The sequence below is a fragment of the Elephas maximus genome, chromosome 5 (genome assembly GCF_024166365.1).
Source record: "Elephas maximus indicus isolate mEleMax1 chromosome 5, mEleMax1 primary haplotype, whole genome shotgun sequence".
Lineage (NCBI taxonomy): Eukaryota > Metazoa > Chordata > Mammalia > Proboscidea > Elephantidae > Elephas > Elephas maximus.
This window is the reverse complement of record NC_064823.1, coordinates 121,397,718-121,460,188: the sequence shown is the minus strand read 5'-3', so window position 1 is coordinate 121,460,188 and position 62,471 is coordinate 121,397,718. Positions and strand designations below refer to the sequence as shown.

General features: G+C 38.8%; 1 protein-coding gene across 1 annotated transcript; it reads left to right on the top strand.

Annotated features, from left to right (window-relative positions):
* Positions 1 to 22,726: 22,726 nt before the first annotated feature.
* Positions 22,727 to 61,429, top strand: KLB (klotho beta). Its single transcript, XM_049886340.1, has 5 exons — positions 22,727 to 23,551; positions 47,886 to 48,396; positions 50,111 to 50,379; positions 56,392 to 57,535; positions 60,845 to 61,429. The coding sequence occupies exons 1-5, from the start codon at positions 22,727 to 22,729 to the stop codon at positions 61,228 to 61,230; spliced, it is 3,135 nt and encodes a 1,044-aa protein (XP_049742297.1). The 3' UTR covers positions 61,231 to 61,429.
* The last annotated feature ends 1,042 nt before the right edge of the window (positions 61,430 to 62,471 follow it).

Here is a 62,471-nt window from a genome sequence, read left to right as displayed (position 1 = left end):
ACAACAGCCAAATTGATACACGTATTTTTGGGAGACACAATTCAATCCGTGACAACCCTGATATGGGAAGGATTTTAACGTAATCAAGGAAAGCAAGAAAGCCAGTTATGACTAGAGCACAGTTAAAGTGGGAGTAATGAGAGATTGGATTGAAGGAGAGATCATATAGAGCCTTAGGCCCTAGCAAGGAGTTTTCATTTTACTGTCAGTGTAATGGGAAGGCTTTACAAGATTTTAACTCAAGAGATTGATAGGAATTCATCATGTTTATAAACGAATCATTCTGATACTTTGTGTTTTATGACCCACCCCCCCCAAAAGATGATGATTATTTTGTGTTTTATGGCAACACATGATAACCCTTTGTTTTTCATAGCACAGCAATCTTTAGAAGGGTAACCCATTGCCTTGAGTCGATTCTGACTCATAACAACCCTATAGAACAAAGTAAACTGTCCCATAGGGTTTCCAAGGCCATAATCTTTACAGAAGCAGACTGCCATGTCTTTCTCCCATGGAGCAGCTCTTGGGTTCGAACTGCCGACCTTTCAATTAGCAGCCAAGCGCTTAACCACTGCACCACTAGGGCTCCTTCTAAAAAAAATAAACCAAACCCATTGCCAACAAGTCAATTTTGACTCATAGCCACCCTATAGGACAGAGTAACACTGCCCCATAGGGGTTTCAAGGAGCACCTGGTGGATTCAAACTGCCGACCTTTTGTTTCTCAGTCATAGCTCTTAGCCACTATACCATCAGGGTTTCCTAGTAGTGCTAAAAAGATTACTAAATATGGGTTTTTTTTTTTTTACTTCTTTATAGTGGAGAAGCAATCTCTTACTAAGTTTGTTTCTAAGTAAATAACCGCATCTGGCTTCTAAGACTTACTTGGTACTCTTATCTAATAGTAGTGCCTGGGTGTCACAAACGGTTAAGCCCTTGACTACTAGCCGGAAGGTTGGTGGTTAGAACCCACCCAGAGGCACCTAAGAGAACAGGCCTGGTGATCTGCTTCCGAGAGTTCATTATATTGTGAGCGTATTACACAGATCTCCCCATTAGATTGTATAAAACACAAAAAGATGTTCTGCATCCAAGTTTGGTGAGTAGCATCTGGGGTCTTAAAAGCTTGCAAGCAGCCATCTAAGATACAACTATTGGTCTCTTCCCATCTGGAGCAAAGAACAGTGAAGGAAACCAAAGACTCAAGGAAGAAATTTGTCCACAGGACTAATGGCCCACACGGACCACAGCCTCTTCTATCCTGAGACCAGAAGAACTAGATGCCCGGCTACCACTACCTACCATTCTGACCAAGGACACAATAGAAGGTCCTGGTTAAAATTAGAGAAAAATGTAAAACAAACCTCAAATTCATAAAAAAGACCAGACTTACTGGACTGATAGAAACTAGAGGTACCCCCAGATTATCACCCTAAGATACTCTTTTAACCTAGAACTGAAGCCACTCGTGGAGGTCTCCTTTCAGCCAAATAATAGATTGGCCTATAAAATAAACACTAACACCAGCAAGGAATGTGGTCTTTTAAACAATCAACTATATGAGACCAAACAATCAACATTTACACGAAAGTGAAGGTGAGAAGCAAGGAGGGAAACTGGATGGATGGAAATGGGGCAGGCAGGTAGAAATGGTGAGAGTGCTTACACATTACAGGAATTGTAACCAATGTTACAAAACAATTTGTGTGTGAATTGTTGAATGGGAATCTAATTTGCTCTCTAAACTTTGACCTAAAACACAATAAAATTTAAAAAATAAACAATTCTGCGGAGAAGTTCTACTTTGCACACATAGGCTTGCCATGAATCAGAAACTACTTGATGGCAACTAACAAGAAGAAATTTGAATTTACTCTAGTCAAAACACCAACCGAAGACCAAACCTATGTGCACCTCCCATCTCTATTTGACCTTCCTTTGGAAATGAGAAACAAATGACAATAGATCATAACTACTTTCATGTCTTAGCAAAACTTCATCTCCAGGAAATGGAGGATACATAAAGAATAGCTTTTGATTTGGGGGCAGGTTTCAGAGAGGTACAGAAAAAGTCATTTATTGATGACTTAAAACATTAGCTAGCAAAGATTTCTTGCATGGTTTCTTAAAAGTATTTTGGCCACAAGACTTTCCTTGTGCCCCTTAGTCTTTAGTTCAGCTCTTCTTAATATAAATATTTCTCACACCAGTTAATGAATAAATAAGACTGATAATTCATTTGTAGAGTCAAGTTGGTAAAAGATAATAAGAATAAGAGAAATAGGAGGCAGAGCCAAGATGGCACAGCAGTCAGACACTTCCGGTGATCCCTCTTACAACAAAGACCAAAAAAAACAAGTGAGTCGATTATATATATGACAAGCTAGGGGGCCTGAACATCAAAGGCAAAGTAAAGAAATTGGACTGAGCAGCAGTCGGAGGGAGAGATGGTTCAGAAGCAGCGAGGAGTTGCCAGAACTGACTTGGTGGGAACCAGCACCCCTCAGGCATGATCCCCTAGCGCAACTGCAGCAGGGCTGGCAGGACACAGTTTCCTCAGGGAGAGAGAGCGAGCTGCACAGAGTCTACTCACGTCTCCAAAATAAGCGAAGAAGAGTGCCCTCAGCAAAAGATAAGTGCTTGCATCTAATTTACTGCATGGATCAAATACCACCCCTTGTGGAAGAACTCTCTCCCATTTATCTGATCCCTCCTCCCTCTGCCCTAGACCCCAAGCTGGCTTCAGTAGCTGTCAATTTCCCTGGGCCTGAGATAGGTCCTGCTGCACGCTCTGAGCCATTCTCCCGGCCTGGGAGAAGGAACGAATTAACAAATGAGGGAAAAAATAATCTGCCTACTCCTCTAGACTGGGAACTCAGGTCAGAAGCAGCTCCTATCCAGGCACAATCAGTCCACGAACTTTGAATGCCTTTCACGCCTGCATGGACCTGCATGGACCCATTTCAGCAGCTTACACCCTTGTTGGCAGACTGCAACAGTATATGTGCCTGAGATCTGACTTCAACTGTTGGTTCTGTGTGGTGGAGAGGGGAGTCTTTGACATTTGACACCACTCTGCCTATTAAACAGGGTCCTCACCTACCCACATCAGGGGCCTGAGGACTGGTGGCTCCACTCACTCCACCTAGCCACCCACAACAGAGGTCCAAGGATAAGTGGTGCCTCCCAGTCCTTACAACCAAAAGCATTGGGTGCCCATGGTCCAGCTGCAGAACCCACCCACCTGTGTGCTCTAGGGAACAGAGACACATTTTCCTCACAGATGCTCAGGGGACAGTTTTCAGCCCCTTGCCTTGCTCAGAGTGTGACCCCATGCTGCAACCAGATACCTGTGCCTGTATCAATCACCCCTGCTTCTCTAAGACTGTAGAAGAGAGCCTGCACCACATACTTGGTGACCAACTACCTGGACACCTGAGCTGAACCCATACAAGAAAAGTGAATGGACTCCTAGGCTCATATACTTGGTAACTGCTCTAGCCATCTGATGACAGGATGCTAGAGCTTCAAAGGTGCAAATAATCAAGCTAGCTCACTAAAGCAGCCTATTTGGACACATAAAAACAAAACAAAGCAAGAAGCTAGGACACAGTAAGCAAACATAAAATAAATTAATACAATAACTTATAGATGGCTCAGAGACAACAGTCAGTATCAAATCATATGAAGAAGCCAACCATGATCACTTCAACAAGCTCCCAAAACAAAGAAGCAAGGAATCTTCTGGACGAAGAGATATTCCTGGATTACCAGAGGTAAGATACAAAAGATTCATATACAGAACTCTTCAAGAGATCAGGAAGGAGATCAGGCAAAACGCAGAACAAGCCAAGGAAAACACAGATAAAGCAGTCGAGGAGATTAAGAAGGTCATTCAAGACCATAATGACAAATTTAGTAGGCTACAAGAATCCATAGAAAGACAGCAATCAGAAATTCAGAAGGTTAACAATAAAATTTTAGAATTAGACAACTCAATAGAAAGTCAGAGGAGCAGAATTGAGGAAATTGAAGTCAGAACTAGGGAGATTGAAGCTAAAACACTTGGCACCAATATATTCAAAGAAAAATCAGATAAAAGAATTTTAAAAAATGAAGAAACTCTACGAATCACGTGGGACTCTATCAAGAGAAATAACCTATGAATGATTGGAGTACCACAATAGGTAAGGAGAACAGAAAATACAGAGAAAATTTTTGACGATTTGTTGGCAGAAAACTTCCCTGATATTGTGAAAGATGAGACAATATCTATCCAAGATGCTCATCGAAATCCACATAAGGTAGATCCCAAAACAAAGTCACCAAGACGTATGGTAATCAAACCTGCCAAAACCAAAGATAAAGAGACTTTTAAGAGCGGCTAGGCATGAATGAAAAGTCACCTACAAAGGAGAGTCAATAAGAATAAGCTCGGTCCACTCAGCAGAAACCATGCAGGTCAGAAGGCAATGGGATGACATATATAAAGCATTGAAGGAAAAAAATTGCCAGCCAAGAATCATATATCCAGGAAAACTGTCTCTCAAGTATGACAGTGAAATTAGGACATTTCCAGATAAACAGAAGTTTAGGGAATTTGCAAAAACCAAACCGAAACTACAAGAAATACTAAGGGGAGTTCTCTGGTTAGAAAATCAATAATATCAAATAACGACCCAAGAGTAGAACACAGGACAGAGCAACCAGATATCAACCCAGATAGGGAAATCACAAAAAGAAGTCAAGATAAAAAAAAAACACTCAAAACAGGGAAACAGCGATATCATTATGTAAAAGATGACAACATGAAATCAATAAAGGAGGGACTAAAAAATGTAGTCATAGATCTTTCATGGAGAGGAAGTCAAGGTGATATAAAGAGAGAAAAGTTTTGTTTAAACTTAGAAAAATAGGGGTAAATATTAATGTAATCACAAAGGAGACAACACGTTAAAATAAAATAAAAACATAAAGATCAGCAAAAACAAAATCAACAATAATGGAAAAAAAGAAAAGACAATATATAAAGAAAAACTACTCAGCACAAAAAATTAAGTGGAAAAAAGAAACTGTCAACACACAAAAAAAGGCATCAAAATGACAGCACTAAACTCATACCTATCCATAATTATGCTGAATGTAAATGGACTAAATGCACTAATAAAGAGACAGAGAGTGGCAGAATGGATTAAAAAAACATGATCCGTCTATATGCTGCCTATAAGAGACATCTTAGACTTAAAGACACAAATAAACTAAAACTCAAAGGTTGGAAAAAATATACCAAGCAGACAACAATAAAAAAGAGCAGGAGTGGCAATATTAATTTCTGACAAAATAGACTTTAAAGTTAAATCTACCACAAAGGATAAGGAAGAACACTATATAATGATTAAAGGGACAATATACCAAGAAGATATAACCATATTAAATATTTATGCACCCAACAACAGGGCTTCAGGATGCATAAAACAAACTCAAACAACAGTGAAAAGCCAGATAAACAGCCCCACAATAATAATAGGATACTTCAACACACCACTTTCGGTGAAGGACAGAATATCCAGAAAGAAGCTCAATAAAGACAGGGAAGATCTAAATGCCACAATCAACCAACCTGACCTCATAGACATATACAGAACACTCCACGCAACAGCAGTCAAGTATAGTTTCTTTTCTAGTGCACATGGAATATTCTCTAGAATATACCATATATTAGGTCATAAAGCAAGCCTTAACACCATCCAAAACATCAAAATATTACAAAGCATCTTCCATAACGATAAAGCCATAAAAGTAGAAATCAATAACAGTAAAAGCAGAAAAAAGAAATCAAACACTTGGAAACTGAACAACACCTTGCTCGAAAACTACTGGGTTATAGAAGAAATTAAGGACAGAATAAAGAAATTCAAAGAATCCAATGAGAATGAAAACACTTCCTATCAGAACCTTTGGGACACAGCTAAAGCAGTGCTCAGAGGTCAATTTATAGCAATAAATGCACACATACAAAAAGAAGAAAGGGCCCAAATTAAAGAATTATCCCTACAACTTGAACGAATACAAAGAGAGTAACAAAAGAAACCCTGAGGCACCAGAAGAAAGCAAACAATAAAAATCAGAGCAGAATTAAATGAAATAGAGAACAGAAAAACAATTAAAATAGTTAACAAGACCAAAAGCTGATTCTTTGAAAAAATTAGCAAAATTAATAAACCATTGGCCAAACTGACAAAAGGGAGACAGGAGATGAAGCAAATAGCCCAAATAAGAAATGAGATGTGCGATATCACAGCAGACCCAACTGAAATTAAAAGAATCATATCAGATTACTACAAAAAATTGTACTCTAACAAATTTGAAAACCTGGAAGAAATGGACAAATTTCTAGAAACACACTACCTACCTAAACTAACACAAACAGAGGTAAAAACAGAGGTAGAACAACTAAATAAACCCATAACAAAAGAAGAGATTAAAAAACTCCCAACAGAAAAAAAGCCCTGGCCCTGATGGCTTCACTGGAGAATTCTACCAAACGTTCTGAGAAGAGTTAACACCACTACTACTAAAGGTATTTCAGAGCATAGAAAAGTATGGAATACTCCCAAACTCATTCTATGAAGCCAGCATATGCCTGATACCAAAAACAGGTAAAGACACCACAAAACAAGAAAATTACAGACCTATATCCCTCATGAACTTAGATGCAAAACTTCTTGACAAATTCTAGCCAATAGAATTCAACAACATATCAAAAAAATAATTCACCATGACCAGTTGGGATTCATATCAGGTATGCAGGGATAGTTCAACATTAGAACAACAATCAAGGTAATCCATCACATAAATAAAACAAAAGACAAGAACCACATGATCTTATCAATTGATGCAGAAAAGGCATTTGACAAAGTCCAACACCCATTCATGATAAAAACTGTCAGCAAAATAGGAATAGTAGGAAAACTCCTCAACATAATAAAGGGCATTTATACAAAGTCAACAGCCAACATCATCCTAAATGGAGAGAGTCTGAAAGCATTCCCCTTGAGATCAAGAACCAGAAAAGGATGCCCTTTATCACCACTCTTATTCCACGTTGTGCTGGAGGTCCTAGCCAGAGCAATTAGGCTAGATAAAGAAATAAAGGGCGTCAAAATTGGTAAGGAAGAAGTACAAGGGTCTCTATTTGCAGATGACATGATCTTATATACAGAAAACCCTAAGGAATCCTCAAGAAAACTACTGAAACTAATAGAAGAGTTCAGCAGTGTATCAGGATACAAGGTAAACATACAAAAATCAGTTTGGTTTTTCTACACCAACAAAGAGAACGTCGAAGAGAAAATCACCAAATGAATACCATTTACAATAGCCCCAAGAAGATAAAATACTTAGGAATAAATCTAACCTGAGATGTAAAAGACCTATACAAAGGAAACTACAAGACACTACTGCAAGAAACCAAAAGAGACCTACATAAGTGGAAAAACATACCTTGCTCATAGATAGGAAGACTTAACACTGTAAAAATGTCTATCCTACCCAAAGCAATCTATAGATACAATGCCATCCCGATCCAAATTCCAATGACATTTTTTAATGAGATGGAGAAACAAATCACCAACTTCATAAGAAAGGGTAAGAGGCCCTGGATTAGTAAAGCATTACTAAAAAAGAAGAACAAAGTGGGAGGCCTCATACTACCTGATTTAAGAACATATTATATTGCCACAGTAGTCCAAACAGCCTGGTACTGGTACAACAACAGATACATAGACCAATAGAACACAATTGAGAATCCAGACATAAATCTATCCACATATGAGCAGCTGATATTTGAAAAAGGCCCAAAATCTGTTAAATGGGGAAAAGACAGTCTTTTTAACAGCTCCGGCATAACTGGATATCTATCTGCAAAAAAAAAATGAAACAAGACCCATACCTAACACCATGCACAAAAAACTAACTCAAAATGGATCAAAGACGTAAATATAAAATCTAAAATGATAAAGATCATGGAAGAAAAAATAGGGACAATGTTAGGAGCCCTAATATATGGCATAAACAGTATACAAAACATTACAAACAATGCACAAACACCAGAGGAGAAACTAGATAACTGGGAGCTCCTAAAAATCAAACACTTACGCTCATCCAAAGATTTCACTAAAAGAGTAAAAAGATTATCTACACACTGGGAAAATGTTTTTGGCTATGACAAATCAGATCAGCATCAGATCTCTAAAATCTACATGATACTGCAAAAACTCAACAACAAAAAGACGAGTAACCCAATTAAAAAGTGGGCAAAGGATATGTACAGACACTTCACAGAAGAAGACATTTAGGCAGATAACAGATACATGAGGAAATTCTCATGACCATTAGCTTTTAGAGAAATGCAAATCAAAACTACAATGAGATACCATCTCACTCCAAGCCTGGCATTAATCCAAAAAACGCAAAATAATAAATGTTGGAGAGGTTGTGGAGAAATTGGAACACTGCTGGTGGGAATGTAAAATGGTACAACCACTTTGGAAATCAATTTAGCGCTTCCTTAAAAAGCTGGAAATAGAACTACCATACGATCCAGCAATCTCACTCCTGGAATATATCCTAGAGAAATAAGAGCCTTTATACAAACAGATATATGCACACCCATGTTCATTGCAGCACTGTTTACAATAGCAAAAAGATGGAAGCAACCAAGGTGTCCATCAACAGATGAATGGATAAATGAATTATGGTATATTCACATAATGGAATACTCTGCAATGATTAAGAACAATGATGAATCCGTGAAACATAACATGAAGGAATCTGGAAGGCACTAGCTGAGTGAAATTAGTCAGTTGCAAAAGAACAAATATTGTACAAGACCATTATTATAAGAACTGAAGAAATAAAGAAGTTTAAACACAGAAGAAAATATTCTTTGATAGTTACGAGGGTGGGGAGGGAGAGAGAGTGTTATTCACTAATTAGTAGATAACAATTATTTTAGGTCAAGGGAAAGACAACACACAGTGCAGGAGAGGTCAGCACCACTGGACTAAACCGAAAGCAAAGAAGTTTCCTGAATACAACCAAACACTTTGAAGGCCAGAATAGCGGGGGCGGGGGCCTGAGGACCATGGTTTCAGGGGACATCTAAGTCAACTGACATAATGAAATATATGAAGAAAACATTCTGCATCCCATTTTGGTGAGTGGTGTCTGGGGTCTTAAACGCTAGCAAACAGCCATCGAAGGTATATATCAATTGGTCTGAACCCACCTGGAGCAAAGGATAATGAAGAACACCAAAGACAGGAGGTGATTAAGAGCCCAAGAGACAGAAAGGGCCACATAAACCAGAGACTACATCAGCCTGAGACCAGAAAAACTAGACGGTGCCCAGCTACAACCGATGACTGTCCTGACAGGGAACACAACACAGAATCCCTGATGGAGCAGGAGAACAGTGGGATGCAGACCTCAAATTCTCATAAAAAGACCAGACTTAATGGTCTGACTGAGACTAGAAGGACCCCAGAGGTCACGGTCCCCAGACCTTCCGTTAGCCGAAGACTGGAACCATTCCCAAAGCCAACGCTTCATACAGGGATTGGACTGGACTATAAGACCCCTATAGGGTCGCTATGAGTCGGAATCGACTCGATGGCACTGGGTTTTTTTAATAAGACAGAAGATGATACTGGTGAGGAGTGAGTTTATTGTCTGAGGTGGACACAGGAGAGTATGTGGGCAGCTCCTGTCTCGAGAGGAGTTGAGAAGACAGAGAGCAACAGGAGCTGGCTGAATGGATACGGGGAGTGCAAGGTGGAGAGGAGGAGTGTGCTGTCTCTTTCAGGGGAGAGCAGCTAGGGTTACACAGCAAAGTGTGTATAAGTTTTTAAATGGGAGGCTAACTTGATTTGAGAAGGCTTGGCACTTAAAGCAGAATAAATTTTAAAAAAAAGAGAGAGAGAAAAGACCATCTATCCCAAAAGCCTAAAATATTTTTAAAAATTTTTTTCTTTTATTAATTATTCGATACCTAACACAGAGAAGACACATTTGAAGGGACATAGTATGTATTTGGATCTAATTACTTGGTGCTCACTGATCTTCTTGTCTTAATCCTTCAAAGAAGTGATTTCAGAGAAAATTTTATTAACAAGGTCAATTTTGTAAAAGTCAGGGATCTGTTCTCCCCTCCTCCTGCAGAAATATATCACTGGGGGAAGATTGTTTACATTCCCTGAAAAACTCTTTATCCCAGAAGTTAGAATATTGACACTAGCATCTTCATTAGTATGTTTCTAAACTTGTAAATATTTCGATTATGCTTACAATAATTGGCTGTCTTTCCATAACATACATAGAAAGATAAATCATCGCCCTCCTGAAATGACTAAAACTACATGTTAGTCAGAAAATGCAAGATTTAAGTTTTGGTCTAATTGCTATACAATGCGTAAGTAGAGAATGACCGAAAAGGTCACTAATTCCTCAAAGCCTGTGCCTCAGCTAATGTATATCTGTGTGACAGGAATAACTCTTAGAGTCACTTTGAAATCCTCTTCAGGGGCCTAATAGTTACGCGAAGCCCTGGCAGTTTAGTGGTTAAGAGCTTGGCTGCTAACCAAAAGGTCAACGGTTTGAATCCACCAGCTGCTCCTTGGAAACCTCCTGGAGCGGTTCTACTCTCTCCTACAGGGTGGCAGTGAGTTGGAGTCGGCTCCAAAGCAATGGGTTTGATTTTTTTTTTTTCTGGTAATAGTTATATTGTCTTTCACAAAGACTTTAAAAAGTCAACAGAAATCAATCGAATTTTCTCTGTGCAAAAACAAATGTGACTTTCTGCCCTCTGGATAAATATTAGCAAGTCCTGCTTTGTCAGGGTTGATTGGAAAGCTTTCCTTATAGAAAACAGACTGTTGGGCAGCGTGTCCTTTTCTCTGTTTGTGATGACTGCAGATCCAGGTCAGTGATGTTGACCTTGTAATCTATTTATGAACATAACAATCATTAAGTCATAATCTGTCACCATTAAAGTACACGTATTCTAAGTTAGGAAATTAGGTAGTAACTATATCGTTTATCTTAATTCTTGGTTGATATCCAGCTAACCTTCTAAATACGATTATGCTTGAGTAAAACAAGTTTACATAAACTTGCCTGATGATTTTTGTATCCTACAGATGAAAGTTTCTCCCAAGTAAATTGGTATCTTCACTTGTGTTAGGACAAGCATTTGAAACAGCAAATGTAACAAAAAAATATATCTTTACTGTTGGCATAAACATTTGATTACATATATATGATTATATATATAACCTTGAATTGTGGATTAATTCCCTAAGAGATTCACTGTGTGTATAGATGGAACAACAGGAATTCCAACAGCATTGTGTAGTGATAGTAGATTTTATGATTAGGGTAATCTTTCATTCTGTAAATCCTACAAGTCAAAGTAATTCCGGGATTTTTTTTTGGTCTCATAGACTGCAAGGAATAGGGAATAAAGGAAATGACCATTGGTTATTTGAGAACTGCTATTATATTATGAATGACCATGCATGTAGATATTCTGGACCTGTAGGACCCTTGAGATTCTGATAATCTATGATAAGGAAGGTCCAGAATTCTCATTCATATTTCAACAATGTTTGCAAGAAAAAGAATTCTTGGACTTCCTTGGAAATCTCACAAGTCATCTTCCTCAACATAAGGTTTAAATAGAATTGAATGTAATCATCACTGCTTACACAGAATAGGGCATGATAAAGAGGTAAAATAATCTTATAAATGAATGCGGGTCAGAATAGAAAAGACACATAAAAAGCAAATTTCAACAAACTTACATTTTCCGTAAAACATGCAACAAAAGTCTCACTCAGACAGCGTCTGGTTCATTACTACAAAGAGGATATAAATAATACTATTAACAGACCCATTTAAAATCCTAACTGCTATATACAGAGCTATGTTTGCTTTAGGACAGATAAGGTCAGGTGCTTTAGACTTTACATTTTAAAATGCATCTGGCTTGATGCACTTAAATATTATTAGCTCTGAAAAAAGATGGTGGTAAAATACTATAATTGGTAAAGTATATCACTAATACCTGGGATTCCCTAGACATTTTCCAGAAAGTGTTTAGTTTAAGAGTGTGATTTGCGAAACACAACATTACTATAAGTTACAGTAATGAGTGTGGTAATGAGTACACTTTAATTCAGGTCCCTAGGTGGCACAAACAGTTAATCACTCGACTGCTAGCTGGAAGGTTGGCAGTTAGAACTACCCAGAGGCTCCTGGGAATGTAGGCCTGGCAATCTGCTTCCAAAAGGTCACAGCCTTGAAAACCCTATGAAGCAATTCTATTCTGTACACATGGGGTCACCAGAAGTTGGAATTGACTTGACAGCAGCTAACAACAACATACATAAACTCACTATTATAACTGGATTTTACCTCTTCTTCCCTTCTTCTTTCTGCTGTACTCTAATATAGTAAATGAAATTGCCTAAAATAAGGAGCAAGAGAAGTTAATTCTCAATCTATTTTAATAAATGTGAGTTAAAGAAATATTTTTCTTCACGGTATCTCTTATTTAGAAGTTGTTACAGTTTTCCCACCCCACTGTCCCTGCATTATAGGCCTGTGTAGCATTTAAATATCGCTATTCATATTTCTAATGAAGTAAAGGGTCCCTAATAAATTACAGATTAATAGGTAATTATAAATAGAATCATTGAATAAACAATAAACTTAAAGAAATTTTGAATTCTTTGCAATTACTGATGACTTGGAGTTCTTGAGTGGTGAAAATGGTAAATGCACTCAGCTGATAATTGAGAGGCTGGAGATTCTAGTCCACCCAGAGGTGCCTCAGAAGAAAGGCCTGGTGAGCTAATTCCAAAAAATTAGCCATTGAAAACCCTGTGAAGCCTAGTTCTACTCTGACACACTTGGGGTCACCACGAGTCTGACTTCAACAGCAGCTGATACTGGTTTAATGAGGATATCGATGGCAATTGATTTGGTTTTGGTTTAAACCAAACCAAACCCATTGCGGTCGAGTCGATTCCGACTCCTAGCAACCCTATAGGACAGAGTAGAACTGCTCCATAGGGTTTCCAAGGAGCCACTGGTGGATTAGAACTGCAGACCTTTTGGCTAGCGGATAAGCTCTTAGCCATTGCACCACCAGGGCTCCTGGTGTTGGTTTACTGGTATCTAATTGCATTTTTTTTTTCTGTTTTACATTTATTGAAGTGTAACACACATACAGTATATGACACGTCATAAGTGTACAGCTCAGGATATCACCAAGTAAACTCCTTGTAGTTTTAATTAGTACTTCCTGGCTGATTAATGAAATTAAGGTTTTTTTCATGTTTACCAGCCATTTGAATATTTCCTTTTGGAAAGCACTTATTCAAGTCTTTTGTCAATTTTTCCATTAAATTGCCGCCTTCTTACTGATTTGTATTTTTTTTATAACATTCCAGGTACTAATCTGTTAGGAGGCCTGGTAGCACAGTGGTTAAAGCCCGCTGCCACTAACAGAAAGGTCAGCGGTTGAAACTCACCAGCTGCTCTTTGGGAGAAAGATGTAGTAGTCTGCTTCCCTAAAGATTTACAGCCTTCGAAACCCTGTGGGGCAGTTATAGTCTGTCCTATAGGGTCACCGTGAGTCAGAATCGACTTGGCAGCAGTGGGTTTTGAATCTCTTGTTGGTTTAGTTTTTTGCAAATACTTCATGTCATTCTGGGGTTTATCCATTCACTCTTCTTTATGATGTCTTTTGGTAGGTGGAGAATCGACTCAACGGCGCTGGGTTCGGCTTTGGTTTTGGTTTTGGATAAATGGAAGTTTTTAATTTTAACAGTTGAATTGAATAATCATTCCCTTTATCCTAGTGCTTTTTGTGTCTTGTTTAAGAGATTCTTTCATGTGGTCATGGAGGAATTCTCCTATATTATCTTTTGTTTTACACTTTAAAATACTATTTTTTTATAGTATCTTATAAAAAAAATTTTAAATACCATTTTATTTTTTATTTATATATATTTTTAAAGTCTGTTTTATCATGTTTATGTACAAACCGATATCAAAAACAGTTTGATACTGAATCACATGTAATTTTTATAAAAGACACACAAACATTAAAACACTGATTAGTTATACACAGCAGAGTGGGGAGAAGCCATTAGTTATAATTTGTATTTTATGTAAATAGTAGCACCCTGTGAAAAGTATGAAATCATTTATAATACTCATCTATACTACATAATAATAATGCACACATTAATATTAGCATAAGGAAGTTGTTGATTCTACTGATTTTGTTACTTTTGCTAAACCATATTATTTCCCTCTCATTCAATGCAAAGAAATGAAATATAACGAAAAATATATCCTCATTGTTATTCAACAGTAAAAAGGAGCTGCTTCATTTTGCAGACCTGGGTGTATTGCACAATAGGGAACACCCAATGTCTTAAGTGGATCAATGTACCATATTGATTCTGATACACTGAGTAGACTATCATCCATATTTGGAGCTGTGATAGACTGAACCATTTTTGTGGTATCTCCAGATATCACTAAATAAGAAAAGACTGAAAACAAGATAATGTAACAATCAATCATTAAAAAAAAATTTATCTATAAGCTCGCTCTTTAGCATAAGTTAGAAAAGGGGGCCCTTTCTTGAGTAAACAGATACAAGCATTGTGGTCTAAAGATTGCTAGGTTGATAATGTGGTATAATGAAGATAAGGTACACACATTCAAGCCACTGTCAGATTAAGAATCTTACACAGCTTGTCTCAAATCTTCAAATGATGGAGATAGTTCCTTTTCTAGACTGACAATCAGTGCTATACTGATGTTACTGTGGCCGTGAAATTCATCATAATTAAACAAATTGAACCACCTACTGTTACAGGAGATATAATACTTTTATTTTTTGAAAGTCCAAGTTTGCTTACTTGGTCTGTTTCAAGGGTGAAAGTAGGTAAGAACTCAGGTTTCAAAGCATGCTCTAGAGCATTATCATTGGCCACCTGAATAGCAGGCATGCCACTCTATCTGACACGACAATGGCGTCGAGCACTACAACATTTGGTCATTTTTTATACTGGAGTCACTTTAGGTTTGCATCTCTCCTTTAGCCCCATCCTAGGCAGAAACTCAGGACCCTGAAGATCCATTCATGTTAGTCTCCTACCCCAGATTGCCCACTATGATTAACCCCTTTCTTCTGCAGGATCAATCTCCACACCTGGGTTTCTGTTCCTGGAGCTACCCTGGTTCTTCCTGCTGTAACTTCAGGGACCATTTCTAAGACTGGTTCCTTTACCTGTTTACCTTCTAGAAGATAGTTTTGCCTTTTACATTAGGCATTTAACCAGACTGTAATTTATTTTTCTGTATGATATGAGATGGTAGTCCAAATTAGTGTCTTTCGAAGCACCATTTATTGAAAAGCAAAATCAAAGAGACTTCTATGCTTATTTACCTCTCTGGTTTTCACGCTCACTTCAGTTTTGGACTTGTAATTCCTTTCGCTTATGTCACTTCTTTAATGCTCTCAAGAAGACTTTAAAATATTTTCTCAAAGACAAACCCAATGTTAGATTGGAATCAGTGGTATCAGTATGAACACATGGTTTTAAATATATATATATATACAGATGGATTGATATAGAAATAACTATAGATGTGTCTGTATGCACAGATTAATAAACATGTATATTTCCTAGTTCTGTCCACTATGAGGGTCTAGGAGCAATGACAACCCAGTAACTACGAATACGCCTACCTCCCAGATATTGGTTTCTACATACCGTTTTTCAATAAAAGGAATTTGGAGAACCAGTCAATTCCAGGGCTGGGGAAGGAAAAATCTTGTGATGCCAGAAAATAAGGAAGTGTTCCAAAAGGGATGGAGGTATGTCAAAAGGACACAGGAGCCAAACTGAAGGAGCTTCTGATGGGTAAAACTGGAAAAATTTGAGCAACAAAATAACTAATGATAGGATTGTATTTGTCTTATAACCAATATTATAAAATAAATATGTATAATTCATAGTGGCACAAATAAGCAATTGAATAAATAAATAAGGAAGAAGGAACAGGTTTTCCTTACAGGAAAATTTCAATTAATAGATGTAGAAGCAATGAAGAAAATGCAAAACCACCATAAGGAAAACACCACAGTGATAATTATTGTAGCCAAGATCCGCCATGGATGCTAACATCAATGGATGGAAAATTTGAGGAGAAATAGGATACTAGCGTAGTCTTAAAGCATCTCACCCAAGATATCTGTCAATTTCAAAGGGAAAAATTGTTAGCCAGTTGCCCAAGTCAGAAATCTGGGTTATCATTGACCCTTTCTTCTCCTAAACTGAGTCTCAACATCCAATTGATTATTGAAGCATGTTGATATTGTCTTCTAAATTGCTCTTGAACTTGTCTCTTTCTCTCTGTTCCCACTGCCACTACCATTGTTCGAGGCACATCATTTTTCACCCAGATTTCCAGAAGATCCTCTTAACCACTGTCCCAGCCTCCAGTCTTTTTCCCTCTTACCTACTCACCACACTCAGTGCCAAAGTGATTCTTCTAAAATGCAGATCTGATCATGTCACTGTCTTGCGGTAGAGAATGCTAGCAGACCACCAAAATGCATGCTCCTCCTTCCACAGCATTGAGTGTAGAATACAAAGCTACTGCCCAGCCAAGGTCTACATTTTCCAGCCCATCTTGCATTTAGCGGTGGCCTTTAACTGGTTGTCTCCAATGGAATGTGAATAGGAATTATGTACATCACTTCCAGGCCAAAGCTTTTAAGAAGTAAGTATGCCTTTTCTGCCCTCTTTCCACTTCTACCTGCTGGGTGCAAATGACTTCCAGGTCCTATGGGGTAGCTGAGTCACAAGATGTAAGCAGCCTGGGTGTCTGAATCACTTGGTGGAAAAGATCCACCTGCCAACCAGGAACTCCTATACACTGTTACGTGTGTGACAGGTGACCTTCTATTTGAGCCTCGACTTTGTATTTTTGTATCTATTTGTATACTATCACTCTAACATATACGTTGGCTTAAAATCTTTTCAATGACTGCCTATAGTTTTCAAGATAAAGCCCAAACTCCAATAACATGGTTCATAAAGTTCTTTATGATTTGGTCCCTGCCAAACCTCAACCTCATTTCTTGCCATTCCCCATGAGCTCTTATGACCTTGTATCCTGAACCACTTGCTAAACTTTCATGACTGGGACTTCAGATATGCTCCTCCATCTGCATGGGCTTATCCTTCCTCCCTTCTTCCCTCTTCCCTTTTTATGGCTAACATCTTGTCATTCTTCATTTTTCAGGACTCAGCCCGGTTTTCAAGCACCCCTCTCCCACCTTTACACACAGAGAAAGAGAGAGAGACTCACTAAGCTGGATTATATATTCCTCCTATATAATCTTATAAGTCTATAAGACATGTGAATACTGTACCATCCTTGGTTTTAAATCTCAACACCTAACAAAATGACACATAGGAGATACTCAATAAGTATTTGTTGAATGAACAAAAGAATGATCATATGAACAAATTCTCAACCTCTACTATCTTGGTCTCAAAATCCTCACCTATAAAATAAAGGGCTACCCACTAATATTACAAAAAAATTGTGTATAAATTTTTGAATGAGAAACTAATTTGTGCTCTAAACGTTCAGCTAAAAACACAATAAAAAAATCTATTTAACAAATAAAAAATGATGCACTATACTAGATGATCTCAAAAAACCCTTCCAGCTGCAAAATTCTATTATTGCATGTATGAAGTGTTATGAAGTAGTGTTTTAAATATAGAATTCCTAGAATTAAAAACACATTTTTTTATTGTATTTTAGTTGAAAAAATTCCTAGAATTTTTAGGAATTTTATGGTTTTTACTGTTTTCAACTAAACTGTAAACTGTTTGAGAGCAGAGACATAAAGCTTGTATTTGTATATCCCTGCCCTGCCCCAGAACCTAACATAGGGCCGTGAGATAGTAACATATTTAGCAAATATATTTGCTAATTATTTAGCAAAGACGAAGCTCCTATCCTGATTCACTAAGTTCTGCTAATATTTTATAAATTTATAATCTGTTTTCATAAATAATTGAGAATTCTTCAAGACTCCATATCGTCATTGTCAACATAAAGGTTTCTTTGTATTTGCTATTTTTATCTACATATTTCCTGATTTAATCAGCTTATTGAACTTGCCCTAACAATTATCCATTTCCTTTATTTTCTCGTATGAAATCTGAAATAGATTAATGACAAGTTATTGGTCACTACCACAGCCCATAAATACTCAGTACACATTTCAAAACTTACCTTTTGTCAATACATTTTTATATCTAATATTGACCAGTTTTTCTTTTTCATGCTCATTTTTATACTTAAATGTAAAAAAAATTAAAAATAAATACATAAAAGATGAAAAGTAATTATAACCCATAGTTCATCATCCAAATATAATATGGTAAAATGTGGGTATTATAATTCTCTATATATTTGTTACTGCTCTTTTTACTTCATTATAATTATACTGATTATTCAATTTATTGTCCTGATTCTTTCAGTTAGTTTTTTATCTTAAGCATTTTGATGGTCGCACAGTGGTTAAGCACTTGGCTGCTAACCAAAATGTCTGCAGTTCAAACCCACCAGCCACTCTGGCAGAGAAAGGTGTGGCTGTCTGCTTTCCTAAAGATTTACAGCCTTAGAAACCCTATGGGGCAGTTCTACTCTGTCCTTTGGGGTCACTATGAGTAAGAATCAACTCCATGGCAACTGGTTTGAGGTTTTTTGGGTTTTTTTTGGCATATAGTCTTTGAAATTACACTTCATCAAATTAATATTTCATGGTTTGTGTAATTATTGAAGGTGCCCTGGTGGCACAATGGTTAAAGCGCTCAACTACTAACCAAGAAATCCGCAATTCGAACCCACCAGCTCGTCCGTGGGGAGAAAGAACTGGTGATCTGCTCCCTTAAAGACTAAAAAACTCTTTGCCGTGGAGTAAATTCCAATTCATAGTGACCCTGGCTGTAATCTTTACAGAAGCAGACTGCCACATCTTCCTCCCATGGAGCAGTGAAATCACAGCCGACCTTTCTGTTAGCAGCCAAGTGCTTAACCACTGCACTGCCAGGGGTTCTTTCATAAAAATTGCCCCCTAGGAAATCCTAGGGAGTTCTACTCTGTCACATGGGGTCACTATGAGTCGAAATCCATTTGACAGCACCAAACAACAAATAATTACTTAAAAAAATTTATTTTTATAAATGGTTAATTAATTGTCCTAAACTCCATTCATTCAATAGAAAATTATTAATCATCTCCTCTTTTGAGTGAAGGATCCCTGTGAGGTGCAAAAAGTTAAACACTCTACTACTAGCCTGAAGGTTGACAGCTAGAACCCACAGACCTGGCAATCCACTTTCAAAAGGTCACAGCCTTGAAAACCCTATGGACCAGTTCTATTCTGCACACATGGGGTCGCTATGAGTTGGAATCCACTGTACAGAGACTAACAACATCTGTTAAGTGAAAATACAAATATAAATAAGAGATATTCTTATAGCCTAGTAAAGGACACAGACAACTTCAGGATTATGTGATAAATGCAGTGATAGATACATAGCATACTATAGCTTGTACCAGTTTTCGGGGAGTCAATTCCGATTCATGGCAACCCCATGTGGGTCAGAATAGAACTGTAACTGTGCTCCAAAGGGCTTTTAATGGCTGATTTTTCAGAAGTAGATCCCCAAGCTTTTCTTCAGAGGTGCATCCGAGTGGACTTGGAACCCCAAACTTTCCATTGGCAGCCAAGCTCATTAACCATTTGTACCATCCAGGCACTCCTTGTTCAGTGATGACTATATGCAACATAAAGAAAACAAAAATCCTCACAACTGGACCAAAAACACATCATGGTAAATGGCAAAGAAATTGAAGTTGTCAAGGATTTCATTTTACTTGGAGCCACGATCAATGCCCATGGAAGCAGCAGCCAAGAAATCAATGTATTGCATTGACAAAATCTGCTGCAAAAGACCCCTTTAAAGAGTTAAAAGCAAAGATGTAACTTTGATGGCTAAAGTGCTCCTGACCCAAGCAATGGTCCTTTCAAATGCCTCATATGCGTGTGAAAGCTGGGCAATGAAAAAGGAAGATGTAAGGAAAATTGATGCATTTGAATTGTGTTGGCAAAGAATATTGAATATATGCCATGAATTGGCAAGACGACTAACAAATCCATCTTGGAGGAAGTACAGCCAGAATGCTCCTTAGAAGGGAGGATGATGAAACTTCTCTTGCTTACTTTGAACATGTCATCAGGAAAGACCAATCGATAGAAAAGGACATCGTGTTTGGTAAAGGACGGGGTCAGCGAAAATGAAAGAAACCCTCCATAAGATGGATTGACACAGTGGCTACAGCAATGGGCTCCAACATACCAAAGATCTTAAGGATGGTGCAGGATGAAGCAATGTTTCATTCTATTATTTATAAGGTTGCTAAAAGTCGGAGTGACTCAATGGCAACTAACAACAATAATATGCCAAGTCCTATGTTAAACCCGTTGCCTGCGAGTTGATTCCGACTCATAGTGAGTCCTACGGTAGGCCCCTGATATTCAATAGGGTATTACAAAAAGACATCAATGAGGCTTAAAAAAAAAAATTGAATAAATGATACAGATAAATAATTTATGTGATTTACTTGTGTGACAATTGTCATAATAGAGAAAGCATGAGCTGCCATGAAAACACAGAAGAGAGCTATCTAAATCAAAACAGGGACTGGGAAAGGCTTCCCGGGGAAGTACCTGGGTTTTGAAAAAAGAGGTAGACATGAGGAGGAAATACATAGCCTGGAGAGAGAGCAACATGCACCAGGACACAAGGATATGAGTCAGCAAGACGTTCGTTGTTGCTTTCAGCTGCTGTTGAATCAACTCTGACTCCTGGCGACTTATGTACATCAGAACAAAATGTTGCCAGGTTCTGCATCATCCTCACAATGGATCACTGGCACGTTCGAGTCCGTTGGTGCAGCGTTTGTGCCAATCCATCTCACTGAGGATCACCTTTGCCCTTGCTGGCCCTCTACTTCACCAAACATGGTGTCCTTCTCTAGAGATTGATTCCTCTTGATGATGTGTCCAAAGCAAGCAAGTCAGACAATGTCCTGTTGTGATCCATGAGGTTTTCATTGCCTTCTTCTTGGTCTGTCCTAGTCTGGAAAGGTCTTCTGAAACCTGTGTACTACGGGTGACCCTACTGGTATTTGAAATACGGTGGATAGCTTCCAACATCGTAGCAACACGCAAGCCACCACACAACCACAAACTGACAGACGGGTGGTGAAGACATTATGGCTAAAAAGAAGGGTGCTGCATGTAGTGAACGGAAAAGAAATGAAACTAAAAATGCAGGCAGGAGCCAGAAAAAAAGTGTCTTTTGTGCTACATCCTAGCACCACTTAATAATCTTTCTGTTTCGGATCTCAAATAAAAATAGTATTTATGAAACATTTACTATCTGCCAGTCTCTGTTATACATGCTTTACATGTATTAACTTATTTAATACAACAATCCATGAAGTAGATACTATGATTATGCCCCTTCATACATAAGAGGAAACTGAGGTTCAGAAGGTTAAATAACTTGTCCCATGTCACACAGCTTGATTTAAATTCAGGCAGGCTCCAGAAACTATTAACTAATTGCTCTGCCTCTCTTTAGTATGTGATACCTCAAGTATTAAAACTGTTAAATTTTTCAAAGGTTATTTGCAGGCTCTAAATTCTGTACAATATTTCTTTCTGTTTTTTCTTGTTTTGGAATCATGGTATTTAAATTGTCATGGTTTCTTATGTTTTAATATCTGAATGTACTTTTTGCTTTCACTGTTTTCTTTTTCAGACTTTGGTTTTTTGTAATTATTGACTATTTACTTAAGTGAATTTTCACAATAATTTTTGAACTAAAATTTGGTATTTAAGAATTTTGGTTAAGACTGTATAGAATATGTATATTAAATTGGAAAATACTTAGCATTTCCATCCAGAAAATGCTATACTTATCATTCAAGTGTTCTTTCAAATCTATTAATACAGTTGTATAATTTTCTCAAAATAGGTCACATACTTATTGTTAAGATTATTCTTATATGTGTGATAATTTTTGTGAAGAGTAGTATTTTATTATTTCTAACTCTTTATTATTGGTATATAAAATTGCAATGTACCCGTAGAAAGATTTTTTCTGAAATATGAAATAATAAAATTACTACTCAAAAACTGTAGCAATAGGTATGTATCTTATTCAAAACATTCAGAGAAGATTTGAGTCAATATGGAATGCTCCACAGAAAAGATGGCATTTTTATTCATTCGGATTTGTTGCTTGTATGTGTTTTAGTTACACATTCAAACTATTGTCACTGATGCATTTTCATCTAATTTCTTCATAACGGGAGAGAACTAAGCATGTTGGTGACTGTAATAGGGCCACCTCCCTCAAATTACGTTGCTCTCCATGACCCATCCTAAGTCTCACAGTTCAAGCTAATCATTGACAGAGCTTTACAATCACAAGCTTTTACTGAAGCGTTGATAAGACAGTCCAGCAGTTAGTGGCAAATGAAGCCAGGCTGTTCGGCAGGATCTCCAGGGAATGAATGGATTTTCTTCAGCACCGATGAGAGAAACACATGCTACAGGAAAACAATGTCCAACGGGGGACTACAAAGATCTGTCATCCTGTCAGCATTTATTCTTCTACGGGCTGTGACTGGATTCTCTGGAGACGGAAGAGCTATATGGTCTAAAAATCCTCATTTTAGTCCGGTAAATGAAAGTCAGCTGTTTCTCTATGACACTTTTCCTAAAAACTTTTTCTGGGGTGTTGGGACTGGAGCATTTCAAGTGGAAGGGAGTGGGAAGAAGGATGGAAAAGGACCCTCTATATGGGATCAGTTCCTCCGTACACACCTGAACAACGTCAACAGCACGAATGGTTCCAGTGACAGCTACATTTTTCTGGAAAAAGACCTATCGGCCCTGGATTTTTTGGGAGTTTCCTTTTATCAATTTTCAATTTCCTGGCCCAGGCTCTTCCCCGATGGAATAGTAGCAGTTGCCAATGCAAAAGGTCTCCAGTATTATAATACTCTTCTGGATGCTCTAATACTCAGAAACATTGAACCTATAGTTACTTTATACCATTGGGATTTGCCTTTGGCATTACAAGAAAAATACGGAGGGTGGAAAAATGAAAGCATCATAGATATCTTCAATGACTATGCCACATACTGTTTCCAGACGTTTGGGGACCGGGTCAAATACTGGATTACAATTCATAACCCATATCTAGTTGCTTGGCATGGGTATGGAACAGGTATGCATGCCCCTGGAGAGAAGGGAAAGGTAGCAGCTGTCTACGCTGTGGGACACAACCTCATCAAGGTACTGTACAGCTGGCTTCCTATTGTAACTTCACAGTATAAGCAGCATGAGTTAGAAAAAATAAAAAATGTACCTTCGGTTTAGAGAATCCTCTTTTCATTAAAATCAACTCAACTAATTTTAGGTCAATGCACAAGTTCCATCAAATTCAAAAATTCATATTTAGAGCAGTGTGTGTTTTATTTATATAAGCTATCAACATATTAATCTGGTTGATTTCATTTATACTTTCAGACTATTTTAAAACCCACAATTATATATTAGAGTGTGAGAATATGAGTTTACTTTCATTTTGTGGAAAGCCACTACTTTACAAATGCAATTGGTGAAAGCTTTCTCTGTCAACATGCAACTGTTTCAGAATCATGTTAAGGCAAGATCATTTCCTATATGTATTTGTTGTTAATATTGCTATTCTTAGTGGTACTTAGCTGTAGTAAACTAAATAATGTTACCTAACTGATACATATGAAATATAGGAATTGAAATAAATATACTTCCAGTTGGTTTTACTTGTATTACATTGCAGGAAATATGCAATTAATTTTTCTGGTGGTTAAAATTAAACAAGTAATACAAAAGTTGGGAAAAACTTGCCTTAGTATTTTAAAACAGTATATTTCAAAACCCAGAGTTTAGATTGGTAAATGTTAAAGTTATTAAAACAATACTGAAAATGCAAGCCAAATAGTAGCTAACATTTATTGAGTGCTTACTACGTGCCACAGACCACATTAAGCACTTGCAAGCACTCTCACATTTAATCCTCGTGACAACCTTAGGGACTAAGTCCTATTATTATCCTCATTCTAAAGATGAAAAAGCTGAAGCTTAGTAACGTTAAGTAACTCGCCCAAGGTTATAGAGACAAATGCAGCTGTTGTGAACATAGGATTTATAAACGAACCACATAACTAAATGCTAAATATCTTTATTTAAGAACTTTAAAAAAGAGTAATCTTTTAGGAATTTGCAAGAGTTTTAGCTTCACATTGAAGCTGCCAGTCACTGGAAGCAGGTATAATTTTTTAAGTCAAATAGATTACTTGGGGAAAGCAAATTACTCTGAACACCTGTTATATTTTGAAAATGGAAAAAAAAAACTTTATTAATAGGGGATGTGCTAGAAGAAATCGTTTAAATTTTGAATAATCAAATGTTACCCAAAAAAAAACCCAAATGTTAAGTATACAGAAATAGAAAATGTATAGAAACGGAAAATTCCTCCATTAACTAAATTTTTTACTTGTAAAAAGATCTGCTAACTCCTCTTTTCTTTTTGAACTTTCTGGATTATTATACATGTGGACTTGTGCTGTGGTTTTAGTCATATCTGCCCTTGCAGTGAACAGATTTCATTTTTTTCAAGTTTATTTGCATATTTTTGAATAGAGTTGTATATAGAACATATTATTAATATGTGAATAAACTTTGATTTGACAAAATAAGAACTTCAGGGGAGAAAACTTACAGGTATTTAACAGCTCTTAAGATTATACATCTATAAGTTAGAAAAAATGCTCCTTTTATATAGTTTTTTAAAAATCTTTAAAATAATACATGCTCATGTAAATTATTTAAAAATCAGACTGTACCCAAAGGATACAAAGTAAAAAAGTTAAATCCCTCTTTCCCTCTCGAACTTGTCAGTCCCAACTCCAAGGGGCTGTTAATGATTTCTTATATATTCCTTTTAAAGTTTTCTATGCAAATACATGTATATATGTTTAACCTTTTTATAAGGAAACATATTCTAAATTGCTAAAAAGTTTTTGGTTACCTGGACAAAATGTTAAAAGTTAGAATTTTCATTTAAAACATATTTCAGTGATATATTTAAAGCCTTAAGAACTGCCTATAAGATAGGTTTTAAGTTGATGGATAAAAATGGTTTTAAGTAATGTAAATATTAATCCCAAACTTAGCTGACAAAATGCTATCTTTTCAGATGTTTTTCATTTCCTTCTAATTCAAGATAAGCTTTTGCCTTTTACACAAAATTAGCACTTTCCAACAGTGAGGTAAATTTTATTGCTTTAAATTGAAGGATCACGTGTTTAAATTATTGTTTTCTAAATAATTTCTTCCCTCTTCTTAAAATTTCTAAATCGTGAACCTAACTAAATGGTGTAAGGGGTCCCTTGAAATCAGCCAGAAAGTGAAATACACTGTGTAACCCAGTGACTTATAGCCCCAGAGAGAAATTTTGCAATGATCTGGTAGCCTGAGGTGAACTCATTTTTCCCACTTGTCCCTTCTCTTGTCCTTTCTTTAACAGAGAAAAGAGTAAACTGATATTTTATGTTGCAATGAAGTCTCTCTTCCTTACTGTGCCACCCTGTAGCCCAGAAAAAGCATTCTTTCAGATTAGTTTTTGGTCAAAGAACATGTGTTGACTTAAATAAGCCTCATATAAAACTATATTCATGGATAATTATAGACCATCTTATTCCCGTCCTCAGATATTAAAAAGATTTTGTGCTTGCTTTCTCACACCATATGGTACTTTTCCATCTCCTTACCTAGACTAAGAGTTTCTTGAAAAGAGAGACTGTTCTTTATTTGTCTTTAGGTTCCCAACACCTAGCACAGTATTTGGTACATGCTACGTATAAATGTTTGTTGAATGAGTAGTTTAGAATTTCTGTCTTAAACTTGTAGTCAAAGAGCCAATCTTAAAATTCAATCTTTAAATTTCATTGCATTATTGTTAATTTTGAAATATTGCCAATATTAATGGTGTATTAGGACTCTTTGGGTTGCAAGTGATAGAACCTAATTCAGGTTGGCGTAAGCAAAAGGGAGCAACTTTCTGACTCTGTAACCAAACCACAAGAATGACTGAACCTTGGAACCAGGAACCCCTCAGAATGCCCTCTGTCTCTGTCTCTCATCTCCATTACTCCTGTGGCTTGATGCCATTCCTTCCTTTGTAGAGGAAAGATTTCTCTCTCCCAAGTTTACTTTTTTAAATCCCAGAGATGGACTCTGGCCTATCTGGGCTGTGTCCTGATCCCTCAGATCAGCAAAGTCCCAGGTGTCCATGAAGGTGTCCAGGGATTCACATTAGTAAAGGCAGTAAAGGTGTATGTTTTCATCTATTTTTAAATCAATAAATAGGCATAATAATTCAAATTTGTGGATTCTCCCCTTAAGATGGAGCATTTGACAGCCTCTGAGTAAGCAAGCACAGAGACTGGGGGAGATGAGTTTGTTCATGAGATGGTAACTCACTCAGTTTATTACTCCCCTGAATGATGCCAGCTTCCACGATGGTTTTGACCATTCAAATATTCATTATTTTTCATAGAGATATACTGTTTATAACAAGATTTGTGAACCTTGGCACTGTTGGCATTTTGGGCCAGATAATTTTTAGTTGTAGGTGGCTGCTTTTGTAGGGCATTAGCAGGATCCCTAGCCTCTACCCTCTAAAAGACAGGAGCATTCTAACACCCCCATCCCGGGTTCTGACGAACAAAAATGTCTCTAAACATTGCCAAATATCTCCTCAAAAGCAAAATTGTCCTCCATTGAGAACCATTGATTTACACCCGTGATAAAAAAAATAAAAAATGAATAAAAAACTGTTCAAAGACATGAAACATAAAGAGTACTGAAATATAACCAGTTAACAAGGGGCATAAAAATGGTAATAATTTTACAAATTTACCTCGAGAAGATTTTTACCACATCTGTAAATTGCATACATCATCTCAAAATTCATTTGGATCCTCTCAGGATGTTTTTGGAGGAAAAGCAATGTTTAAAAATGTTAAAAGGGGAAATAATATTGATTATTATATCTAGCTTGGCTTTTCACATTTTGGGAATCAAGACTGTCCTTGCTGGCTTTGCATTATTTGTGAAATACCTGGCAAAACTGCCCCAGATCATCTCTCTTCTATAGTCGGTTTACAAACAAAACATTAAACTTTATTTAAAACTTGCCCTTTTTTTAAAGCAAACTTAAAGAATTCAAACAAAATATTGCAAAGGCAATTTTTATCCATCTTGAATGCCCTACCATCATGTTTCATAAAGTTTTGTTTGTTGTTGTTGTTGTTGCATATCCAAGTACCATACCAAATCACCCATTGCTGTCAAGTCGATTCCGACTCATAGTGACCCTATAGGACAGAGTAGAACTGCCCCCATAGAGTTTCCAAGGAGCGCCTGGTGGATTTGAACTGCCGACCCTTTGGTTAGCAGCTGTAGCACTTAACCACTAAGCCACCAGGGTTTCCATCCAAGTACCATATGCACTATTTTTTACTAAAACATTTTTCTTTAACAATTTTATTTTGAAAGGAAACTTTATATCCCACTGTAAATGAGAAATCAGTATTTTCTAATCACCTTAAAATATACAACATTAAAAAAAAAATTCCCAGAAAGGAGAGACTGAAAGGGCTGACTCAAGAGGGGGAGAGCAAGTGGGAGTAGGGAGTGAGATATATGTAAACTTATATGTGACAGACTGATTGGATTTGTAAACGTTCACTTGAAGCTTAATAAAAGTTATTAAAAAAAAAAAGTATCTGGACAAATAATACCAATTGTCTACTTCAGTATGACCTGGCTTTAAAACACTTCACCAAAACAAAAATACTTAAGAAGTCCTTACCTACTTCTGAACCTCCAGATGTATAAATTTTGCCTTCTGCAGCACAAGCAGCAAGGCTATCTCGGGGTGCTGGAGGGCCGAGTTTGGAATACCAGCTATCCTTCACTACGTTATAGCAGTCCATTCGTTTTATGGGGAAAAGAAAAAAAAAAAAAATTCCCTCTGTGTTTCACCTAATATTATCTCCCATACAAAAAGAAGTAGGTTTACCAGACCTATGCATCACCAACTATGTAAATTTCATTCTGCATTTTAATAAGATTTAGTCCTAAAATCAAACACAATATGTCATTTAAAAGTTTGCCAAAAAATTCTTTCTTAAATAACGTGCATTATTTATTAAATGGGAAAAATACTAATACTTGTGTTTTTGTGTAATGGACACTTTATTCATAATTTATTATATAAATATTTAAAATTCCTTTTTAAAAAACTCACAATATAATCTTTAAAAAAAGTACTTATATGAAATAAAATATATGTCAATACTTTTTTGTATACCACACACAAGTGATGAAATGACTTGTTAAATTCCTGAGGGGCTCAAGAGATTGCTTAATATGTGAAAGAGGCTCTTAGGACAAGAACTGTTCGGGAAACCCTAATCTTGGTCAAGGTCTCGCCAACTTGCTCCTAAGCCTAGGATGAAATTGCATTGCTTCCTTGTTTTTCCACCTTTTTGAGGAACTTTGTCTTAATACTCTTGTTGCCATCCCTTCAGAAGCTTACACAATGCTGGGCTTATGTTAGGTATTTGATAAATAATTAAATGAATTATTTTCTGTTTAAGGAGGATCTTCTCTGTTCCAGAAACGATTTAAAGCTACAGTTGAATTTCTCTTGCACTAGTTTGGAAACCCTGGTGGCGTACTGGCTAAGAGCTACATCTGCTAACCTAAAGGTCAGCAGTTAGAATCCACCAGGTGCTCCTTGGAAACTCTATGGGGCAGTTCTACTTTGTCCTACAGGGTTGCTGTGAGTCAGGTTTGACTCGACGGCAATGTGCTTGTTTTTTGTTTTTTTTAGATTGCAGACACACACACACTAACACATACCCTGGCATAAACGTCATATAGTCTTTTCAGAGCATGCAAATCAATTGTACAAGCCACTTTCTATGAAAAATTTTACTATTAAAACTCAATTTTGACATTATGCTGAGTGAAATAAGTAGGACACAAAAGGACAAATATTGCGTGATCCCACTTACATGAAATATCTAGAATAGGCAAATGCACAGAGATAAAAGTGGTTATCGGGGGCTGGGAGGAAGGGGGAATGGGGAGTTATTGCTTAAGGGGTACTGAGTTTCTGTTTGGGGTGATGAAAAACTTGGAAATAGTGGTGATAGTTTCAGAACATTAATGCTACTTAATTGTACACTTAAAAATGATTAAAATGTAAAACTTTTCATTATATATATTTTACCTCAGTAAAATTTAAAAAAAAGAGCCAAGACAAAAAGAAGGCCTTAGTTTAAAATATATATATTATGTATATATATATATTGCTAAGAAATGTTGACAGTTTTTAAAGCCAGGTGATGTATACATAGGGGTTCATTATGTTACTCTTTCTATTGTGTATTATGTCAAATTCCATATTAAAAATAAAATAAGACAATAAAGAGATATTTTATATTTAAAAATGAAAGAAAATAAAACCATCTTCATGTAGTAATCTTCTTAAAGGCTCTGTTGAAATTCTTAACAAAATTTAGTGTGAAAACTGCAAAAACAGCTGTGAAAAAGTCACCATTCACGTGATTAATAGCTAAGCCTCCTTTGCCAACAGGCTGCTGCAACTGCTTTCTTGGACATCAAGAAGGCTTCGTGTTTAGATCAAATGTCCTTTTTAACACTCTTCTTCCCTACCAATATTGTGAAGTTTAAGTGTAATATTTTCAGATGAAAATACTAGCAGGAGCCTTTTTAGCTTGTTTTGGTTAGATAGAAGCAAAATCTTCAAGGGTCATCTGAAATTTTATTTTCTTGAAAAAGTAAAGGAATTTTCTTACCATTCTTGTTAAAATAGAGAAATTGAGTTGAAAGGGAATAACATACCAAAATTAATTTTTGCTAAATCTTGTAGCTAAAAAACTAAGCTAAACTTTTCTGTCAATAAAGGACAGAAAAAAAAAAAGGTTAAAAAAAAAGTATTATTTTTCTACTATCCACTATCTCTCTCAGCTCCCACACACACACACCAAAAAAAGAACACAGAAGAGGGGAATAGAAAGAACACAGAATGGTCTTAATTCTTAAAGAAAAGCAGAGGATTGAGGATAGATAATTTTTAGACACCATACTGTTCTTTTTTTTTTATTAACCTTTATTGAGCTTCAAGTGAACGTTTACAAATCAAGTCAAACTGTCACGTATAAGTTTATATACACCTTACTCCGTACTCCCACTTGCTCTCCCCCTAATGAGTCAGCCCTTCCACAGACACCATACTATTCTTAATAATTATTATAAGAAGAGAAATGTTCTACTGTACACCTACTGCAGTGTTAGAAACTGTACTAGGTACCTTTCCTATATTATTTCATTTAATTCTCATATCAACTTTGTCAGGGAGTTGTTATTATACCCATTTTAGAGTTGATGAAACTGAGGCCCAGAGATATTTTGCCCAAGGCTATACAACTGTTAAGTGTCACAGCCAAAATTCAAATTGGATCTGCATGAATCCAAGCCAGAAAGGCTTAATAATATGAATCAGCTATTAGCTTCAATGAAAAAGAACAATTTACAGACTCAAAACCCATGTCAGCCACTTGTGTTGATGCTGACCTAAGAGATAGATGACTTCATTTTGCCTATTTAATAAGACTGAAACCATCTACATGTTTTACTTGTTCACAAAATCTATGAACCATTTATCCTGTGACTCATATGTTAACCATGGGTTTTTTCCTTGGCACTATGATTTTAATCCACCACTCCTCTGTCAGTTTGTCATACTATGGTGTCTTGCTTGTTGCTGTGATGCTGGAAGTTATGCCACCAGTATTTCAAATACCAGCAGGGTCACCCATGGTAGACAGGTTTCAGCGGAGCTTCCAGACTAAGACAGACTAGGAAGAAGGACCTAGCAATCTACTTCTGAAAAAACTGGCCAGTGAAAACCCTATGGATAGCAGTGAAACATTGTCTGACATAATGCCGGTAGATGAGCCCCTTAGGTTGGAAGGCACTCAAAAAACAACTGGGGAGGAGCTACCTTCTCAAAGGAGAGTCAACCTAAATGATGTGGATAGAGTAAAGCATTTCGTACCTTCGTTTGCTGATGTGTCACTATTCAAAATGAAAAGAAACAACTGCAAACATCCATTAATAATCAGAATGTGGAATGTATGAAGTATGAATCTAGGAAAATTGAAAGTCATCAAAAATGAAATGGAACACTTGAAGATCAATATCCTAGACATTAGTGACCTGAAATGGTCTGGTATTGGCCATTTTGAACAGGACAATCATGTGGTTTACTATGCCGGGTATGGCAAGTTGAAGAGGAATGGCATCAACACTCATCTTGAAAAGAACATTACAAGTTTTATACTGAAGTAGAACGCTGTCAGTGGAAGGATAATAGCCATACGCCTGCAAGGAAGACCAGTTAATTCTTCAAATTTACTGACCAACCATTAATGCCCAAGATGAAGAAATTGATTTTTTACCAAATTCTTCAGTTTTGAAATCGATCAAACATGCAATCAAGATGCATTGCTAATTACCGGTGATTGGAATTTTACCGACCAACCACTAATGCCCAAGATGAAGAAATTGAAGATTTTTTTACCAACTTCTTCAGTTTTGAAATCGATCAAACATGCAATCAAGATGCATTGATAATTACTGGTGATTGGAATTCAAAAGTTGGAAACAAAAAAGAAGGATTGGTAGTTGGAAAATATGGCCTTGGTGATTGAAATGACACCAGAAATCATGTCAGAATTTTTCAAGACCAATTACTTATTCATTGGAAATACCTTTTTTCAACAACAAAAAGCATGACTACACACGTGGACCTTGCTGGATGAAGTACACAGGAATCAAATGGACTACATCTGTGGAAAGAGACGATGGGGGAGCTCAATATCATTAGTGAAAACAAGGCCGGGGGCAATTGCAGAACAGACCATCAGTTGCTCATATAGGCCCGTTGAAATTGAAGCTGGAGAAAATTAAAACAAGTCCATGAGAGCCAAAGTATCGACCTTAAGTATATCCCACCTGAATCATCCCGTCTTGAGATCATCTCAAGAATAGATTTGACTCATTGAACACTAGTGACTGAAGACCAGATGAGTTGTGGGATGACGTAAAAGACATAACACGTAAAGAAAGAAAAAGGTCATTAAAAAGACCAAACAAACAAACAAAACAAAAAAACCAAACCAGTCGAATCGAGTTGATTCCAGCTCATATCGACCCTATATGACAGAGTAGAACTGCCCCATAGGGTTTCCAAGGAGTAGGTAGTGGATTTGAACTACTGACCTTTTGGTTAGCAACCATAGCTTTTAACCACTGCGCCACTAGGGTTCCTTTAAAAAGACAGAAAAGAAAAAAAAAAGACAAAAATGGATGTCAGAAGAGACTCTGAAACTTGTTCTTGAACATAGAATAGCTAAAGTGAAAGGAAGAAATGATGAAGTAAAAGAATTGAACAGAAGATTTCAAAGGGCAGCTCGAGAAGACAAAGTAATGAAACGTGCAAAGACCTAGCATTAGAAAACCAAAAGGCAAGAACATGCTCAGCATTTCTCAAACAGAAAGAACTAAAGAAAAATTCAAGCAATATTGAAGGATTCTACAGGCAAAATATTGAACGACGCAGAAAGCATCAAAAGAAGATGAGAGGAATACAGAGAGACACTGTACTGAAAAGAATTGGTCAATGTTCAGTCATTTCAGGAGGTAGCATATAATCATCAAGAACCAATAGGAAGAAGTCCAAGCTGTACTGAAGGCATGGGCGAAAAACAAGGCTCCAGGAATTGATGGCATACCAATTAAGATGTTTCAGCAAATGGGTGCAACCCTGGAAGTTCTTACCCATCTATGCCAAGAAATTTGGAAGACAGCTACCTGGCCAACCAACTGGAACAGATCCATATTTGTGCCCATTCCAAAGAAAGGTGATCCAGCAAAATGCAGAAATTATTGAACAATAATTTTAATATCACCCAAACCAAACCAAACTCACTGCCGTCGAGCTGATTCCAACTCATAGCAACCCCATAGAGCATCTGAGGCTATAAGTCTCTACAGAAGCAGACTGCCACATCTTTCTCTCGAGGAGCCACTAGTGGTTTCAAACCACTGCCACTTTTTGGTTAGCAATCGGTCACTTTAACCAGGAGCCATGAGGGCTCCTTCATTAATATCACATGCAAGTAAAATTATGCTGAAGACAGTTCAACCAGGAGCCAACAGAAATTCAAGCCAGATTCAGAAGAGGACATGGAACAAGGGATATCATTACCGATGTCAGATGGATCTTGGCTGAAGGCAGAAACTACCAGAAAGATGTTTACCTGTGTTTTATTGACTATGCAAAGGCATTTGACTGTGTGGATCATAACAAATAATGGATAACATTGCAAAGGATGGGAATTCCAGACACTACCTTGTGTTTTCAGAATGTGTACATAGACCAGGAGGTAACATTTGAACAGAACAAGGGGATACTGCATGGTTTAAAATCAGGAAAGGCAAGCATCAGGACTGTATCTTTTCACCATACTTACTCAATCTGTATGCTGAGCAAATAACCCAAGAAGCTAGGCTATATGAACAAGAACGCAGAGTCAGGATTGGAGGAAAGCTCATTAACAGCCTGCAACATGCAGATGACACAACCTTGCTTGCTGAAAGTGAAGAGGACTTGAAGCACTTAGGGATGAAGATCAAAGAGTACAGCCTTCAGTATGCATTACACCTCAACATAAAGAAACAAAAATTCTCACAACTGGACCAATAAGCAATATAATGACAAACGGAGAAAAGACTGAAGTTGTCAAGGATTTCATTTTACTTGGGTCCACAATCAATGCCCATGGAAGCAGCAGTCAGAAATCCAAAGACATATTGCATTGAGCAAATCTGCTGCAAAAGACCTCTTTAAAGTATTAAAAAGCAAAGATGTCACCTTGAGGACTACGGTGTGCCTGACCCAAGTCATGATATTTTTGAACTACTCATAAGCTGGATAATGAATAAGGAAGATGAAAGAAGAACTGATGCCTTTGAATTATGGTGTTGGCAAAGAATATTGAATATACCACGGACTGCCAGAAGAATGAACAAAATGTCTTGGAAGAAGTACAGCCAGAATGCTCCTTAGAAGCAAGGATGGTAAGATTTCATCTCCCATACTTTGGACATGTTTTCAGGAGGGACTGGAGAAGGACATCATGCTTGGTAAAGTAGTGGGTCAGTGAAAAAGAGGAAGACCCTCAGTGAGATGGATTGACACAGTGTCTACAACAAATGGGCTCAAACATAGCAATGATTGTAAGGATAGCGCAGGACTGGGCAGTGTTTTGTTGTGTTGTACACAGCATTGCTATGAGTCAGAACTGACTTGATGGCAACTAACAACAAGAACAACAACATGACTTAAATTTTCATATTCCTAAAACTTCTGTGTCCCATTAAAGTAATGTTGAATCATGTATATGCGCCCTTGGAAATATCATGTATATGTGCCCTTGGAAATATCATTTAGAATTAAGTAAATTAGTTAACATTAGAACCTAAGACATCTCTAGTAAAATATAGGAAATACCAATTAAACAAAGTAAAACTAGTATTTTTTTTTTGAGGTTTTTATCATGGTTTTGTGTGTGTGTGTGTGTGTGCGTGCTTTAAGTGAAAGTTTGCAAACCAAGTCAGTCTCCCATACAAAAACTTATATACACCTTGCTATGTACTCCTGGCTATTCTCCCCCGAGACAACACGCTCCTCTCCACCCTGTTTTCAAAACTAGTATTCTCATAGATGATTTAAATCAAATTTGGAAAAAAAAATGATGAAAACTGCTCATGCATAAGAATTGGCATAGTTTCCATAGTCTGAATACCAATGTTAGATATGAGTCGTGTAAAAAATTGATTTGTAGACTACAAATTGGTATTCTAAAACCTACAAGAGAGCTTATTTACTTTTTCTCACCATTAAGTTGAAAAAGTTATACTTTAGTGAATGATTAACAAGAGTTTAAATAAATGTAATTATAAATGCCCAGAGAGTAATATTGTGGTCCTATTTAAACAGCTTGATTTGATGTGAACACTCTCATACATGGAAAATTAGGCCCAAATGAGGTTCAGAAAATATTGTAAGTAATGGAAATAGTGCTAGATATCCTGAAAGTGTGAGCAGAGGGAAACTTTATGTTACTATATTGTGTACTTTAAGTCACTTAATTACATATAAAATTCTTACTGAAAAAAACTCAACATTAGAAAATAGTCTATGCTAAAAGAAAAAGGTATAATTAAAACTACTTAACATTAACAAAGTGACTGTTGCTGAAAAATTGTTGTTGTTGTTGTTGTTAGGTGCCTTTGAGTCAATTCCAACTCGGTGATCCCATGTGCAACAGAACAAAACACTGCCCAGTCCTGCGGCATCCTCACAATTGTTCCTGTGTTTGAGCCCATTGTTGCACCCACTGTGTCAATCCATCTCACTGAGGGTCTTCCTTTTTTTCCTCTGACCCTCTACTTGACCAGGCATGATGTCCTTCTCCAGGCACTGGTCCCTCCTGAAAACATGTCCAAAGTAAGTGAGACAAAGTCTCACCATCCTTGCTTCTAAGGAGTATTCTGACTGTACTTCTTACAAGACAATAAAATAGTAGGGATGCTGAAATAGATCAGAACCTTCTAACTTATTTGCCAGTGAAGAGTGAATCACAATTAAACAACAATTTAACTGATTTAATAAAGAATGTTTGCCTTGAACTTCGCACTTTTTAAAGACATATCTATATGAAATTAAATGGACAAACGAAAACCAAACCCATTGCCATTGAGTCGATTCCAACTCATAGTGACTCTACAGGACAGAGTAGAATTGCCCCATAGGGTTTCCAAGGCTGCAATCTTTTCTCCAGGAGCCTCTGATGGGTTGAAACTGCCAAACTTTTCGGTTAGCAGCCAAGTGCTTACCCACTCCACCACTGTAAAAACTCCCAAAAAAACCAAACGAGCCCGTTGCATAGATTCAGCACCAGGTGGATTCGAATTACTGACCTTTTGATTAGCAGCCGGAGCTCTTAACCACCGCACCACCAGGGTTGCACCACCAGGGCTCCTTAAATGACAATAACTCTAAAACACACAGGAGAGCTTTAAGGGGCAGAGTGCCTAAGTTAATGGTAATAGAGATAGGGAGAATGGTGACACAACGTGAAGCATGTAACCGACGTCAATGAAGTGTATGTGTAAAATGTGTTCAATTGGTGTGTGTGTATGTTTTGTTGTGTATATTTTCATACAAAAATAGATAAATAAAAGAATGAATCACAGAAGTCATGAAGGCAATCCCTGAGCAATCTAGTAGTGTTCCCTGAAAATGTTTTAAGAGAACCAGGAGGTTAGTAAAAGCCAAGATCTTTTGAACATCACCATATAATTATGGAGTAAACCAAAATTCTTTATAGTGAAATCCAGATTAACTGAACTTTATATTTTTCTTTTGAGATTTTTGGAACTTTGGAGAAACTAAAGAGTGACAGCATAAAGCCAATAAACTCACTGACAGAAACTGTTTCAACCAATTCTCTTTTTTTCATGGATAGTCTTTTTTTTTTATTGTGGTGAAAACATGCACAACAAACATACGCCAATTCAACAATTTCTACATATATAATTCAGTGATGTTGATTACATTCTTCAAGTTGTGTAACTGTTCTATTCTTTTCCAATTTATTCCACCACCATTAACATAAACTCATTGTCCCCCATGCAAAAGCTCCCCCTTTCTCCTTCCCTCCCACCCTTGGTATCCACTAATAATCATTGGTTTCTATATACTTGCTTGCATCATGTAAATGAGATTACACAAAATGTGTCCTTCTGCAACTGACTTATTTCAATCAGCACAATGTTTTCAATGTTCATCCATGTTGTGGCATGCATCAGGACTTCATTCCTCTTTATAGCTGAGTAGTATTCCATTGTATGTATACACCACACTTTGTTTATCCAATCATCTGTTGACGGACATTTTTATTGTTTCCACAATTTAGCTATTGGCAGAAGTGCTGCAATGAACATTGGTGTACAGGTTTTACTTTTTTTAATTGCAAAAATAATGCATGTTAAAAATAATAATAATAATGCGTGTTTATGGTAAAACATTCAAACAATACAGAAAGCCATAAAGTTAAAAATGAAAGCCATCCTCTTTCCTTACTCCCTAATCCCACATCCAGAAGTAACTACGGCTAGCAGTGTGTTCAGTGTCCAATTTTTTCTACGTATACATAAACACATAAACCCATTGCCTTCAAGTTGATTCCAACTCATAACAGCTCTGTAGGACAGAGTAGAACTGCCCCATGAGGTTTCCAAAGCTATAAATCTTTACAGAAGCAGACTGCCAGCTACTTTAGGTTAGCAGCCACTCCCTTTAACTGCTAAGCCACCAAGGCTCTTTACACAAATATATACATACAGTCATATATATTTTTATAAAAATTGAATCATATTATTACTTTTGTGTGTGTGTGTGCATTAGGTGATACAGAGCAAATTACATTCCCATTCGATAGTTCAGACATAAAAGTGTTTCAAGGCTTTGGCTTCATTCCCCACAGTGAGTCAGCACTCTCCCCATTTCCACTCTGGGTTCCTCATTTCCTTTCATCCTGATTTTCTACCCCTTCCTGCCTTTTCATCTTTGCTTTTGGGCAAATATTGCCCTTCAGGTCTCATATAATTGATTTTTCTAAGGAGCATGTTCCTCTCAGATATTGTTAATTTTATGGGCTTGTCTATTGTTTGGCTGGAAGGGGGTCTCCAGGACTGGCTTCAGTCCCAGGTCAGAAGGGTGTCTTAGACCATAGTTTTGGAGTATCTCCAGTCTCTGTCAGGCCAGTAAGTATGGTCTTTTTTGTGAATTTGATTTTTTGCTCTACATTTTTCTCCCCCTCTGCCTGGGACCCTCTGTTGTGATCCCAGTCAGAGCAGTAGGAGGTAGTAGCTGAGCACCATCTAGTTCTTCTGATCCCAGGGTCGTGTAAGTTCATGTGGTCTACATTTTTTATTATCCGTCCTGATTAATTGACAATTAAAGTTATACTGTTTTTTATTATTCCTATTTCTATACATACCTCTCCTACTAGAGGTTATAGGTCATCTGAAGGCAGGAGCTGTCTCATTAATCCTTCTTCCAAGCGCCAACCACGGTTCCTTGGAGTTATTAAATACATGCATAAAGACTTGAATTTAAGCAAATAATTGGAGTAAATGGATTAAGAGTGAAGAAAAGGATAAAATAATGGTAGTGGGTCAAAGGAAACAGATAAATAAAAATGATTTATCTAAACTTGCTTTTACTGATATATATAACTTCCTGAAAGGGAAAAATGGAGATGGAATTGAATGTGGTACTGATCAATTCTGTGGTGACACCCCAGTTGGTAAGGCAGATGAAGACGTAATCAAAACCATGGCTCTCAGACTGCCTGTTAGAGTTTTCCTGGCACCTTGGCACATTGTCGCATGGCTTTCTCTGTCTACTATCCCTTGGCATCTTTTCTGCCAAGTCTATTACCTAAGCAAACAAACAAACCTGTTGCTCTCTAGTCAAATCTGACTCATGGCAACCCCATGTGTGCTCCATAAGGTTCTCTTGGCAGATCACCAGGCCTGTCTTCTGCAGCGCCACTGGGTGGCCTCAAACTGCCAACATTTCAGTTAATGGTCGAGTGTAAACTGTTTGTGCCCCCCAGGGGCCTTCTATCTGTTACATACTGCTTGTATTTTCCCAGCCTGTTCAATCAGCTTCTGGTCTCAGGTGCGAAGGTATGTTTCAAAGGAACATGAGGTAATTTGCATGATGTCCTGGAAATGACCAGGAATTAGAAGGCTGAAGGACTTAGTTCTAATTCTAGTTTTGCCACTAACTGAGGCCTTGAGCAAGTCACTTACTTTTTGGGCTTCAGCTTTGTCATCTATAATAGAAATTAAAAAAAAAGAAAAAGAAAGAAACTGGATGGAATGGTCTCTAAGTCCATCCTCTACCTCTAACTGGCAGTAATTACACAGAACTTGGAGCCAGACAGTCTGGTCTTGGCATACCTGTAGAAACTAGGCAAGTTACCTAACCTCCCTACCCTTGGTTTCCTCTCCTTTAAAATGGGGATGATAACAGTACCTACCTCACAGGATTTAAATGAGACAGTACATGCAAAGCACCTAGAACAGTGCCCAACACATTTGGCAAGAGAAATGTTAGCTCTTATTACTATTTATATTGTTAAATTTCTTCAGTTCTATAATTCACTCATTATTCTGTTATATTTGATAACGGAAGTCACTCATCTTTCAGCAGCATTTAGTTATTCCTGGTGTGAAGGGGGTGCTGGACTAAATGCCCTTCAAGCACAACATCTCTGACATTTCAGTCTAACATTGGCCATGGTGTAAAGATCACCATCCTCAGTGTCAAGACTATCAAGTGTAGGGGTGGTCCCTAAGGGGTTCATTTACCTTCTGACACCAATGAGGACAATATGCCAACCTTGCTGGTTCCAGGAAAGAGGCACAGAGAGTGACACAAAAATGCCACACACTGTATGAATGCCACATGCTATGCTAGGCACCTGGACAACTTCATGGTTTTCTGACAGGTCCTCCATAACCTTGCTAAAAAAAAAATGATCCTGAATTCCAGGCATACATCGATATTTTCCCCTCAGCATGCTAGAAAGTAGGATATGATACCCTCAGCCTAGAACTATTTGGTTCTTTTAATAACCAAGGACAGCCAAAAGAAAGTATAATTTAAAACTGTATGTCTGTGGTTCCTGTCAAAAGGTCTTTCCCTATAGCTTCAAAATTTTGAACTAATGGGAGCTACAGAATACAGGACAGTACAGGAAGGTGAGAAGAGAAGCCCCAGTTCAAATCCTAGCTCCACCACTGGCCAGCCTCTGAGACCTTTGGTTTTTTCTTCTCTGAAACTTCAAAATAAAATAATTGACAACAAAATCGAAGAAACAGAAAAATTTCCTCCTGTTTTCTTTTTAATTATTGTATTTTCAAATTATTATGAATTTTTAATATTATGAATTATGAATATAAAGCTATTTTAATATTATGAATTTTTATATTATTAATTAAATTTTAATATAATCATTACTGAGTTATTCCAACTGCAGCAAACATGAATTTGGACCATTAAAATTAGCATGGCTAAGCATTTTCTTTAGGAAAGATGGTAACTTTTGTTAATATTTAAAGCCCCTCCTAAGAATAATGAGGGTGAGATATTTTTCCAAGGGAGTCAAGGTTGTCAAAATATTAAAGCAATAATAGTCACATAATACATTTTAAGAAAATAATGGCTACAGATTTTTTAGCAATGTATGTAGTAAAAGTCACATACAGTAAGCACCCAATAAAAATTTGTGGAATGTGGAATGAATGAATGTTAAATAATCTCAAAGAGCAGCAACTGTAATTAGTATAAAACTTGATGCTAAAATAAAGAAGTGCTGAGCCAATGGAAAAAAATGAATCAAACTGAAATTAATCCCAGTACAAAGGACAATGAATGAAACTCAATCACCTGCAAAAAATAAATGAAGACAAACACGTTTGGCCGGGAAACTCGGAGAGTTAGTGTGAGCTATCTACAGAACACTCTTCATGCCCACACACACATCCCACCATTATTTTCCATAGTTGGCTCTTTCAAAGTACTTCAAATATACATTTGTTTAGTTTTCATAGGGTCTTCACGTACATTACCTCATTTGATCTTCCTAATTTTCTAGGATGTTTATTTTGGGCTCAGTTTAATGATGGAGGGGACTGAGTCAGCAGGGAGAAGAAATGATTTGTCTAAGATCATAGAGCTAATTATAGCAGGGCCAGTGCCAGAGCCTGGGTCTCCTGCTTTCAACATCAGGATCCTTTCCCTGGGAAAAATACCGTGTAAGTTGTTGTTGTTAGGTGCCTTTGAGTTGATTCTGACTCATGGCCTCCCCCATGTGTATAGAGTAGAACTGCTCCACAGGGTTTTCAAGGCTTTGACCTTACAGAAGCAGATTGCCGGGGTCTTCTGACCTGCCTCAGCCATCTTCCTTCCATCTCTTCCTGACTCCTAACTCTTGCTTCAGCTTTCTTTCAAAAGTTGTACCACCTATCTTATTTGCTTCCTAATAGCCACAGAACTTATCTGAATCTGGATTTCCAGGGGCATCAAAGGGAGTGGTTACCTTAGACTAGAGGAGGGACCAGACTGAGATATTAGGCCCCTCACTGTCTCTCAATAACATATGCCCTGATAACTGACTCAAAAAGAAAAAGTTGCTGACTTCCCCTTTAAGCTACTGAATCTAAAGAACAAAGGTTGAAGCTCCCTTAAACCAATCATTCCAAAGGTAAGTGGCTTTGGGCAAGATAGATGGTAACCTTGGAAAATAGTAGAATGACTGTTGTGCAAGGTTTCAGAGCCCAGGGTTGCACCCCCCCCAAACCCATTTTAGTTTTCTCAACAAACCAACTTCATGAGCTTTGGACTAAGCAATACATGTAGATATCCCTGTTTCATCAAGACTTATGTCAAACTCGCTATCTCCGAGCGGTACTTTTTGGTAAATAGGATCAAGTTATAACCACAGTCCTGCACAGAGAACCTCCCCCACATTCTCCACATGAGAATGGAGAGGCTGTCTTCAGCCCAGAATAAAGATAACCCTAGGTACCCTGATAGCCTCTGCAAATAGCAGCAAAGGTGAAAGAGACACTGTAGAATACGAAGGTCACCTTGGGGCCTGACAGAACATACTTATGTATATCCAGGAAACTTGAAGGTAAGGTATTGCAAAGGTACAAGCCTGTTTGTTATCTGGTAAGCTGCACTGTTTTTCACTAAAATGCTGATGTAACCAAGATTTTTATCACAGCTTGAGTCATCTTTTATATTCATCACTGAACCATCCAATAGAATGTTTATTTTGAAAAAGCATCCCTCCTTTTTCTCCTGTCAGAACTGGTTAATTCCTATTAAACCAAAAACAAAAAAACCAAAGCCAACCTCATGTGTTTCAAAGTAGAACTGTGCTTCACAGGGTTTTCATGGCTGTGACCTTTTGGAAGTAGATTGCCAGGCCTTTCTTCTGAAGTGCCTCTGGGTGAGTTCAAACCACCAACCTTTTGGTTAGTAGTCCAGTGCTTAACCATTTGTGTAAGCCAAGAATCCTTAATTCCTATTGTTGGTGGGCGCCATCGAGTTGATATGACAGAGTAGAACTGTCCCGTAGGATATTCTAGGCTGTAATCTTTATAGAGGAGCCTTGGTGGTGCAATGGTTAAGCGCTTGGCTGCTAACCAGAAGGTCGGAGGTTCAAACCCACCAGCTGTTCCGCAGGACAGAAAAGACCTGGTGATCTGATCTTGTAAAGATTATAGCCTATCACTTAGAGCACAATAAATAAATAAATAAATAAATAAATAAATCCAGACAACAAAGAAAAAACAAGGATTACAGCTTAGGAAACCCTATGGGGCAGTTCTACTCTGTCCTGTGAGGACATGAGTTGGAATCGACTTGATGGTGCACAACAACAATCTTTCAATTATTGCTGTTAGCAGCCAAGCACCTAACAGTTGCACCACTAGGGATACTTTTAATTCCTGTTAAAACCAAACCTGTTGCTGTTGAGTCGATTCCTACCCATAACAAGCCTATAGGACAGAGTAGAACTGCCCCATAGGGATTCCAAGGAGTGACTGGTGGATTTGAAATGCCAACCTTTTGGCTAGCAGCTGAGCTCTTCTTAACCACTACGCTACCAGGGCTCCTTAAGTCCCACTAGGATTGGGTTAATAAATTCATATTGAAGCCATCTCACTCTCCCCTTAGCATTTGATGGCATCATATTTGCAAGGCAGCTAGTTTAGGGCTCAGAATCTTACATGCATTCAGTGCTTTTCAGTTTACACATCAGAGGCGCAAAACAACCCTGAAAGAGATACTGGTCACTCTGTCTTTTATAGATGAAAGCACAGAGGTTACCTAGGGATTAAGTGACAGATTAGAATAAAGAAAAGAATGCCTCCTTTAAATTCTAGTAATGCCTGACTGCTTTTGTTCCATAGAATCAGAAGAAAAGCAGTTATCAAGACTTTCTGTCATGATTACAGCCCCAGAGGAGCCTAGATTGGGAGGCAGAGGCTGACTCTATCTTGGGCTCCCCTGTGAGTTCCTCCAGAAGTACTCATTTCAGGTTGGAGACATGGAAGAAGGCATTCTTAAGGCTCCTTGGGAACACTTGGGCGCTAAATGGCTCCCAGATCTTCCAATGAAAATCGAGCAAGGACGGGTAGCCCACGGTAGCAGTAACTCAAGGCATCTCACTCCTCCAGAAAATCGTTCTGGAATGCTTTAAATGAGCTTTTCCTGCATAAAGCAGGGAGGCATCAGTTTTGGAATTGTCATCCCTTGCCTTAAGGCTTATCTTTCTCTACCCTAACAGGATTTACAGAACATGTTTGATGTCTACAGGATCTATTAGGTTTGAACCATTGCTCATATTTGATTGCTTTTGACTTACAAAAAGGCAATTTCGGATGGTTCAGTCTAGTATAAAACATTCTCGAGTGAGCGAAGGAGCCCTGGTGGCACAGTGGGTAAGAGTTTGGCTGCTAACCGAAAGGTCAGCAGTTCAAATCCACCAGCTGCTCCTTGGAAACTATAGAGCAGTGCTGCTCTGTCCTATAGGGTCTCTATGAGATGGAATCAACTCAACGGCAACAGGTTTGGTTTTTGGTTTAGTGAGTGGAAGAAAAGCTAAGGAGAAAAAGTGAAAGCAAACTTGGAGGGTTAAAAATAACAGGATTGTGCAACTGTTGTAGAAATACTCAGATAGGGGAGAAACTAGGAGACCTAAAGAGAGACATAAAGAATCAGTCAAGTGAAATGCTGATGGGAAAAGAGATGGCTGTGACAGAGGAAGGCTGCCAGAACAGAGAAGTGGCCTTGGGAATTTAATTGGCTTACTTAAAGTCCTTAACTGAAGTCCTGACTCTTCACTCCCCCTTCTGATATAACTCATGGTTCTTTGAGGAACCATGCTTTCCACCTTCTAATTATTTCTTCATTTAGCACCTTATTTTATGCAGTTTTATATGCTTCTCTTTCACACATTTCAGTCTTATTTTCCCATTAAGATTGGCCCCTGAAGACAAGTTCCTGTGTCATCTGTCTCAGCCTTTCAGGGCCAGCCAGACACTGAATAAGTGCTCAGTAAGTAACTACTGAATAGATTGGATACCCATCATGAGGCTTAGACATGAGCACTTAACAGTGGAAATGTAAATTCTTGGGTTGTGTTCCTGTTGGGTGCTGTTGAGTCAATTCCAACTCACAGCGACCCCTATGTACAACAGAATGAAACACTGTGCCATAGAATCCTTCAATATTGCAACTCAAGGCTTAAAATTTTTCTTCAGTTCTTTCAGCTTGAGAAATGCTGAGAGTGTTCTTCCCTTTTGGTTTTCTAACTCCAAGTCTTTGCACATTTCACTGTAATACTTTACTTTGTCTTCTCGAGCCACCCTTTGAAATCTTCTGTTCAGCTCTTTTACTTCATTATTTCTTCCTTTCGCTTTAGCTACTCTACGTTCAAGAGCAACTTTCAGAGTCTCTTCTGACATCCATTTTGGTCTTTTCTTTCTTTTCTGTCTTTTTAATGACCTCTTGCTTTCTTCATATATGATGTCCTTGATGTCATCCCACAACTTGCCTAGTCTTTGTCATTGATGTTCAGTGCATCAAATCTATCTTTGATATGCTCTCTAAATTCAGGTAGAATACACTCAAGATCGTACTTTGGCTTTCGTGGACTTGTTTTAATTTTCTTCAGCTTCACCTTGATCTCGCATATGAACAATTGATGGTCTGTTCTGCAGTCAGCCCGTGACCTTGTTCTGAATGATGATATTGAGCTTCTCCATCATCTCTTTCCACAGATGTAGTTGATTTGATTCCTGTATATTCCATCTAGAGAGGTCCACCTGTATAGTTACCATTTATGTTGCTGCAATAAGATATTTCTAATGAATAAGTCAATTGTCTTGCAAAATTCTATCAGCGTCATTTCTAACCCCAAGACTGCACTTTCCAACTATTGATTCTTCTTTGTTTCCAACTTTTACATTCCAATCACCAGTAATTATCAATGCATATTGATTGCACATTGGATCAATTTCAGACTGGAGAAGTTGGTAAAAATTTTCAATTTCTTCATCTTTGGCCTTAGTGGTTGGTGGGCAAATTTGAATAAAAGTTGTATTAACTGGTCTTCCTTGTAGGTGTATGGATATTATCCTATCTATCACTGACTGTGTTGTACTTCAGGATAGATATTGAAATGTTCTTTTTGATAATGAATGTGACACCATTCTTCTTCAACTGGTCATTCCCAGCATAGTAGACCATAAGATTATCGGATTCAAAATGGTCAATACCAGTCCATTTCAGCTCACTAGTGCCTAGCAAACAATCTTTATGCATTCATTTCATTTTTGACCACTTCCAGTTTTCCTTGATTCGTACTTCATACATTCCACATTCTGATTACTAGAGAATGTTCTCAGCTCTTTCTTCTCATTTTAAGTCATACCACATCAGCAAATGAAGGTCCTGAAAATTTTACTCCCCACACGTCATTAAGATTAAATCTACTTTGAGGAGGCAGCTGTTCCCCTGTTGTATTTTGAGTGCCTTCCAACCTGAGGGGCTCATCTTCTGGCACTATATCATACAATGTTCCATTGCTGTCCATAAGGTTTACACTGGCCAATTTTTTCAGAAGTAGATCCCCAGGTCCTTCTTCCCATTTTGTCTTAGTCTGGAAGCTCAGCTGAAACCTGTCCACCAAGGGTGGCTCTTCTGGTATGTGAAATACCAGTGGCATAGCTTCTGTCATCACTGCAACAAGCAAGCCACCACAGTACAACAAACTGACAGAGGAGCGGTGGAAATTCTGGGGGGACCAATAATAACAACAATCATCTTTAGCAGCATCTCCTATGTGACAGACAATTCTATGCTACATATTTCATACATACATTAACTCTAAATCTGACCACAGTCTTATAAAGATTATTATTAATATTAATCTCATTTTATAGCTGAGGAAACTAAGAGCTTTCAGAAAGGTAAGTGATTTGCCCAAGGCCACACAGTAAGTACCTGAAGTTCAAACCCAGGTGTGCTGACGCCTAAGTTCATATTCTTCCCACTGATTTTCTGCTTTGTGCAGTGCCCACTGTTCTTTTGTAATAATAATAATAACGTTGTTGGTGGTGGTGGTTGCCAGTGAGTCAGCCTCTGACACGTGGCATCCCCATGCACAATGAAACAAAACACTGATAGGTTCTAAGACCATTGTTATCTATAGATTTTCACTAGCTGATTTTTGGAAGTAGATCACCAAGTCTTTCTTCCTAGTCTGCCTGAATCTGAAAGCTCCACTGAAACCTGGTCAGTATCATTAAAAACAACAACAGCAAAACTTGTTGCCATGGAAACAATTCCAACACATAGCAACCTTATAGGACAGAGTAGAACTGCCCCATAGGGTTTCCAAAGAGCGACTGGTGGATTCAAACTGCCAGCTTTTTAGTTAGCAGCCAAGCTCTTAACCACTGCACCACCAAGGCTCAGCATCACAGCATCATAGCAACAGAAAAACTTCCACTGACTGATAGGTGGTGACTGCACAGGCACATGTGTACATTGGCCGAGAACGCAGCAGACCCTTTCACATGGAAGGCAAGAATTCTACCACTGAACCAGCAATGCCTCATTAATAATTTGGATCACAACAGTCCAGTCTCCAATGGTTCAGTGACATGGTGCAGGACCTGGCAGCATTTTGTTCCATTGTGTATGGGGCAGCTAACTCCATGGGGCAGCTAGCTCTAACTCCATCGCAGCTAATGACAATAACAAAGGCTTATCTAGAGCTTACTCTGTGCTAAGCACTGTTCTAAAGCTCTTTATATAAATTTACTCATTCAATCCTCACAGCAACCTTAGGAGGTAGGCTCTATCATTATCCATTTTCAGGTTTAGAGCCTGAATTATCCTGTACTTCTAAATTAGGACCAAAGGGAGTTTTGTAGGACAGTAAAAGATCACTGCTCTATGTCTTTTTATGTACAGGAAAAAACCTGAAACCCATGTAGTGTCTCACCTCCATGCAGGCCCAAGAGGGCCTGGGAAGGGAGCCTGCCCCCTCAGTAATCCCGTAGGAGAAGCTTTAGGTTGGAAGCCTAGGTAAAGTCGCCAGAGAGCAGACTCTGAAGTCATCAGGGCTCCTTGGCAGATTTTCCACGCATCACCCTATGTTTCAATAATTTTGTCCATGAAGAAACCTTCCCCCAGTCAAGTTACCATCCTTGTGAGGAAAGACCATAAAAATTAATACTATTTTCTTCTTATCAGGCTCATTCGAAAGTTTGGCATAACTACAACAGAAACTTCCGTCCATATCAGAAGGGCTGGCTATCGATCACATTGGGATCCCATTGGATTGAACCAAACAGATCAGAAAATACAATGGATATACTCAAGTGCCAGCAATCCATGGTTTCTGTGCTCGGATGGTTTGCCAACCCTATCCACGGGGATGGCGACTATCCAGAGATAATGAAAAAGAAGCTGCTCTCCATTCTACCCGTTTTCTCTGAAGCAGAGAACAGTGAGGTGAAGGGCACAGCTGATTTCTTTGCCTTTTCCTTTGGGCCCAACAATTTCAAGCCCCTAAACACCATGGCTAAAATGGGGCAAAATGTGTCACTCAATTTAAGGGAAGTGCTGAACTGGATTAACCTGGAATATGGCAACCCCCGAATCTTAATTGCTGAGAATGGTTGGTTCACGGACAGTCACGTGAAGACAGAAGATACCACGGCCATCTACATGATGAAGAATTTCCTCAACCAGGTTCTTCAAGGTTGGTTGCACATTAGTTGAATTTTTAAAAATTTTTTGAATGGTGATCCTACAGGATATTTAAAGTCACGTTTGAATATACACTGCGATTGTTGTTGGGCCTTTGTATTGCCCAATGTTGACACAATTTTTTAATGTTACTCCCATGTGTCCTTCTTAAATAAAAGTTTGAGAACAAAATAATTTTAGACTGCAGATATACCCTTAAGTGTCAAGAGGATGCTGTTTCATTCTTTTAAAAAGAATAGAATGCTAAAAGAGATATGTTTAAAACTTTTTAACAGTAGTACTTTAGTATAAGATACTGAAAACTTGAAATTGTGATCCTTTTACCCTTTGCATTCATGAGAGTATGAATGAGCCATGAATGGCAAAGCTGAGTAACTACTATTGCTCCTGGATATTTTTTTTTTTTTTTTCGATCCCTGCTTAGCCTCTCATTCCTTTTCCATTACTCAAGTAGTGACATCTACAGGTAGCTAATTAAAACAATGAAGCAGAGGACAAGCTCCATATCACTCAAATATAAATGATCTCCCTCTGGATCACTCTGGGATTCTGTAGCTCTTTTTAGAAGTCTCAAGCCTAGAGAAAAATTCCAGTTTCTGCAGGGAAGGATCTTTGGGGAAGGTGTTGGGGGAAAGCCAGGCCCTGCTGCCCCAAACTGCAGGAAGGAGCAGCTTGGAACAGAGCCATGCCCAGCCACAGGGCACATGCACATGGGGACCTCCAGAGCAGAGGACATTGCCTACAGGGCCTGGGCCAAAAGCATGCCCTTGGGCAGAGGGGGAGTCCATTCACCAGACATTACCATTCCACCTCTCCTCAGGACCATACAACACCAAAGGGACTACAACCAGGTCCTGTTGAGATGTATTTATCTCCTTGGAATCTCTGGGCATGGATTTTTCACCTCTTAGGAAAGACTGTCAGAAAATCCCCAAAATGCAGAAATGAGGCATTTCTGTGAGAATTATGAAAGTTTTTAAGAAAAGAAAAATGCATCATGGTTGATTTGAGTATTTGCTATTTTATTGCTGCCATTCATATTTCATTTTTACCAAATTCCTAAAAGTAATTAAATCAGAGTTTTAAAGCTAGAAATGTTCTTAGAGATCACCTTTTCCAACCATTTCTATCTCCAAGTGAAAAAACTGAGGCCAAGAAATTTGCCCAGTAGCACCCTCCCAGGACAGCAGAGGAAGACCCCGGCCTCCTGCCCTTCAACCCAGTGCTTTTCTTTTACCTCCCTTTGTGTTTTGCTCCTCCTTACAGTTGTATTCACTTATATTAAGTCTGAAAGCTACTTTTTTTAGTCCCTGAAGGGTGGCTTCATACAATGGATAGTTTGTCCACAAATGGGAACCAACCCAAACTTGAAATGAGAAACTCTTGGTCATAAGCAGACATGTAAATTGGTCCCAAAGGGTTTTGATAACTACCATGCCTCCTGACACAGATTTGCACACGAAGTCTCAGGAATATTTTTTCTTTTCTAACTGCAGCATTTACTTGTTAGGGTGTACCATAGGGATGAAAAGAGCTGCCACTCTTCAGGTGTAGACATGAATTTTCCATTTGACATAATGGGCTTGCAAATTAGGGAGAGGGTTGGTTTCTCAATATCCTGTTCCCTGGCATGCTGTCAGTGAATCTTAAACTTGGACTGGAGTGTTTAGGTCTACGGTCACCTCTGCCTTCTTTTCTCTGTGCAGCAATAAGGTTTGATGGGATACGAGTGTTTGGTTACACTGCCTGGTCTCTCCTGGACGGCTTTGAATGGCAGGATGCTTACACCACACGCCGAGGATTATTTTACGTGGATTTTAATAGTAAGCAAAAAGAAAGAAAACCGAAGTCTTCGGCACATTACTACAAACAGATCATACAAGAAAATGGTTTCACTTTGAAAGAGTCCACCCCAGATGTGCAGGGTCAGTTTCCCTGTGACTTCTCTTGGGGTATCACTGAATCTGTTCTAAAGGTAAGTAGCTGCTTACAAATTAACTGTAAGCTGACATAAACAGCACAGGCTTTTTCAATTTCATTTTCTCAATGCCACCTAAGAGACTATCGAATACCACGATTATTTGGAGGTTATGCAGGGAAGTTGGAGGAAGGGGAGGAAAGAGGAAGAGGGGTATCAACCCTTACTGAGAGCCTTTTAGGAGTCCCTGGGTGGCACAGTTATGCACTCCACTACTAACCAAAAGAGTGGCTGTTCGAACACCCAGAGGCACCTCAGAAGAAAGGCCTAGCGATCTGCTTCTGAAAGATCACAGCCATTGGAAACTTTATGGAGCGCAGCTCTACTCTGCAACACATGGAACCGCCATGAGTCAGAATCGACTCAATGGCAACTGGTTTGGTTTTTGGTTATGAGAGCCTTTTGTGTGCCAGAATTCATGTTTGGTGATGGAAATTAAGAGATCAAGAGGCTGCCCTCAAGAAGCAGACAGACTAGGGAATTTACAGTCATTTGTGTGTGAGGCATTTGCTAGTAGTGTCAAAGTTATAGAAAAAAAGTTTAGATTTCGTTTTGCAAAGAGCAAATGATTAGCAGACCTTTATTTAAGCTTTTCTTTTTTTTTTTCTATTTAATAGATTTGGGTAATTTACCTTATAAGGTCCCATTATCCTGGGTATGTATCCCAGTGGCAGCCTTCCATGTACATCTCATTCCTCACCTTCTTTATATGTTCACTCAATTGTCGTCTACTCAAAAGGCTTTTCTCCACCCCCCAAAATAATAATCCCATCCTTATCACTTTCCCTGCTTTGTTTTCTATGTAGCCAAACACACTCTGTATTTTACACATTTTTACTTCTCACCAGTCTTCCCCTCCTAGAATGCAAGATGCAGGAAGACAGAGATGTTTGAGGCCTTGTTGCCTGCTGTATGCCCTACTAGAGAGCTGTCGGGCATATGGCAGGTGCTCAACACATAGTGAATGAATGAGATCAACTTTAGACCGTAGAGACCTGCTATTCCAAATTCTACAGGTGAGGAAAGTGAGACCCATCAATGAATAAGTGAGGCCTAAGTGACTGCCCACTGTAACACAAATAATGGCAGAACTGCCACAGGCAGCTCTTAACCGTCCAGACTCAAAGTGCTCTTTCCAGAATAATAATTAACAACTAGTTTCTAAGCCTTATGACGTCCCAAACATTTAACTACTGTATGTATGTGCATTCTCTCAACTAATCTTAAAAACTCCATCTTATAGGCAAGAAAACCGAGGTTTTAGGAGGTTACTAGCTTGCCCAGATTGCCCAGATCTGCGTGTCTCCTGACCACTCTGCTGTAAGACCTCACAAGACCACACTACTGCCTGTATTCTAGAAATATATGGAAAGACAGCAATCTGTAGATATATAAAGGATGGGACTGGACAAAAGGGCCCAAACTATGGGTAGGCAAAGTTTACAGGTTGTAAACCTCAGCCCTTGTCCGTATGGCTCAGGGATGATTAAGGGGGGGACAGATAGAGTAACATAAACACAAGGAGTGTCTTCAGCTTGTGTTCTTTATAAAGCCACCTACTTGCCCAGTTCCTACCCCTTCCTCCACATGGTAGAGGCAGCCCATCTTCTCCCTACCTTGATCAAGTGGGTTTATGGCCTTCAAAATTCCAGACCCAGAAAAGAAAGCTCCCAAGAGAGAAAAGAGTTCCCTCTCCCATCTGTATATGACCCAACCTGAAAGGGTGTGTTTCATCTGAGCTCCTACCTGTTCCCCAGTGATTGGCACTGTGAGTTTCGCCCCATTCTAGGGACCCCACTCCTGAGGAGCAAACACTGATCACTTGGGTCAAGGAAAAGGAGTGCTGTGATCAACCAGGTCTGAGTTTTATGCCCACCCCTAGAGTCCAATGAAGAGTCGGCTTCCCTCAAGCCACTTGGACTAAGAGGATGAGCGGTTTGCCAAGAAAACTCAGGCTGCTGTTGGCAGAGGATGTATGGTTAGATGCTGTATAGGCAAGAAACAACAGGTCCTCTATAGGGAGACTGACAAAATATTTAGAAATATTACCAAGCCTACCCCCTTCAGGAAGCCCTCGTGGTACAGTGTTTAAGCATTTGGTTGCTATCCAAAAGGTCAGCGGTTCAAAACCACCAGTGGCTCCAAGGGAGAAATATGTGGCAGTCTGCTTCGGTAAAGATTTCCAACCTTGGAAACCCCATGAGGTTGCTAGAGTCAGAATCGACTCGATGGCAGTGGGTTTATTGTGCTTTAGAAGAAGGTTTACAGAGCAAATTAGTTTCTTATTGTCTTTAGCCATCTAGTACTGCTATAACAGAAATACCACAAGTGGATGACTTTAACAAAGAGAAATTTATTCTCTCACAGTCCAGTAGGCTAGAAGTCCAAATTCAGGAGTCAGCTCCAGGAGAAGGCTTTCTCTCTCTGTCAGCTCTGGAGGAAAGTCCTTGTCATCAGTCTTCCCATGGTCTGGGAGCATCTCTGCACAGGAACCTCAGGTCCAAAGGATGTGCTCTGCTCCCAGTGCTGCTTTCTTGGTGGTATGAATTTCCCATCTCTCTGCTAGCTTCTCTTTCCTTTTATCTTTTGAGAGATAAAAGGTGGTACAGGCTGAATCCCAGAGAAACTCCCTTTACATTAGATCAGGGATATGACCTGGTAAGGGTGTTACAATCCCATCCTAATCCTCTCTAACATAAAATTACAATCAGAAAATGTAGGACAACCATAGATTACTGGGAGTCATGGCCTAACCAAGGACATAATCCATGACACTCATTAAACAATTAATACAGATATCGTTTTGTGACATTGGTTGCCAACCCCTCAACGTGTCAACACTAGCCCCTTCTCCACCTTGGGTTCCCCATTTCCATTGGTCCAGATTTCCTGTCCCCTCCTGCCTTCTCGTCCTTCACCCTAAGCTGGTGTGCCCATTTAGTCTCATATACATAGTTGAGCTACACTTATTATTATTTATTTTATGGGCCCGCCTAATCTTTGGCTGAAAGGTGAACCTCAGGAGTGATTTCAGTACTGAGTTAAAAGGATGCCCAGAGGCCATACTCTCGGGTTCTCCAGTCTGTCAGACCAGTAAGTCTGGTCTTCTTTTGTGAGTTTGAATTTTGTTCTACATTTTTCTCCAGCACTGTCCAGGGCCCTCTATCGTGATCCCTGTCAGAGTACTCGATGGCAATAGCCGGGCACCGTCTAGTTGCGCTGGACTCAGTCTGGTGGAGGCTGTGGCAGTCGTGATCCATTAGTCCATTGGACTAATCTTTCCCTTGTGTCTTTGGTTTTCTTCATTCTCCCTTGCTCTAGACAGGGTGAGACGTATATTAGATGGCCACTCACAAGCTTTTAAGACTCCAGATGCTACTCAATAAAGTAAGGTATAGAACATTTTCCTTATAAACTATGTTATGCCAGTTGAGCTAGATGTCCCGAAACCATGGTTCCAGCCCTGAGCCCAGTAATTCTGTCCCTCAGGGAGTTTGGATGTGTCTATGAAGCTTCTATGACTTTGCCTTGGTCAAGTTGTGCTGACCTCCTCAGTATGTGTACTGTCTTACCAGATGGTTTTATTATTTTGTAGATAGCAGAATGATGAATTTCTAATTAATTATTTCTAATTAGAAAATATAATTAGATTATTGGTTGGTATTCTTTACAAATAAAATTTTTCTTGCCCCTCCACTTTTTAAGTTTTGACTGTCACCATGGATTTCTGGATTATTTTTAATTCAGTGTGTTATAATTTATTATTATTATTTCCTTATTCCTTTTGATGCTCCAATTGTCTCAAATTTGGCCAACAGACCCCTTCAAGCAGTTCCTGTATTTTTTTTTTTTTTTAACATTTCCCTTTCAGTTTTCAAGCATTTTCTTATTTTCTGAGACAATATGTCCCAGGATAACCTCATTCTTTTCCTGCCTAACTTGGAAAAACCCATGTTTCTCTAAGGAGCCCTGGATCCTTTTAGTAGGCAACAGTATTTAGAACCAAGCTCTAGGAGTTACCTTTCAGCATTCTAAAAACCTTAGGGTTAGGATGGGAATAGGGGTGCATCATCTTTAACCAGCTCTCTCAGCAGATTATGTAATCACATCCTAAGACTAATGCTTTTTGGAGATTCTTAAAAGTAAGACAAATTTTCATTTGATTTTTGTCTTGCTTTTTTTTATTTTTATTAAAGCAGTAAAAGACAAAAAGAGGCAAGATTGCATTTTGTAAACACCCTTTCAATACCATGATGTTCTGAGCTTTCAAAACACTGAAACCTGCCATCTAGGCTATAAGGATTTTAGTCAAAATAATTAATTATATACAGATTTAACTGCGTGCTCACATGATCAATGTTCTCTCCATTTAATGTTCTAGATAACTGGTGGACAGATGGCAAGGGGGCAGTGATATGGTTTTGTAATTAGACTATGAAAGAAGACACACGAGAAAACAATTAGAGGCAAAATATTTACCAAAGGTTAATTATCTTTTTTTCCTGGTACATTTAAATTTAGTCGTGGGAGGAAAAAGAAGTCGTTAAAACAAGTACAGACTTTTACTTTCCCATATTTATCTTGAATTTGGACAGTTTTTCTTAATCCCTTTGCTTAAGGGCCTGGCAGGCAATTATTGCAGCAGGGGAAACATAAGCCACAACTACCTTATGTTTTTTGTAGAGTGCTTTTTTTTTTTTTTAATAGTTACAGGGAGCCCTGGTGGCACAGGGGTTAAGAGCTATGGCTGCTAACCAAAAGGTCAGCAGTTGGACTCCACCGACCGCTCCTTGGAAACTCTATGGGGGCAGTTCTACTCTATCCTATAGGGTCACTATGAATCAGAATGCCAATGGGTTTTTGGTTATAGTGACAGAGGGCTTCCCAGAGTCATTGAGTCCTCACAGCACCCCTGTGAGGTGGGAGGAACTGCTTCATCACTATATAGTTGCCAAGCCTGAGATTCAGAGGGGCAGAATTAGAACAGGAGTCTAGATCTTTGGGCTCTCTGGCCAGGCCAGGGCTCTCTCCTCGGTAGAAGGGGAAGGAATGAGACACCATCAGACCCATGAGTCAACATTGGGAGTTTCTGGGGGTATTTTCCTGTCCTTTCCTCTCATAATCCAAGTACCTTCCAAATAAAGTGTTCAGTATTCTCCAGTTGGATGAATAAATGCTACGTTCTCCTAGGCACATGGTGGGGAGATAGGGGCATTATGGACCTAAATGTGATATCACTTGGACATTTCAAATTCGAGGAGTTAGAAGGGAGTTGCACTCAGCAAATGGCAAGGGGTCATCTACCACTGGCCTCTTTTTGGAACCAGCTTCCTCTAAGCCTAACTGCTGACCTCAGTGAAATCCTCTATAACTGGAATTTTAACTTTGTCTTCAATTTATAGCAGTGTTTAGAAGGTCCAGAGCCCTGGTGGCACAGTGGTTAAAGCTCAGTTGCTAACCAAAAAGTTGGCAGTTGGAATCCACCAGCCGCTCCTTGGAAACCCCATGGGACTGTTCTACTCTGTCCTATAGAGTCACTATAACTCATCATCGACGGATGGCAATGAGTATTTTGGGTTAGAAAGTCCATCTTTCATGATTCCTTTTAACTGAGTATATCAAGCCAACTTCCTGATGCATTTGAACAGAATCATATGAGACTTCACTATATAACCTTGGCGTTTAGGACAAATAAGTTGGAAAACAGCTTCTCAGTGTTTTCTGGAACAACTTGCCTTCCAACCCAATTCCTGGGTGTGGTTCCTTCCCCATGTTTTCTGATCTCCCTGGGAAATTTCAAGGGCTGGAGAAAGAATAATCAATCAGGACCTTTTCTCTGACATTACCAGGCAAATAGCCGGAATACACAGGTCATTATGAAGGATGTATGCATCGTTTATTTTCTCTATTGGCAGTGAGAGGCAAAATAAGATCAGACTCTCAGACTATGTATCCTAAGGACCTAGTCAGCCAGGGTATGTTTTACCTGAACGTGCTTGTTTTTCACAGCCGGAGTCAGTGGCGTCCTCCCCCCAGTTCAATGACCCTCACCTGTACCTGTGGAATGTGACAGGCAACAGGCTGTTGCACAGAGTGGAAGGCGTAATGCTGAAAACTCGGCCAGCTCAATGCACAGATTTTGTCAGCATCAAAAAACAACTTGAGATGTTAGCAAGAATGAAAGTCACCCACTACAGGTTTGCTCTGGACTGGCCCTCAATCCTTCCCACTGGCAACCTGTCTATGGTTAACCGGCAAGCTCTGAGGTACTACAGGTGTGTGGTTAGTGAGGGGCTGAAGCTCAACATCTCTCCAATGGTCACCTTGTACTATCCGACCCATGCCCGCCTGGGCCTCCCCAGGCCTCTCCTGCACAGCGGAGGCTGGCTGAACCCATCCACAGCCAAGGCTTTCCAGGACTACGCAGGGCTGTGCTTCCACGAGCTGGGGGACTTGGTGAAGCTCTGGATCACCATTAACGAGCCTAACCGCTTGAGTGACATCTACAATCGCACTAGTAAGGACACTTACAGGGCAGCCCACAACCTGCTGATTGCCCATGCCCTGGTCTGGCACCTCTATGACCGTCAATACAGGCCTTCCCAGCGCGGGGCGATTTCGCTGTCTCTGCACTCGGACTGGGCGGAACCCGCCAACCCATTCGCCGATTCACACCGGAAGGCGGCCGAGCGGTTCCTCCAGTTTGAAATCGCCTGGTTTGCAGAGCCAGTCTTCAAGACCGGGGACTATCCGTTGGCCATGAGGGAGTACATTGCCTCCAAGAACAGGCAAGGGCTCTCCAGCTCCACGCTGCCTCACTTCAGCGACGAGGAGAGGAGGCTGGTCAAGGGCACAGCTGACTTCTATGCCCTGAACCACTTCACCACCAGGTTTGTGATGCACGAGCGCCAGAACGGCAGCCGTTACGACTCTGACCGGGACGTCCAGTTTCTGCAGGACATCACCTGCCTGAGCTCCCCCACGCGTCTGGCTGTGATGCCCTGGGGAGAGCGAAAGGTGCTGAGGTGGATCCAGAAGAACTATGGAGACCTGGATGTCTACATCACGGCCAATGGCATTGACGACCACTCTCTGGAAAATGATGAGCTCCGAATATACTACTTAGAGAAATATATTCAGGAGGCTTTGAAAGGTAAGGCTTGGGGGCCATTTCAGATACTGTAAAGTGTAAGACTCCCAAGGAAAATGGACAAAAGAACTAGGGGAGGTTTCTGAGTGACAGGATAAGATTTGTTGTACCCCAAATTCTGTCCATTGGATTTTGTCCTAAAAACGAAGTTTTTAATGGATTTTCAAAATTGTTTTCTTCGAACATAAAAGTAACAAGTTCATTATGGGAAATTTGGCAAGTATAGAAAAGTATTTAAAAAGCATAAGAAATCACCTGATATCTTATTTCCCGAAATGAGCACTGTTGATATTTGGGTTACTTCCATTGTGGTTGCTACACATTTTTAATACATTTGAGCTCATACTATAATATACAGTCTTTAGCCAACTTTTTTTAAAAATTAATATCACATTATAGTGTTTCATATAACTAAACATTCCTTGTAAACACTGTAATGGGTGCTTAATGTCCCATCATATGGACATAGTTCATATACCTGTCCACTCCTCTAATGTTTGATATTTAGGTTGTTTCTAATTTTTTGCTATGAAAAAGAATACTACAGTAGCTATCTTCATATATAAATCTTTGCCTTCATTTCTGATTATCTTATTAGGATAGCTTACCCAGTGAGGAATTACTGGCTCAAATGTTATAAACAGCCGTGTATGACAGCACTTATCTCACATACCCTTCTCAGTTTGGGCTATTATCATTTTTTTTTCTTTAATCTTGTTTTTAAGTGTCCATGATGGATTTGTTGAAGCAGCATACAAGACCCTAGAAATTTGTTCATTTATTTTAACAATATTGAGCACCTAACATGGGCAAAAATTGTTCTGGGCATTACATTACCACTGAACAAGATTACTATCCTTGTGAAGGCTGTATTTTTGTGGGATAAATATAGCCATCATGAGGACAGTAATAGGTACAAATAGATAAGATATACAGTATGTCAGATAGTGAAAAGTTCTATGGAGAAATACAAAGCAGGGAAGAGAGCAGGAGAATCCAGAGGCGGATGGAAGTAACAATGCAATTATAAACAGGGTGGTCAGGTAAGGCTTCACTGATCTGCAGGAGTGAGGCAGCAAACCATGCAGTTACATGGGAGAAGAGTTTTCAACGTGAGGGAATAGCATATCCAAAAACCCTAACATGGGAACATGGTTGGCCTGTTTGAAGATCAGGGAGGAGGTCAGAGCTGCTGGGGAAGAATGAGCAAGGAGGAAAGGAATAGAAGATAAGGTCAAAGAGGTAAAGGAAGGGGGAGATTGCGTAGGGCTTAGTAAGCCACTATAAGAACTGTGGCTCGTATTCTGAGATAGGAAGACGCTGGAAAGTTTTAAATAGAAGGATGAATGGTCTAACTTATGTTTTAAAAGAATCACTCTGGCTGCTCTTTTGTGGGTACAAAGCAAGAATACAGAAGCAAGAAAAGAAACTTGCAATAGTCTAGACAAGACACAATGGTGGTTTGGATCAGAGTAGTAAGAGTGGAGATGGTGAGATCACTGCCCTGACAGGAAACACAATGGAGAATCCCTGATGGAGCAGAACCCAAAACCCAGTGCCGTCGAGTCGATTCCGCCTCATAGCAACCCATGGAGCAGAACAGTGGGATACAGATCTCAAATTCTCATAAAAAGAGGGACCCTGGAGGTCATGATCCCCGGACCTTTGTTAGCCCAAGACTGGAACCATTCCCAAACCCAACTCTTCAGGCGGGGATTGGACTGGACTGTAAGATAGATAATGATACTGGTGAGGAGCAAGCCTCTAGGCTCAAGTACACACATGTGACTATATGGGCAACTCCTGTCTGGAGGCAAGATGAGAAGGAAGAGGGGGACCGGAGCTGGTTGAATGGACACAGGGAATACAAGGACAAGAGGAGGAATGTGCTATTTTATTAAAGGGGAGCAGCTAGGAATACATAGCAAGGTGTGTATAACTTTTTGTATGAGACTTGATTTGTAAACTTTCACTTAAAGCACAATAAATAAAAATTTTTTAAAAAAGAGTGCAGATGGTGAGAAGTGGCTAGATACTGGATGTATTTTGAAGGTTGAGCCAACAGGATTGGATATGGGGTATGAGAGAGAAAAGCAAAGAATGATTCCAAAGTTTTGGCTAGAGCACCTAAGGAAAGAATGGCCATTTACAGGTTAAAGGCAACTGTGGTAGGAATAGGTTTTGGGGATGAGGAATGGAGATAAGGATTTGGTGTTGCACAGGTTGAGTTTGAAAGATCTATTAGACATCCAATTAGAGATATCGAGCAGGCTAATTGATATGAGTCTCAGAGGAGAGATCTGGGCTGAGATACAAATATGGGAATTAAGAGCAAACGAATGGTATTTAAAACAATAAGGGTGAATATCACTAAGGGAGTAAGCATGGAGAATAGGGCTGACCCTTGGGATACTTCAATACTCAGAGGTGAGGGAGATGAGGCGAAACCAGTAAAAAGGCTGAACAGGAGCCAGTGCTTTAAAAGGTAGCTAGAGGTGGGTGTGCAGTAAAGGAGGTTTTTTTTTTTTTTTTTTAAGATAGAAGCTACTGCATGCTTATATGGAAATGATCCAGTAGTGAGCCTAAATTAATACATGAGAAAAGAGCAGGGAGAACTGATGAAGCAATATCCTTGAGTAAGCAAGGGAGAATTAACTTAGTAAGTTGAGGAGTCAGCCTCCCCTAGGAGCACAGACAGGTCACCCATAGTAAGGAGGGAAGGCAGAATATGAGTACAGATGCCAGTAGGTGATTGTGGGGGATGGAAGCACTTTTCTGAGTGCTCAGTTTTTCAGTGAGGTTTTTTTTAGGAAGCAGTTCATCACTTCAAAGCTAGGATGACAGAGGAGGTGCTGCTCTAAGTTTGAGGAATGAGGAAGGGATAAAACAGTTGACTAGGAGAATGAACGAATGAATGGACTAAGAGAAATGAAGTGTGGTTGCTGGGCAGCACATAGGGCATGTTTGAGATTCAGAATCAGGCCAAATAAGCAAAAATTTTCTACTTGTGACCCTTTGAACAAAAATGACAAGTATATTTTACCTTCATGTTTCTGCTTAAATTTTTTTCCCCAAGTGTTTTTGGATTATTTATAAATCGAAGTTTTACTTCAAATTTCTTTTTAAAGTTATTACATATATTTTCACCATCTTTACAAAGATTATAAAAGAATGTCAACCTTTTAATGAGAATCGCTGCCTTTTATATGAGCTTGACTTTAGTTAGCTTGTTTCAGTGAAAACTTAATTCTTATTCAAAGGCATTTTATACTCCACTTGTGATTAATAATATTCATTTCTGGCATTTTTCAGCATACCTGATTGATAAAGTCAAAATCAAAGGCTATTATGCATTCAAACTGACTGAAGAAAAATCTAAACCCAGATTTGGATTCTTCACACCTGATTTCAAAGCTAAATCCTCAATACAGTTTTACAACAAACTGATCAGCAGCGGTGGCTTCCCTTCTGAAAACAGCAGTCCTAGATGCAGTCAGATGCAAAGAAACACAGAGTGCATTATCTGCTTACTTCTTGTGCAGAAGAAACCACTGATATTCTTTGGTTGTTGCTTCTTCTCTACCCTGGCCCTACTTTTATCCATCACCATTTTCCATAAGCGAAAGAGAAGAAAATTTTGGAAAGCAAAGAACTTACAACACATACCATTAAAGAAAGGCCACAAGAGAAGTTCTTAGCTAAACTGATCTGCATGATAGAAAGACTGTTAAGAAATTCACTCCAGTTCCATACACTGGTAACTTAGAGAAGCTGTGAACGAAGACAATTTCAGAAACTGGTGGAAACCAAGGTGATTACAATCGATGTCTCTGCTGTGTGGTTCAAATGAATTTTCCCTTAGGTGTTGACATGTGAATTCAGCTGTTGGATCAGAAGATGAAGGCTTCACTTAGATAAGCTGTGAGGATTACCTGATGCATTGCTTTATGAAGTTTGATAAGCTGTTTTTCATCATTCTTCTCTAGCTCTCTTCTGTAATACCAATAATTACTTATGATAAAAGGAATTATTTTTAAAAAGTGCAACTTTCTCTTGTGAGACCCCATAGCAAAGATTTAAAACCCTTCTTTGAACTGGATCAAACCAAACCCAGTGCTGTTGAGTCAATTCAGACTCATAGCAATCCTATAGAACAGAGAACTTCCCCTAGGATTTCCAAGGCTGTAATTAATCTTTACAGAAGCAGCCTGCCCCATCTTTCACAGAACGGCTGGTGCGTTCGAAACCAGACTTTTTGGTTAGCAGCTGAGCACTTTAACCACTGCGCCACCAGGGTTCCTTTTGAGCTGGATCGTCAGTGATATATTGTCACCTCTAACCAAGTGCTTTCCCTTTTAGCCAGAGTGGTTCTCAAATGGAATGAAAAAATACAATAGGGTAAGTAGTGCTCACCTATACCCGTTACAGTATAGACTTAATGCACTGCAACTCCTTAGTTTTTCTCATTAGGAAAAAAAAATTACCAAGCATTTGTGAAGCACCTAATTTTGCTTTACAAAAAGCAGCATGTAACTTCCATAATTTGTTTTATAGAAAGATCAAAGGAGTGAGATTAAGGGGAGCTAGACCCAACTGTCTGTGAAGTCACCAGCCTCAAAACGCAACTGCCGCTTTAAACTGCCATCATTCCTACTCACCTGATCGGTGTGAGTTCACCAACAAGATATAACATACTTGGGAAAACCGACATTCTAAGAAGATGTAAAATCTTCTTGGTTATCAATAGTCAGACAAAGGCCAGACCACTCAATAGACTTGCTCTCCCCACTGAGGAGTCTGACCGACATACACAGAGAGACTGCTCGGCCGTATCTGGACCCAGCAACTGTGGCTCTGGCTGCAATTCACAATGTTGATAGTCTGAATGAATTAAAACTGCTTTATTTTACATAGCACCTTTAGAGGCTGGAATTAAGTA

Bases quoted from the DNA above. Each gene is read 5' to 3' on its own strand.
- KLB (XM_049886340.1), top strand. From the start codon at position 22,727: ATGAAGCCAGGCTGTTCGGCAGGATCTCCAGGGAATGAATGGATTTTC. The intron at 23,552-47,885 runs GTACTGTACAGC...TCTTCTTATCAG, and splicing joins TGGGACACAACCTCATCAAG to GCTCATTCGAAAGTTTGGCA. The intron at 50,380-56,391 runs GTAAGTAGCTGC...TGTTTTTCACAG, and splicing joins TCACTGAATCTGTTCTAAAG to CCGGAGTCAGTGGCGTCCTC.